The sequence below is a fragment of the Eschscholzia californica genome, unplaced genomic scaffold (assembly GCF_041429995.1).
Source record: "Eschscholzia californica isolate CP2 unplaced genomic scaffold, dmEscCali1.0.p SCAF_2, whole genome shotgun sequence".
NCBI lineage: Eukaryota > Viridiplantae > Streptophyta > Magnoliopsida > Ranunculales > Papaveraceae > Eschscholzia > Eschscholzia californica.
In genome coordinates, this window is record NW_028238309.1 from 23122656 (window position 1) to 23182622 (window position 59967).

General features: G+C 36.5%; 5 long non-coding RNA genes across 8 annotated transcripts; all 5 read right to left on the bottom strand.

Moving 5' to 3' along the window:
* Positions 1 to 11557: 11557 nt before the first annotated feature.
* On the bottom strand, positions 11558 to 17082 carry LOC147556988 (uncharacterized). Its single transcript, XR_015233696.1, has 3 exons — positions 16867 to 17082; positions 16557 to 16681; positions 11558 to 14791 (listed from the first exon to the last, which is right to left on the bottom strand). It is a non-coding gene; the product is annotated as an uncharacterized LOC147556988 (long non-coding RNA).
* Positions 17083 to 17109: 27 nt separating this feature from the next.
* On the bottom strand, positions 17110 to 21995 carry LOC147556989 (uncharacterized). Of its 3 annotated transcripts, XR_015233694.1 has the most exons (6): positions 20072 to 21995; positions 19442 to 19563; positions 19085 to 19176; positions 17838 to 18669; positions 17583 to 17752; positions 17110 to 17386 (listed from the first exon to the last, which is right to left on the bottom strand). It is a non-coding gene; the product is annotated as an uncharacterized LOC147556989 (long non-coding RNA). The 3 variants fall into 3 exon arrangements; XR_015233693.1 differs by having other exon boundaries at positions 17110 to 17752; XR_015233695.1 differs by lacking the exon at positions 20072 to 21995 and having other exon boundaries at positions 17110 to 17752; positions 17838 to 18055; positions 19442 to 20063.
* Positions 21996 to 22050: 55 nt separating this feature from the next.
* On the bottom strand, positions 22051 to 32597 carry LOC147556990 (uncharacterized). The gene is made up of 10 exons (XR_015233692.1): positions 31853 to 32597; positions 31146 to 31214; positions 30882 to 30956; positions 29723 to 30679; positions 29557 to 29616; positions 28866 to 28946; positions 28655 to 28774; positions 25342 to 27626; positions 22445 to 23795; positions 22051 to 22234 (listed from the first exon to the last, which is right to left on the bottom strand). It is a non-coding gene; the product is annotated as an uncharacterized LOC147556990 (long non-coding RNA).
* A 2865-nt stretch (positions 32598 to 35462) lies between these two features.
* Positions 35463 to 37285, bottom strand: LOC147556991 (uncharacterized). The gene is made up of 3 exons (XR_015233697.1): positions 36912 to 37285; positions 36078 to 36308; positions 35463 to 35593 (listed from the first exon to the last, which is right to left on the bottom strand). It is a non-coding gene; the product is annotated as an uncharacterized LOC147556991 (long non-coding RNA).
* A 2196-nt stretch (positions 37286 to 39481) lies between these two features.
* On the bottom strand, positions 39482 to 49208 carry LOC147556992 (uncharacterized). 2 transcript variants are annotated; one of them, XR_015233698.1, is made up of 12 exons: positions 49076 to 49208; positions 48429 to 48942; positions 45638 to 45742; positions 44334 to 45559; positions 44027 to 44087; positions 42247 to 43864; positions 41978 to 42103; positions 41119 to 41239; positions 40445 to 40489; positions 40119 to 40163; positions 39918 to 39974; positions 39482 to 39707 (listed from the first exon to the last, which is right to left on the bottom strand). It is a non-coding gene; the product is annotated as an uncharacterized LOC147556992 (long non-coding RNA). The 2 variants fall into 2 exon arrangements; XR_015233699.1 differs by lacking the exons at positions 41119 to 41239; positions 41978 to 42103; positions 42247 to 43864; ... (3 more) ...; positions 48429 to 48942; positions 49076 to 49208 and adding an exon at positions 40940 to 41086 and having other exon boundaries at positions 39482 to 40395; positions 40445 to 40810.
* Positions 49209 to 59967: the final 10759 nt, after the last annotated feature.

Below are 59967 nucleotides of genomic sequence, written 5' to 3' on the forward strand. Positions count from 1 at the left end.
GAATGCAGCGGAATTAAAATTAAACAATAACGGTGACGCGAAGAACGATAAAGAAAGATTAAATAACTCTAAAACTGAAAACTTTATTAAACTCAAGGGGATTCTCTCTTCAACATGAATGATAAACAAAGACTCGACCTCCTTTTATAGGATAACATACTTTCCTAGATAGACTCAAACTGGACTTTCCTAAATAATTAAAAGACTGAAAAACTGCAACTTCCTAAATAGATAAACTCAAATTTAGACTATTCCAATTATTGAAAATACTAAAACAATATAATTTCCTAAACCTAGATTCTATACGAATCATACTAAATTTGGACTATCCTAAATCTACTCTTCATGGCCGGACGGCCTATGTGGCCGGTAGGAGCATGGTCAAAGTATCCACGCCGGGTGCCCCTGCATCAGCATCCCCTTCTCCCACGAGGTTCGTCCCGAACCGTTCTGAAGGGAATTCAGTTCTGCCGGTCCGTCTTCAATAGGCAACAACGTCACAATTTTCTTGTTCCAGGGAAACTCATAAACATTCAAACGTCCACGGTAAGTAGCATCCACATCCGATTGCCATGGTCGACCTAAAATGATGTGGCATAAATCCATATCTGTAACATCACAAGTAACTGCAGACAAGCAAGAAGAACCAATAGAAAGATTAATGGTACACATTCAACTCGTGTTGTAGAATCGGATTGGATTCACGCGGTTTTATAGGGGTTGGGTTTAGTTATGGTCGGAATTCCCAAGAAATTGACAAGTTTGGTAGAAATAAGATTCTCTACACATCTATTGTCAATAACAATAGTACAAAGTTTATCCATGACTGTCCCCCCGTGTAACAAACAAGTTCTTTCGATGTGAAGTATCCTTCTCAAAAGGTTTAAAAAGAACTTTCTGAGTAATTAACATAACTCGATCACCGTTGTCCGGAGTAAGGCTAACACGTTCCAGCTGTTCTTCGTCGGAATCGGAATCTGACTTCTTCTCCACAATATTAGCTTTACCGCGAGAGGGGCAAACATTAGAATAGTGTCCCGTTTCATAACAACGATAACACTTAACCGGTGGTGGTTTCTTATACGGGTTATCGGCCACTGCTTTTGAATCTTCATCCGTCGGTTTCGATGTATCCGTGTCATCCGGTAATGTTCTAATCGATTGACTTCGAGTGTTGTGTCCTCGAAAAATGGAACGAGAATCCGATTCGAACGATTTAGCGACACTGATACATTCGGAAACTGATGTAAAAGACCTTAAATTGACCAAATCCTTAATGTCATTCCGAAGACCGTCTTTGAACTTTTCTAATTTCATTGATTCCGAATTTGTAAGATTAAGTCTTGTAACGAGGCGTTGAAATTCCGAAGCATACTCTACCGAACGTCTTCCTTGTCGGCAAAGAAGATATTCGGCACATAACTGATTTTCATAGTCCGGAGGAAGAAATCTTGATAACATCAATGGTTTAAGTTCCAACCAAGAAGAAATAGGTGGTAGTTGTAATAAATGTCTACGTTCAGCCTCTTGTTTCCATTAAGTAAGAGCAATTTTAGAAAGATAACCGGTTACACAACGAACCTGTTCAGGACCCTCCACTTGCATAACATCAAAGAAAATTTCCAGACGTGAGACATAATCCAATAATTCCTCGATATTGATCGAACCGTCATAAGAAGGTACATCCATTCGAATACGATAAGACGCAGTAGGCTGGTGATACTCGCGATCGGTGGGGTTAGGGTGATGTTCGAGTTCGGTTTGTGGGTTGAAGTTTGTGGTGGGTGGTCGTGAATGTCGAGTGTTGGTTTGGTGATGTGGAAAGTCAGACTCTCGGGTATGTGATGGGGAAGGTTGATATCTCGGTTGTGTGGTCGGGTGATTGATTCTCGATGGCGTTGGTTGGGGTTGTGTTCGGTTTGGAGATGGTAGGGGAAGGTTGGTTCGGTTACTTGGTTTCGGATGGGGTTTATGTGTTCTCGGGGGCGATAGGGATGGGTAGGCGATGGTGCTGTTTCGCGGGCTTGGGAGTATTGGTGGTTCTCGGGTTGCTGGTTTTGGTAGTTGGGGTGTGGCTGGAAAGGAAGATGGGTCTCGGTTTGGGTGTATCGGGTGTACGGGTATTGAGGACGAGGGTCTAGGTAAGTTGGGAAAGGTCGGGAAGGACCGACGGGTTGGTTTTGTTGTTGGTTGTTGGTTGGGATACGGTGTTCGGGTGACATCGGTTATGAGATAGGGTTCGGGTTGTGGGTAGTGTATAGGTTGATAGCTGAATCGGTGAAAGAGAATGATGATGGTGTTGGGGTGTTGGAAGTGGTTGAGTTTGTAAGGCTGTAGGAGGGGTATGTGATCGGTTTTACTGTTGGGGTCGCTGGGTGGTTTGTGATGAAGGGTGGAGGTGTAATCGGGCAAGTTGCTAAGGGTGTGGCCGAATAGGGGTGTATGGGTATTGGTATGAAAGCCTAGAGGTGAAAATCGGTTAGGGTTTGAAGTGGTGGTGATGACTGGTGGGGTATTGGATACGGTGGGCAATGGGTTTGAAGTGTGAGAAGGTGATTGATTGATGCACATACCTTTGAGTTGCTTTGATAAGTTGTTGATTGAATAAGTGATTTGATCAAAGCGTCGATCAATATGCTAAAACTTTGTGGCGTTGTCTTTTTTATAGTCACTGAATTCTTCTTCTAGCTTCGTTACCGATGACAATCGTTCCTTAATGTTGTCCCCTTCGGACGCAAAAGTTGGAGGTTTCTCCTTTGTTGGTGTAGCGGGGATAGTAGTGTTAACCATTGTAACGGTAATAAGAAATTTGGCTCTGAATACCAGTTGATGTAGAACGCAGCGGAATTAAAATTAAACAATAACGGTAATGCGAAGAACGATAAAGAAAGATTAAATAACTCTAAAACTGAAAACTTTATTAAATTCAAGGGGATTTTCTCTTCAACATGAATGATAAACAAAGACTGGACCTTCTTTTATAGGATAACATACTTTCCTAGATAGACTCAAACTGGACTTCCCTAAATAATTGAAAGACTGGATAACTGCAACTTCCTAAATAGATAGACTCAAATTTAGACTATTCCAATTATTGGAAATACTAAAACAATATAATTTCCTAAACCTAGATTCTATACGAATCATACTAAATTTGGACTTTCCTAAATCTACTCTTCATGGTCGGACGGCCTATATGGTCGGTAGGACCATGGCCAAAGTATCCACGCCGGGTGCCCCTGCATCATCACTGGTGTCCATAAAATATTAACATGTGAATGTCTGATTACAGGTCAACGGCCCGGTTTTCTTAACTTCTTGACCCGCGATTTCGACCTCTCACAGTTTGGCGCTAAAAGGAGAGGCCCCGACAACTAATTACTGAACTTACCCAGATGACACAAGAGATGACCAACACTCCCCTTGACGTAGCATCCCAAATTGCACTATTGACAGCTCAGATGCAAGAGAGCACACAACGATTCAGAGCCTTGGAAGAGGAGGACATCATAGTCAGAGCCGAAAATCAATTATTGCAGGAAAAAATCATAGAATTCTCTGTAGTCGTACCACCTCGAGAACTCGTTGGTCCTAGGCAGACAAAGTTGAACCCTGAAGAGTGGGTTGGAAGGAAATTTGAAGCAAAAGATGTACCTGACCAACCAATCCTTTGCTTGACGACTCCGGAACAGTAAAAAAGGACAGAAATGGGCGGCCCTTCAAGCCGACCAGTCACTCAACCAGGTCCGGGTGACAACCAACGTCCAACAACATAGACCATGACTACTCCTCACTTCTCTTCTCTTCCTCATTTATTTATTTGTGCCTATTAATGGGACTTACATCCCCACATACTCGTACTTTCTTAGAGATAATTCTCTAGAGTAGAGCTTGGCAAAAAGGCTAGCAGATCTAGAGGCCTTACTTATACGCATCCCTGGGGTTCCGACTCCATTTAAAAAGAGTCTGCCCCAAAGTTATGCTGACTCACCTTTTGTAGATGTCGTAGCTCTCGTTGAGATGCCCAGGAAGTTTTCCTTCCCAAATATGAAGATGTACGATGGTACGTCTGACCCCGTTGAGCACATTGCTTCTTACAAGCAACGCATGTTTACAACTGCTATACCAATGGACCTGAGAGAGGTGGCCGACCTAGCTTTGGGCTTTTAACATGAAAGTGAATTAGTTTATTTCTTTGAGGGCACCTCTAATTGGGGTCAGTTTCCTTGAAGAAACTATGGGGTTCCTCGATTTCTCAATCACTCCTCTTTCTTAAAATAGTCTTGGGCTTTTAACATGAAAGTGAATTAGTTTATTTCTTTGAGGGTACCTCTAATTGGGGTCAGTTTCCTTGAAGAAACTATCGGGTTCCTCGATTAATGCCTGCCCGAAATTCCATGTGCCCCATTGTACAAGCGGGCAGGGGCAGAATAATAGGGATGGACTACCTGCCCGTCTGCCTATTTATTTGGATAAAAATAAGCAAGCTTCTATAAATTTCTCAAACACTCTTCTTTCCTGAAATAGTCCTGGGTTTTTAACATGAAAGTGATTTATTTCTTTGAGGGCACCTCTTATTGGGGTCAGTTTCCTTGAAGAAACTATCAGGTTCCTCGATTAATGCCTGACCGAAATTCCATGTGCCCCATGGTAGAAGCGGGCACGGGTAGAATAATAGGAATGAACTACCTGCCCGATCTGCCTGAATATTTTGGTGGTCAGCGTGTTTAGCTGCCCGCCCGAACCGAGTCTAATATTGCCCGCGAGCTACCCGCCCGTACCATGGGGGTAGAAAAAAAAATTGCAAAAATACCATGGGGATAGAATTGGGAGAGTGGAAAAAATTTGGGGTCAATTAGGAAATTTTTGGGGCCAAAACGAACTGCCGGAAACTTATTGGGGCCAAAACGGCGAGTTTGTCACAAATAGGGGGCCAAAACGGAATTATCCCATTATTATATGAAAGAAAGAAGAAATGAGATAAGTACATTGGTGTTTACCTTTACTTAAGGCGATAGGGATATCATCGCTTGAGACGAAATCTGTTGATGAAGGGAGCAGGTGCAGGACTAGAATCAGAAGGTTTTTCGTCTGACATAAACTCATTTAATAGGAGGCTTAGCCTGCACTTGTTCTCGAAGAGGTGTGGAAGATGCAATGGAATGGACTACCAAATCATCATCGTCCCATGACGAATGTGAGTAGACGTAGATGTAAAGTACGGTGTGTCTTCCTTAAAGGTAACATCAATTGCAACGGGGAGGGTGAAATAGCAGCAACGTAACCTTTCTGAAGATGAGAATAACCAAAAAAGACACACTTTAACTATTTTTAATGATGGAAAGCCGACATCCTTAACATAACAAGTTCTTCCAAATGTGTGCGAATCAACAAGCCACAATGCGGGAAAAGAGTCGTATAAGCAATCTCATCATTAAGAACAGAAGATGGCATGTGATGGATATGAAAATAATGCCGCAAAAACAACATAAACCCAATTGATTTACTCAAGAAAAGTTGGACTCACTTAGGTCATCCGTCGAACGGAGAAGTTACAATTGAGCAAGTAACAAAAGTTAGTAGCGGTGTACTTAAAATGTAGAGACCTCCAGAGTCATGTGATGTACCAGTAATCTTCTCTGTCGTAAGATCCTAAAACAAACAATGATCAAGAAAACATGAGATGCACCAATTGATTTTACGAGTATGCTGACTGGTGTCAGATTAAACCATAAATGCGGTAATGTAAGACAAATGACAAAGGTAGCAAATGGTTGAGGGTAATGGTGTTAAACCCACAAACATAAGATAGTGAGCCATCAGCTAAAGTAATAGCTGTAATGGATGGAGTAAAAGTATAAAAGAGACTAGGATTAACTGTCACATTATCTGTGGCACCAACATCAATGATCCATTTGGAGGATTCAGAAATGAGACACGTGTTAGCTTTACCTGAATCAGCATTAGTAGTAACTGAAGGAGATGAACACTTAAGTGACTTAATATTCTGTGAACATGGCAAGTTCATCACTATCTCATGAGTGCATACTTATTATGTCTACTTACCATAACACCACTAAGCGGAGCAGGTGGAGTACTTCCGTGCAAAGAACACGACTAAAAACAGCTTTACGAGATGTCATCTCAGAATCAGAGAAAATTGTGACTTAGCAGACTCAGATTCAGAAGAAAAACCAGCAAGAATACACATGATAGCCATCTTTTCAAGTTGTCTTTGTTGCACCTTCACATCAAGACTAAAAAGCAGCAACATTATTAAATTCCTCATATGACTTCTTGAATGTCGTAAAATAGTTCCCAAGGGGTTGATATTGTTTCTCTAATTCATAAACATACGGATTCCTGTGGTACAAAAATTCCAAATAGTCCATTAGTTCTTTAACAAGTTCGCAATGATTGATTAACACTTGCCCCACTATAATTCTGAATTTGAATGAACAAAAGAGCATTCTCTCAGAGCCATGTTTGTCTGTAACTCTCTTTCTCCATCGATCCTCACTTGGAAAATCATCCATCAAATGCTTATCTCTGTATATACTACAAAGACTACAAAGATAAAGACGAACAATTCTATTTCAGTCTATATATAGTTAGAACCATTTAGCTTGTAATTTTAGACAACATCGAGACCGCATCCATTGTAATAAAACATTAATATATATCAATAACAGTGAAATAAAGTGAGAAGACAACCAACACAACAAACAATGAAAGACGGGGATGATATGGAAAAACCCCGAGTCAGCGATTGAAAAATGTCGCAGCTTTGGGGCATAAAAAGAAATCTCTGGGGCATAAAGAATTGGTTAATCAAGATTCACTTATGGGGCATATTTCTTTTTAGTCCAAAAGTTTAGTAGATTGAGTTTTGCTCCTGAATCTCAATCTTCCCTTCATTTCCACCACCATAACAACCCACAACGCCTTTTCCAATCTCCCGTCACTTACCACCATTTTTGTTCTCTCTATCTTCTTCTTCACTCTTCCTTTTTCTGTCACCCGTCACTTACCACCAGTTTAGTAGATTGAGTTTTGCTCCTTAATCTCCATCTTCCCTTCAACTCTACCGCCATAACAACCCACACCGCCTTTTCCAATCACCCGTCACTTGCCACCATTTTTGTTCTCTCTATCTTCTTATTCACTCTTACTCTTCCTCTTCCTGTCTCCCCCTCTCTTTAAAATCCATCTCAAAATTCAGCAGATCTCAACCCTAAATTGTTTGTCACGACCATGGTCATGCTAATTACTTCAACTTAAAGATGACCATAGTTACTCTTTATAAAAAATAACCACAGGTAGATGTTCTCCCAATGTTCCTCTGTTCTCATTTAAATGCATGATCTCTTTAGGTCACATACTTTTAATAATAATTAAACCTATTTGTTTCTTTCATGTGAACACACTTTTTAACAGTACAGTTATGGGAATCCATTACTAACCAATCTCTCTCTCTCCCTCCCTTCCCCCTCATTTAGACATATGGTTTCTACCATTGGCTGGCGTGTAGTAGTGAATTATTTGATATTTAATTTCTTGATTGGGTAAGGACTTCCCCTTCTTGGTTAACACAGATAGAAGAAGTCCCTTCGTCTTTTTCTTCCATTGATAGAAAACTCTAGCAGATTTCAGATTTATTGGATTTCTAGAGACAAAAGAAGACAGGGAGATGAAGAGAAAAACTGAAGAAGAAGAAGAAGAAGAAGATATAGAGAACATAAAAGGACGGTGAATGAGTGGCGATTAGAAATGACGTATGGCCGAAGGTTGTGGTGGTGGAGATGAAGGGAAGATGAAGATTAGGGGGAAAAACTCAATCTACCTAAATTTTTGGACTAAAAAAGAAGTATGCCTCATAAATGAATCTTGATTGACAAAGTTTTTATTCCCGGAAGATTTTCTTTAGTTCCTGAAGCCGCAGCCTTGAAAAATCGTTGATTAAGCAGCAGCGAAAAACAACAAATAGTAGAAATATATGACCTGATGTTCTAAAAGAAGACCCTCACTCTGAAATAACAAAAAAAAAATTTAATAAACCCTAATTTTCTGAAAATAATCTTTGATGGTTTGAAGAAAAGAAAAGAAAACCTTAATGCTCTAGAACCATGTTAGATTGAATTCCAAATTTATTCCTAATTACCAAGCAATATATATATATATATATATATATATATAGATATATATAATAAACCAGAAGGGAAAACGATGATTAGGACAAACATCCTTTTTTTAATAAAGGATATTGTCTAGAAGCCCTTCTCAAAATTTAACTTATAGTCCTTCGTAGAAATAAAATAACCTATTTCAAGAAGGAAATAACCGTGTCTTTAGAAAAAAAATAACTAATTAAAAAAAGGAAACAAAAGATATTTCAAGTGTTAAAAAAAAAATTAAAATCTCTATCAATAAAATAATAACTAATTTAAGAAAATGAAACAAAAGAAAATAATACAGAAAATTACGATATTGAGAATATAACAATATTAAATATAGAAAATCGGGTGATACGTTTGGAGAGAGCGCCTAAAACAACACTATAAGGCGACTCTAAAATCACTGAGTTAAAATTTCGTCACATTTAATTAATACAACTGTCCGTGCCTTGGGCACGGGATCTACCCCAGTAATATATATATATATATATATATATATATATATATATATATATATGTCAGAGTTAAGATTATATCTTAGGGTACTATACAACCAGAAAGTACAATATTAGGAATCTATATAAATAAGAAAGAATTAGACATCAAATATGCCACTATCGTCTAACAAATATTTAGTACACAACTGACAGGACTCAAAATCTAATATATAAAAACAGGTCAGTCGGTTATTTTGGATAAATCTGACCGTCCATTTTCGTTGGGAGTTTGATAGAGATCACATTTGACAGTTGATATAAATCCCTCTTTATGTCTCTCAAAAGGGAAGGGTAACAGTGTCATTAATTAATCAATTTTTTCAGTACGGTAAGGATATCCCTGGAATAACTGCTACCCCACTTTCTTCTCATTCTACTTTTCTCTCTCACGATTTCTCCAACAAATCTCCCCACTAAATTAGTCTGATGTTGGAATCTTTCCACGAAATAAGTTACAATATCCATAGGATTATATTTCTCTCTCTATTCTCTGCAATTATATTTCTCTCTCTATTCTCTGCAATTCTCTAAAATTATGAAAGTTTTTAATTTGTAGGAAGAAGTTGAGGATGTTACGGCATTAGCCAAGAGGAATCTGAAACCTAGTTGAAATAAAAATCAATCTTACGATTAAAACAAATACTCCCTCCGTCTCAAATTAAGAGACCCACTTTCCCTTTTGATTTGTCTCAAAATAAAAGACTCATTTCTTTTTTTATCATATAAAATCCATCAAATTTCCAACATTGTCCTTTATCTCTATATTATACATTTCTCCTCAAACATATATTTTTGGTAACAATCTAATTTGGAAGAAAAAATAACATCCAATTTGGAAGCAAAAATACCATAAAAAGGCATGAACAATTTGGATTGTTACCGAAAATAATTTGATCATTAAATAAAATACAAATTTCTTCCACTTATTTTTGGTAAAGGAATTTAATTTGAATTTAACCAAAAAGAGGAATCTCACTGTGAGCATCAAATGAGGGTATAAGTGGAAGAAAAGATATGTGAAAAATTTGTAGGAATTTAGGTCTGGGACTCTTAATTTGAGACGGAGGGAGTACATTAAATAAAAAAACTCTTTTCACCATTACTGGAACTAAACTACAACCTCTATCGCCAACAACCCTTGGTTGGAGTGGTAAGAGGTATAATCTTCCACCTTAAAGGTCAAGGGCTCGAGGCACACGCTGAACAATTCAAAAAAAAAAAACTATAACCTCTATCACTCTCAAACATATAAATGAAGAAGATTTTCTTCTTTGTCTTCCTCCATTACTCTCAAACAGTTAACAGAAGAGAACCTTCTTGTTCTTTTTTCATCATTATTTCAACTAAACTGAGACCTACATCATTCTGAAACATATAAGAAAAAAGATTTAAGTTTCAATCTCTCTAATTCATTTGCCATTTTATAAAAGAAAATAATTTAAGTTCCAATCTTTCTAATTCACCTGCCATTTTATAAAAGAAAAGGATTTCAATTCTAGTCTCTCTAATTCACCTGCCACTATATTTTATAAACCCCTTATTGGTGAAAGAAAAAATCTCAATGGATGAAGATCAATACACCGATTTCATGACAACATGTCCTCTGAGATAGACCAAATTCTCGTTTATAGATAAGAGAAAATAATAATAGAGGATTAATCCTAAGAGCAAAATGGGAAATATCTCATTTTTCTTCCCTCAGCTTGTTTTTAAAGATTAAATGTCACCAAGAAAAATATAATAAGAGGGATTTGATAAGAATCAAGAGTCTTTGGTCTATTTGGCTACCAAAAATCCTATGACTCTAAAATCTTAAGAATTCCTTATTCCAAAATTTATATTGGACCATAACACACCCTACCCTCTAGGACTTGCTAAGATTTTTGATTAATAAACCTAGATTTCAAACTTAAACTCAACAAAAATATATTTACATCTACAAAACAGTTATTTTTAAAATATATTTTTTCAGAAATTATTATTTTTTTTTTCAAAAAAATGTTTTTTCCTGAATAAAAAAACTCTTCTCACCATTACTGGAACTAAACTACAACCTCTATCGCCAACAACCCTTGGTTGGAGTGGTAAGAGGTATAATCTTCCACCTTAAAGGTCAAGGGTTCGAGGCACACGCTGAACAATTCAAAACCTCTATCACTCTCAAACATATAAATGAAGAAGATTTTCTTCTTTGTCTTCCTCCATTACTCCCAAACAGTTAACAGAAGAGAACCTTCTTGTTCTTTTTTCATCATTATTTCAACTAAACTGAGACCTACATCATTCTGAAATATATAAGAAAAAAGATTTAATTTTTAATCTCTCTAATTCATTTGCCATTTTATAATAGAAAAGAATTTAAGTTCTAATCTTTCTAATTAACCTGCCATTTTAAATTAACCTGCCATTTTATAAAAGAAAAGGATTTCAATTCTAGTCTCTCTAATTCACCTGCCATTTTATTTTATAAACCCCTTATTGGTGAAAGAAAAAATCTCAATGGATGAAGACCAATACACCGATTTCGTGACAACATTGCCTCTGAGAAAATAATAATAGAGGATTAATCCTAAGAGCAAAATGTGAAATATCTCATTTTTCTTCCCTCAGCTTGTTTTCAAAGATTAGATGTCACCAAGAAAAATATAATAAGAGGGATTTGATAAGAATCAAGAATCTTTGGTCTATTTGGCTACCAAGAATCCTAGGACTCTAAAATCCTAAGAATTCCTGATTCCAAAATTTATATTGGACCAAAACACACTCTACCCTCTAGGATTTGGTAAGATTTTTGATTAATAAACCTAGATTTCAATCTTAAAATCAACAAAAATCTATTTGCTTCTACAAAACAGTTATTTTTAAAATATATTTTTTCAAAAGTTGTTTTTTTTTTTAAAAAATGTTTTTACCGAAAACCATTTTTTTCTTCAAAAATAGTTTTTCTCCCGAAAATCATTTTTTCCTTCAAAAAATCGAATATAATCGTTTTTTCTCCAAAACCCGATTTTTCCGACAACAGTTTTTTCCTCAGAAACCAATTCTTCTCCAAATATTTTTTTTCCTGAAATCCGATATTTTCCTGAAAACAGATTTTTCCTTGAAAATTAGTTTTTTTTCCCAAATTGTTTTTTTCCAAGAAAAACGATTTTCGAAGAAATATGCTTTCGAAAGAAAGAAAAATAAAAAACAATTTTCGTGAAAGAAAAAGTTTCATGAAATCTCAGTCACCGAAAAAAATAATTTTGGGAAAAAGAATTATGAAGAAAACGAAGGGTTCTCGAATGAAACGAGTCGCGAGAACAATGTTCCTTCAATATTTTTTTTTTAAAGAAGTGTTAAAAAATACTCAAATAATAATAAATCATAGGATTCCTATTAATTGTCAAACAAACTAAAAAATATTACTTGAATTCATGAATCCGCAGATTCATGATTCCGTCAACCAAACAACACTATAAATAGAAAATGAATAAAGCTAGCAACGACTAAGAAGATGAACATAAATGTAGGGCGGATTCATCATTCTGTCAACCACAATAGAAAATGAATAAAGCTAGCAACGACTAAGAGGATGAACATAAATGTAAAGCATTACAAGAGCAAGAGAAACATTTAATCGGGCTTGTTAAGGATAGTTACTAATTATAACTAAGTAGATAGTTCAGAAAACATTCGACTAAAATTTTGGACGCATGCAATCTAGAAATATAGGTAGGAAGCTGGTTGGAAAACCCAAACTTGTTTCTATAGATAGTTTGGGTCTAAGACCCAAAGCGTGGGCCCTAATAACCATAAACCCAATATAAACACAAAATCCAAAACCATTTAAATTTCACCAACAAATCATTTTTACATGACACCTTATTTCACTCTATTAGACAATTAGACAAAACATACATAACCCAAACGCCTTTTACTATTTAACTCATTGCCTAAAAAACAAATATGTTTCTACATATATCTACAAATTCACTCCAACACGGATGTAGGAAAATGGTATTAACCTAATGTACTGTTTATAAATGGCATTTCACCCATCGCCCCATTATTTATCTTGTTATTTTTTTTTGAAGGTCGAGTACGGTTCGACGAAGTCATTACAAAGAAGTTATATATTATTAAGATGTGATATGCACGATAACCGCGCCAAATTAAACATTCTAAACTACCGGACCTAAAACCGTTCTAAACTACTGTCCTAAAGGCCATCTAAACTAGTGTCGGGCATCTAAACTAGTGGCTTAAAGCCCATCAAATAACCTTCAGTAACCCAACTTCAATAAACCATGGATTCCACCTCTGCTGGGAAATATCTGAATCACAGTATTGCTTAACACATTGTAGTAATTTTTCATACCTTGTGTCTAAACACATCAATTTATTCGGAGATGGAGATCACAGTACATGCTAAATGAACAGATCAAGTTGTAGTGATCGATGAGAAAATCATAAATAGTTCTTCTCTGTTGTTCATTTAGTGTGTAATGCGTTATAATTTTTTTATTTTTGCATTTATTTGGCACAAATCAATACCCTGTTCGAAACAAAAACATAGGTAATATTGGTGCCAAACAAGTCAAGTAATATGGTTTTCTGCCGGCGTGTTGTTTTAATACTTGATAACTATATGTACCATACTCAAACAATCTGAAGATACCAAAGTAAATTGTATTTCCTCCTTACAATACACAAAGGATTTGGGCTCTTACAGATCCCGACTGATCTATGAGCTCCTTGTCTTACTCATTTGTCTTGGCATATTTCACTTAAATTCAATGTCTAATTGATTCATATGATGTGATCCTCTATCGTATATTAACCTAAACTAGTTCTCAGTGTCAAGTTAGGCATTGGAAGAACCACTACATCAAGCAACTTAACACTTCCTTCAGTAGGGGTGGGAATTGGTCCGGGTCGGGTCGGTCGGGTTCATGTCATTCATCGGGTCGGGCCGGTCGGGCTTTGAAACTCTATGTCCATTCGGGCTTTCGGGTTTGATCGGGCGGGTAATTTAAAAAACCCTAGTGTCCAAAACCCGTCCAAGTCCGTCAAACTTTTCGGATTTCTCTGGTATCGAGCGGTCGAGTATCGAGTTTTCACCAAAGTTTCAAAATATCTCGATCGAAATGACAAAAATATTTCTATTTCGATGGTACCGAAATTTCTATTGAAACTAAAATTTAATTTAGTTTCTCTTAACAATGTTGTGTCAAGGACACTCCGCACTTGGACAACAATATATGTATGTATATCTATCTATATTATACACTTCAAATACTTTAAAAATATTTTTGTATATGTTATATATGCATACATAAATACATACAAGTAAGCATACATATAATGTGCATAAGTATTATCGCATAAATGGATGACATTATTAAGCGGGTTATGTCGGGTAAAGATTATCGGGCGGGCTCGGGCGGGATGCCGGGTAGCACCTCAAAAACCGTAACCGACCTGTTGATTTCATCGGGTCGGTCGTGCTAAACCCGCCTTCGGGTTCGGGTACCCGCGGGCTCTAACGGACTCGGGTACCCGTGACGGATTTCGGTTTTGCGGTTTTCCCAGCCCTATCCTTCAGCGGTAATTTTTCCTATTCCAATCTGCCCATGTTGAAAACATAGACACGACACAAAGCCGCTAAAGCAATCACCGGATAGAACACTAATGGTGAATTTCAAGATAAATTATTCAAGGCCAACAAAGCATCCGAAGTGAATCTCATGTTAGAATTAGACTATCAATAACTAATTATGTATTGCAGACGAAACTGATACTCTAAGAAGTAATAGAAAACCAGCTTATTAGAAACACCAAACATTAAGGAAAAGAAAGATAGAACAATTACCTGACCTTTGGCAAGGCGTCTCCTAGTAGCCTTAATCCTTTTTGGTCGAGGAACAAGAGGCAAGAACTTATTGTCCTTGTAAAATGAGAATCAGTATTTGAGCAATTGACAATCTCACCATCTTACTGCATCAAAAGACAACTGAAAACCTAACCAGATCAGATCTACCCTAAGAATACATTAACCTATCTGGTTGAAGTTCTAACTCGAAATCCCTGCAAACTCGTTTCTCCTTTCCAGCCTTAGCATCCCTGACATTAGAGAACCTAAGAAATTCAAGAGTATTAGTAAATGAGAAAGAATGAAGTTAAATAAAAAGAAAATGACTAAAGCCAATAACGACTAAGAAGATGAACATAAATTTGGAGCACCACTCGAACAGGAGAAACATGTAAATGGGATGGTTAAACATAGTTATTATTTACAATTAAGTAGATAGTTCAAAAGATATTCGAGTATTACTGCGCACGCATACAATCTAGAAACATAGGCTAGAAAGCTGGTTAAAAAAAAACAAACTTGTTTACTATTAGAAATTTTGGATCTAAGGCCTAAAATGTGGGTCTTAATAACATCATAAGCAAAAATCCGAACTTTTAAAATATTTTGGATTCCCCCAAACAAATCATTTTTGCATCACAATGTATTAGAAAAAATGTAAATAACCCTACGCCTTCTACTGTTTAATTTCATGCAACTTAATTTGCATTACGTAAAAAATAAATCTATTCCTACACATATCTACAACTTCACTAAACAATGTATTTTTTATACTGGGCCTTTCACCCATCTCCCCATTATTACAATATTCTGTTTGTCAGGAAAACCAAATTTAGTTTGTCTATATACTTCCCTTCAAATTTTACTGAAATGTATGCTTCCAAATATGAAAACGTATTATATAGATAAACAGAAAGATATGAATCACAGTAATGTTCAAAATATTGTAGTAATTTTTAATACCAGGAGACTTGACACATCAAATTATTCGTGGCGGAGATCATATTACATGCTAAATGAACAAATCAAACTGTAGTGATTGATGAGAAAATCATAAATAGTTCTTCTCTATTGTTCATTTAGTGTGTAATGTCTTATTATTTATTTGTATTTAGTTGGCACAAATCAGTATTCTGTCTGAAAACCATTTAAGTTGGAGGCTAGTGGTCTTTGAGGCTTCTTCGGATCCAACTAAGGGAACCTATGAATCAGTTCGGAATTTATCACCCCATGTTATTACGTAAATAAGTAAGTACATCTGTTCAATTTCCTCGTTGGTGTTGGTTATAAGTTCTTATACCTGCAAAATTTATCGCGCAATGTCACAATAATATTGGCTATTGGCTCCGACAAGCTGACACACACACACAAACACGCACATACAAGCAGCGGGATCTGCTCGTACTATTTCAAGAACACAGATCATATTGGTGCCAAACAGGTCAAGTAATATATATGGTTTTCTACCTGCCTATTGTTTTAATACTTCATAACTAAATGTCCCGTACTCAAATTAATTGATGATACAAAAGTAAAATGTATATTTCCTCCTTACAATACACCAAAGATTGGGTTCTTAGAGATCCTGACTGATCTATGAGCTTGTTTGTCTAACTCATTTACCTTCACATCTTTCACTAAAATTCAGTGTCTAATTGATTCAAATAATGTGATCTACTCTATCGTATATTAACCTAAACCAGTTCTCAGTGTCCAGTTAGGCATTGGAACAACCATTACTTCAAGCAACTTAACACTTCCTTTACCAGTAATTTTTCCTATTTCCATCTACCCACATTTAGACACGAGAAAATGCCATGCAAGCAATCGTCTTAATGAACACTAATGGTGAATTTCAAGATAAATTATTCAAGGCCAACAAACCATCCAAAGTAAATCTCATGCTGGAATTAGACTATCAATAACTAATTTTGTATTGAAGACAAAACTGATACTCTAAGAAGTAACACAAAACCAGCATTTGAGCAATGGATAACCTCACGTTAAGAAAAAGAAAGATAGAACAATCACCTGACGTTTGGCAAGGCGTCCCTGATGCCCTTAATTTTTTTTTGGTCGAAAAACAAGAGGGAATAACTTCTTGTTCTTGTAAAATCACGATCAACATTTGAGCAATGGATAACCTCACCACCTTCCTGCATCAAGAGACAATTGCAAACCTAATTAGATCAAATCGATACCCTAAGAATACATTAACCCATTTCGTTGAGTCCTAACTCAAAATCCCTATAGACTCGTTTCCCGTTTCCCGCCTTGGTAACATCCCCGACATTAGAGAACCAAAGAAATTCAAGAATGAGAAGAAGTAAAATATTTTCACCTTGTTTGCTACATGAAGCTTCTTGCCTCTGTTCTTTCTTTCTTCTTTCATTTTCTTCCTGGACTTCTCATAACTGAATTATAGTGGAAAAACTACCCTTAACTGTTATTGGGGTTTTCCAAGTTTTCTCTATAAATTCCTTGACTAAAACACAAAATGAGACTTCTCTGTAAAAGGTACAGATAGCTTCCAAATTTCCATATTACAGTAGCTTTGTCTTCCACTAACATGATCAGAATCAGGTTTAGAACGAATTAACAACGACAAATAAGAAAATCCCTAAAACTGTTACTCAAAGAACAATGAAACCCCTATGGAAATTCCAAATTAAGGTCATAATGGAGGTTGAAACGAAAACCTTCAGTAACGAAGAAGGAAAAGAAACGTGCCGAGAGATTTTGTCCACTAGAGGGAGAGAAGTTGCCAATCAACCTTTTCCGTTGAATCTGGTAAAACGGGGATGATGTTTTGATCAAGTTTCAAACAGGGTGTGACAACTGAACATAAGTGGACTGTGGACCTATAAGCTAGCACAGGGTTTTTAATATGTCTTAGACTGTCAATCTTGATTAAGGAACCGAGATTATCAAAAATTTGGGGATTATTTATCAACCACCACAAGAACTACCCACATCACCAATTCCACAACCAAATAATGAACTTAGAGAAGATGTTATTGACGCTTTCAGGGGTAAACTGGAAATATGTTGTCTTACCGCCAATTGGTTATTCGCCTGTGTTTGAAGCAGGATTTCCGAGGGACCCTACAGGCTGTAAAATTACAGAAGATACTGAAAACTGTCAAAATAGAAGTGCATCATCTTGTAAGTGAGACCGGTCCATATGCTTTCACGGTTATGAAGCTCTGAATACACCAATGTAGATCCTGCACAATGTACAAACTATTTAACAAACAGGCTGGCCCTCAAGGAGTCAAGGTAGAAGTGAAGTCAGTGGAGACAGAATGTTACCTTATTTGAAGCTAAAAAAACCCTTAGTCAGAGTCCTATCCATGTAAACACTGAACATAATATGATAAGTATCTCCATTTAATCATGTTCCCTCCTTATCCAGGCTTAAGACCGGCAACTACAAGTACGTAACTTGACTTCCGCTTAGTTTTCGGTTAAAGACATGTCTTGGTGATGAACAATCACATCGAGGCACTAGCCACGCACTTAATCCTAACCTGACATACACAACAGAACTTATATGCCCACGTATCATTCTACCAAGAAACCTGAATTTTAAGGAATGAGAAACTTGTAACAAGGGAAACAACTATATATCAAGAACGGAGGACTTGACGATATAAACGAGAGAACCCAACCCAAACTCAGGCAAGGAATAATCAATGGACAACTGAAACCAACCCAGACTCAGGATATAAACAAGAGAAACCAACCCAAACTCAGCCTGTTTGAAAGAGTATTCAATGGACAACTCAGGATATATTCATTCAAAGTTTCAAAAAAAAATCTACTTTTGGGGCTCCATTATTACAGGAAACTGAGTAATGTTAAAAGGAAGTATATTATTTAAGTCTACAACTTGCCGAATCAGAGCCATTGGGTGTATGATGTCTGAGTTCTTTTTGTCACAAAGCAGATATTTGAACTCATAACGCCAGCATCCACCTCAGTGTGAACTATCGCCACTTTGGAAAGTCACCTTGCATCTTCCACCCGAGGGCATCAAAGAACATTCAATGTTGAACCATTGTTCGAGAGATCACGGGATACCACATAAAGAAGTAACCTTTTTAGATGGAAACTATCACGAGGTAGCCAAGGTACATGTTATCTGTACAACCAAATCAAGATCCCAGCAAACCAAGAAATTTCACCCTTTAGGTTAAGGATGAAGTAGAGAAGATGAAGTCCGATTGATGAAATAGTAGATAATCTTATACATGTTGAAACAACCCTAAGGTGAGATGATGAAAATATAGTTCCTGTTATAGTCCAAAATCACTCACGAGAGTGTCTGAAGCCTAGGCTAAAGGATGTACGCTCAAGCTTAGTAAGTGGCGAGGCCTTTTTTTTTTTGGGGGGGGGGGGGGGGGGGGGGGGGGGGGTCGTGGAGCCTTCGCCAGGAAGCCTCAAGCATGACACTTCACTACAGAGGCAGGAATGATTTATAACGGAAATGTTAACTTTTAAAGAACGACATATAAAAACTGAAAAAACGATTGGAGAAATAAAATTTAAAACATTACCAAAACTATCCCAGAAGTAACTTCAGTTTAATGCAGAATTCCAGCACCCCCTTCTTCGACAATGACCTCTGCTCACAAAAACTCCGAATAGTCTGATAAGGATCATGCACAAATACGAGAAAGTATTACTAAACAAGGAATGGAATTTCGATAGGCATTGAAATTGAAAAGATCCAGTCATTTCGGCCGAAATATTTTGAAATTGCATTACTTGTTCTTAATGAAGAAAACAACAGATGCAAAAAAAAAACATATAAAAAGTGACAAATTAGAAATATTTAATGTGAGAATATTTGCTTGAAAGATGATTGGAAATTAGAAGTTGGAGGATGGTACTTGCAAATACAAATTAACCACCTTAGGTTTCCACATTTCGACATTTAATTTGAGTGTCTTGGTGGAATCTTCTATATTAACCAGCAATCAGCCCCTGTTCCTCGCATGCAACAGTAACGGATCTAAGGCAAGGGCCAAGTAGCCTGACGCAAAATCAAGGAACAGGAACAGTAAGATGAGAACATATAGAATCCAAAAGGCAAACTCCAACAATTGAACTAGAACATAATCATCTGAATTGCAAATACATGCTCGCAGCAATAACAATCTGAAAACGCCGATGTTTAAAAAATCCCTCTCCTGCCTCAAGGCCCTCGAGGAGATTTGCTCCCAAAAAGTGACCTTGAGGCGTGTGCCTCGACACGCACAAGGCGTACACTAATTCTCGATGTAACCCATAGTAAACGCAATAAAACATCAAGAAAGAGAAATGCCAACATCAATAGTTCAACTTCAAACAATCAGCAGAAAAGCAGAGAGATGAAACTCCAATATACTGATCATACCAGGTGAATGCTCACTGCACGAAGGACTACTACTCCCAGGACCCGTAATAAGATGAGAATAGCTACTGTCACCTTAAACTCAGCAAGTGTGCATATACAGGAAACCATTGAGAAACGATACTACTTAATCAAAAGCAGAATATACCTTCAAAATGATTGGACCAATAAAATAACACAGGCAAACAACTGAATCATTCCCTCCTTCCAGGATTGGGATCAACAACCACAAGTTCATTGCTTGGTATCTGCAGAGTTAAAATTGGTTGTCAGAGAGGTAATATCAAATGGCTTAGTTATACCAAGCTCGTACTGAAGAACCAGCATGGCATATAATCCCAACACAAAGAAAAGACGCATATGTCCCTGAAGGTAATAGCTAACTCCAGGAGTAACAAACTCGAAAATAAAGCATGTTATGATACAAACAAAAACTAGTCCCATGAAGTATTCCATGGCAAAAAAGTACAAGAATATGTCCAACACTAGGAGCATTTAAGAGAGACAGCACATCACTAAGATAAGATGAGGACGAATTCCTAAAGCAAACCCTCATCAAGCAAATTGTCTCACAGCCTCAATAACAAATCAACTAGCACCTCCAAGAGGTCAAAAAGAAACCACGAAGGAAACAAGGGTAAAGAACACAAGTTATTATTAATGAGCCAACCAAAACTGGAGCAAAAACCAGCCTGCAAATACTCAATAGTCATTAAACCGCAAATCCACTAAAACTGACAACCAATCAGTACATCTTCAAAAAGAGGACAGAAAACTCAAAAACAACAGATCCTTTTCCTGCTAGAAAAAAACAAGCCTGCATATGCACAATAGTAGTTACAATCCTCTAAAACAACCAATGCAACCATAATAGTATTTCAAACTGTCAAAGGAATGAGTAGGAAAGCCCAAAAAGATTTTAAGCAAACCCAGAGATCTGAGGAGCATGTGAACTCAAAAGGTTTTCACTTTCCCACTTCAGGTAATGAACTAAGTATGGAGAGCTACAATCGCCATATGACTCTTAAAGAAATAAGTAGGATCCAGCCAGAATGTTGGATATGGACTGCAGACGTCCCACTAACATATTCTGGAAATAATTTGATGCAACTATAAACAAAATGTTTGTATCCCCTATAGTAAATGTAACTTCTACGAGTTGGTCTAGAATACCCCCTTGAAGAAGAAACCAGTGCATAACTAACCCTTTCATAAACCACATAAGGAAAACCCCCTCGTTTCACAAAACAAGGTAATGCCTCCCTAAAGAGAGTCCAATTCTCACATCCCTGGGAAATCAAATGAATTTTGCACACTATCATATTCCTTTAACATGGATAAAACTTAAAGAAGCGAGTTAAGAAATAGAACACCCCCTACCAAGATGAACTCATCAGGAATTTAAAAGGATTAAATTTAGAGGCAAATTCAATATGGCAGCTCGTCAAAGAGGTCTCCTTTAGAAAATCACTCGTCCTAAAAGCCAAAAAAAATAACACAATGCAGGATTGCACATGTTAGGGAGTAAAAAGATGTAGCAAGATCTTGAAATATAGCACACTAGAAACCAGAAAAGTAATTTACTAGTACTGTTTTCCCGAGGCCCATGAGAAACACATGTCCAGCTGATCTACGGATATTGCGTATTCCTGAGTATTACATAGATTAAACATCACCGATATAAATAGGTAAACCCTCATAGAGAAGGATATACAAACGACAAGGAAGAGTCCTATGCAATCTATGGAAAACAGGAAAACCCCCTTGAGAGCAAATCAAATCACGTATCCTTGGAGTAAGGCCAATTCATAGATCCCTGGGAAAAAAAACAAATTAAGTTTGCATGCTTCTGCTATTATTCCTCCAATATGAATAAAAGCTAAAGCAAGTTTAGACAGACCCCTTCAGATATATCACAATAAACACCTCAGAGTTGACCAGCTAAAAAGACCTAACCACAAATATAAACATCGCATGAACGCATATCAAAATCCAGTGCCTTCACCTTGGAATGCGGGAGGAATAGGAATAGATATTCCATCAGAAGTTACCAAGTTGTAATGTAAAAGATCCCCTGAAGAAGTAAGAAATGAGAGGAAAGCGTTAAACTAGACAACCCCCATTAGAGGAATGAACAAAGCTCAATCTTCCTCATTATAAAGAAATTGACTTCCCTTTAGAACATTGTTATAATTATCGTATTGTATATTTCAGTATTAACAATGAACTAACATACATATAATGCATTACAAGAGCTAGACTCCCTGCACGTAAAGATTTCTGTTTTTAATGCCAATAAGTTTGGTGCCAACTAGAGAAACAACAAATACTTCCAAGACATTCTCAAAGTTGAAATCCAGGTTGAAATATACAGATGACCAAGATGTCCAAAAGTTACACGAGAGCAGCCATACGCCCATACCCATTAACACGAACCGATGCCTAAGCATCTGTAAAGAAAAAAACAATCGAGAATAGATTCCAGAAAAACAGATTGAAAAACTAGATGTCCTGAAGTTACGCGAGAGCAGCCATACGCCCATACCCATTAACACGAACCGACGCCTAAGCGTCTGTAAAGAAAAAACGAATCGAGAATAGGTTCCAGATAAACAAACTGAAAAACTAAATATGTTTAATTTCTATACCGACATGTCTGATACATCGACACAGCCGATCTTACTGTTCACTCGAAAGCTTCCTTGGAAGCCACACAGCTGGGGCTCAATTAGAAGAATATAAATGTACGCTCCCCCCTGAAAATCCAATCATTAAACTATGATTGGTTTAAACAACCAGCACAGCAAGTATTGAAGGCGACCCTGATGTTATTGGTTTGAACAACCATCGACTCTGCAAAAGCAATCACTTGATCAAAAATGAACAAACTCATATTATACTACGCCTAATCAGAGAAACGATTAAGGAATCAAATATAGATATTTGAAACACAAACCAAAAACAAAAAAACGAAGTAACTACAAAACCCTAGATTAGTCTAAAAGAAAAAAAAATGGCACTGTCATATTACAAGAAGCATGGAAGAGATATCCTCCACTAGAAGATAACTTCCAGTGAAACAACCAATTAAACAAGAAAACAGATTTTAGAGAGAAAGTTCAAGTGTTACTATTTTTCACCAGGAGATGATTCGATGTTTAGTAGCTAACACCCTGTCCCAATGATAAGTGAAGGAATCCCAATTGGTCAAAATTGATCGGTTTAAACAACCAGCACAGCAAGTATTGAAGGCGATCCTGATGTGATTGGTTTGAATAATTATTGACTCTGCAGTAAGTGTCCAAACCCTACAAAGCAACCAACCAAGATGAAGTACAACACATGTACACCAAATACAACAAAACAACTACAAGAAAGAAAAATTTTATAGGTATTCTCCAAATGAAATCTAGACAGAAAACTGCTTTGTGCACATTGAACTTGAGATGGGAGCCCCATTTAAAAAGATAAATTGCCTCCTCTATACACCAACGTTGTCCTAGAATACCAACACCAAAGAAAAGGTCCACGCGACAGGTTAGCGACCAAATTGTTAGAGAACAAAAGAACTTTAAATGGTACTATTCTCCCGAAGAAGGACACAGGCGAAAGAAAGAAACTAATTTTTGAAAATCGCAGATTTCTGAGAACTATTTGGATACATAATTAGGTATTGAGACTAAACTAGATCGCGTCTTCTAAGAGTTGGTCCAAGGTGCAAACCTCTGGAAAACATCAGTTGATTTGCTTCCGTTAATTATAGTTTTTTCTAGCAAGGATGAAAATCAAATAATCAAATGAGTACTTTAACCCATCGCCTCTCTAACTTTAACATGGCCCAAATAAGACTAGCCGCCCCGTCGCAAAGATGCCTGAGAAAAAGAACAAAAAAAAAAAAAAAAAAAGTTCATCAATTCAAGAAGATATGTAGAACAAGAGAGTTCTTTAGAAGCAAACTGACAGGAAAATATATTCTTATAAAACAAATTAACGTCTCCTCATAACACCAGGCAAAAAATGGAGTTCATCACATGTTAAGGAATGAAAAGATAAAGCAAGATCCTTACAATATAGCATGCTAAAAACTGAAAAGAAAATTTAATAGTGTATTGTTTTCCCCAGGGACATCAGAAAAACATGGAAAGTCGGTCTTTGGGTAGGGGATACTCTTGTAATGTATTAAATACATTTGATGTTGTGTATCTAGAGAGCATACCCTCACATAGAGTTATACACGTTCAATGACAAAGAAGAACATCGTGGGATCGATGAAAAATAGGAAACCCCCTTGGGACCGAACCAAATAACATCTCCTGGGAGTTAGTCCAATTTCTAGATTCCTAGGAAAGTCATACGTATTCCGCATGATCTAATTACTCATCCTTTAACATAAATAAGAATAACAGAAGCAAGTTAAAAGGTACAACACCCACTTTCCAGATAAACTCATTAATACTTATAGATTACAGGTAAATTCAAGTGGATCTCCTAGCAGCAAATTTCTTCAAAGAGAATCTCTCAACTTACACACTCGTCCTCGAAACCAACAAATAACAGAATGGAGGACTGCACATGTTGGGAATGAAAGTATATACCAAGATCCTTCAAATATGGCACACTAGAAACCAGTAATGTTTCCTTAGGGAGGAAAGGAACGCATACAACTGACGTATGGATATTGCATATTCCTTGAAGTAGCAAATAAAGTTAAATGCGATCGGTATGAATACGAAAGCCCTCATTGAGAAGGATAAATCAACGATAAGGAAGAGTTTAATGATATATATGCAAAATAGGAAAACCTCATTGAGACTAAACTGAATCACATCTCGTTGGAGTCAGTCGAATTTGAGGATGCCTGGAATAAAACAAATGAATTTTGCATGTGTCAACTATTACTCCTCATTTCCTCTAACAAGGATAAAAGTTAAAGAAGCAAGGTAAGAAAGACCCCTTCGGCTGAATCTCGTCGGTGTCAGTCCAATCTATAGTGCATTGCATAAGCTAGACTCCCTTCAGGTAAAGATTTCCGCTTTTGGTTTCAAAAGCTTCCCATGAAAACAATCTACAGACTTAGACCTTATTGACACGAAGTGTGCTACCAACAAAAGAAAACAACGATCACTTCAATCACGATGTAGAGTTGTGAGGCATTATAAAGATATCAAACCAACACGATAAACCTTAGAACGACCAGAGTGTCACAAAGTTACGCAAAAAGAGCCATACATATCTGAAATCAACATAGTAATCTTACTGTTTTCCACGAAAGCGTCGTCGGAAACCACACAGCCGAGGCTCATTTTTTTTTAAGATTTGAATTAATAATGAAAAAGAAGGTGTGTACAAAAACTTGGGAATTGGCTAGGAAGTTTACCTGTTACTGGGAAGTTTATATGTTACTTCATTAGCTCATACCAGTTCAAAATAAAATCCAAATAGGAGGCTTTGAATGTCCACGACCTCTAGCAAGCTATTCTCATTACACTCTTTGAATGTCCTGTTATTTCCGAACTTCCAAACAGACCACACTATTGCACTTGGAATGAGCTTCCACAAATCCTTCTTATGTTTTTTTTGTCTGATCCTGCTCCATTGGTGTTTGACCTGCACTACTGACAGTATAAAGTAACCACTGAAATCAGAGAAAACTAACTGATCCAGAGAAGAAGCACAGATGGAGCCAGATAAATAGCACGAGATAAACATAGCAGCGTAACTACAACTGATGGTACGCAGTACACAAAAATATTAACCACCATGAAGCCTTCCCTTGCAACGGCAGCGAAGTACATCTAAAGCAAGGACCATTCGACAAATAGCGTAGGTCTCAGATAAGATGAAAAAGAATTTCTGAGCAAATAAGTTGTATTACAGTACTAGGTCAAACGGGCCCTTATAAACCCGAAGGAATCTCAACCACAATAAACAAAAAACCCTCTAGCACCTTCAAAAGACAAACAAAGATAAAATAAAAGAGGAATCAAGTTAAAACTTAAATCTCCAACTAAAATCCTCTGGAAAGCAAAGAATGCAGTAAGAACAATCACTTCAGTTGGTTAAGTATGGACAGCAGCAACTACTGTAATGCAAACCCTAAAAATGAAGTGAGAATTACCAAACCGCTACACAAACAATTCAAAATAAGGACATCCTCAGAAAGACCAAATGATTTTTCAGTGAAATGCATAGTCCTAGAAAATGGAAGATCAAGACGAGTGCTGGATAGCAAACTTCCACTGAAATTTCCTCAAATATTTGAAGGCAATCACAAATGAAATGCCGTAAAGATATCGTCTTACAAAAATAAGAAACTTCTATATGTTGGGTGTAGTAAACCTGCTTCAAGAAGAAACCATGAAACTATGTCAACCTAATTCCACGATACCGAAAGCAAATCTAGAAAGATCCTCTTTGCGGCAATACAAGAAATTCAATTAACCTGTAGGATAGAAAACCAAAGAAAGCATAAGTTCCACACCAATTTAAGGAAGAAATTCGAACACAAAACTTTTTGACAGGAGAGCGCTTCGATACTACAAAAGGCGCCAAATCTAAAAAGGCCAAGGAATTTTAAACACGGCGGGAAAATCGGACGCATTGTAAACTAAACTTTCGGCAGAGCAAGAAGTAGAAAACCCCCTTGAGATTAAAAGGCTCAGCTTAGATCCAACTCCTAGTATACCAAATGCCAGCGATCATCAGAATTTCGACCAGCAAAATCATGCAAATAGCATCGTTATATCCAACTAGATCTTGTAGTCGTCAGAACAAACATAACCTAAACACAAAAACATACTGCCACGGAACAAAGACAGAAATCTCCCTCGAAAAGAAGTACCACACCAGTTCTTCAAGGGTTAAATCTCAATTACCATGGGAAAATGAGGAAGGGAGGTTCAGAGGAAGACCAAAAGTGTAACTACGTGAAACTACGTGAAACTACGTGAAACTACAAAAGGGTTAAGTTTTTAGGGGTCAATCAAAACGTAACTGTTTCCTGAACTGTTGCGAGCAGGTACGGAGTGCTAAAACCTCCAACTGAGCCCCTGGAATAAGGAGAAAAAAATTGCATGTACTCAATAGTCAAATAGAGAACCTATGAACTAAAGAACCAAGATAGGATATAAAACCTCCTTAACAATCAGATCGCTTCTCAGAGTAGATCCTATCATCTGTAGATAAGTAATACAACTAAGAAATCAAGATTAGTTTATCCCCTCGAAATGTGGAAATGTAACCAAACGAAGCGGAAGAAAAGAGAAACTGAAGAGACAATATTAACACAGCCAATCAACAAAACAAAGTAGATTTTAGAGTGGGAGTTCAAATGTCACCCTTTTCTACATCAAAAGATCATCCAAATTTTAGAAACTAACACTCCGTAACGTTATCCCTGTATGAAACTTGAAGGACTACCTATTTGGTCAACATTCGAACGTGATAAAAACCTACACAAGAAACAAATACCACTCTACATAATCAGCTTCAAATAGAAAAACCCTACAAGACAATCGACCATGATGAAGCAAGTCCAAGACACATAAAGAAAAGACACCTAACAACTACAGCACAAAAAAGTTCTGAAGTATACCGAAATGAAACTGGGGCAACAAAACCTGAACGAAGCTTGAGATAAACCAACTTCCCTCTGTCAAGTAAACCTCAGTTGTTCTAAAATAGCCGCAATTAATTAAATGGTCCTCAAAAAATGTTAGCAAATGGGTATTAGAGCAAATTCCTCAATTTATGCATAGGTAATAACACCCTCAGAGAAGACTTTCATATAACAATATAAATCAGGAAAACCCCCTAAAATAGAAACTAGATGGCGTCTAGTTGCAAATCTCTGGGGACATCAATTGATTTTTGCATGCTTTAATTATAACTTCTCCACCGAGGATAACAATCAAAGAAACTAGCAGTTCAGAAGCCTCTTCACACAGTTAACTTGACGAAGATGACCACAATTGTCCTAGCAAACCAATAAATTATGGAAGAATAGGACTGACCATCTTATCTCGAAAATCCCTGAGAAGGAGAAAGAACATGAATTATGTCTTTCAATTGAAGAAGACTTCATGAAGAAAAAATAAGAAACTGAAAGAGGTAAGTTCAATCAGAAAACCCCCTTCACAAGAAACAAAAGAACTCAGTCCTCAAATAGAACACCACTTGAAACAAGAATACTGATACTTAGGTACTATAGTAGATTCACTGTTTTATTTTCTTAAGTTAACTAATACATTTTTTTTTGAAAAGTTTGAATTAATATATGAAAAAAGGTGGTATAGTACAATGAAGAGAGCAGACTAGACGCTAAAGATTACATCGTCAACTCATCCCATTTAGAGGTAAAGTCATAGAACGACTTCCCTTGTGCCCAACTAAAATTCCTACTCCAATGAAACAATAGAGCTAAAACCACCTCGAGGCTATTGGAATCACCATTGCCCTTGAAAGTTTTCTCATTTCTATCTTTCCAGATAGACCATATTAAGGCAAAGAGGATGAGATCTCAGACCTCTTTCCTAGAGCTGCTTCTGTCGTCTGCCCCATTGCTCAAAAGTTTGAGAAATATTTCTTGGCTGACACCATGAAGCTCTTACAGAGTTCAGAAAGAAATTCCACATCTTGCTTGCACCCTCATCTTGTTTTACAGAGTTAACTAGCACCATTGAAAAACACCAATAAGGAAGAAGACTATAGAACAATAGAAGATAGGAGATACCTCTACAATCACAAAACAAGGTAATGCCTCCCTCGAGAAAGTCCAATTCTCACATCATTGGGATATCAAATGAATTTTGCGCACTTCCAAGATAACATCTCCACTAGATACTCACTCATCCTCAAAATAAGAAAATAACACAATACATGATTATACATGTTAGGGAGTGAAATGATGTAGCAAGATTCCTACAATATGGCACACTAGATACCAGAAATGTAGTTTATTAGTGTTGTTTTCCTCAGGGGCTGGAGACACACATGTACAGCTGATCCACAGATATTGCATATTCCTGAAAGTATTAAATAGATTAAACGTTACCGAGATAAAGCGGCAAACCCTCCTTCAGAAGGATAAAAACGTCAGGGAAGAGTTCTATCCAATCTACGGATAACAGGAAAAGCCCTTGAGAGCAAACCAAATCACGTGTCCTTCGAGTAAGCCAATTCAAAAATCCCAGGAGAAAAACAAATGAATTTTGCGTGACTAAATTATTATTCCTCTAACAAGGATAAAAGTTAATAAGAGACACTCCTTCAAATACATCAGCAACAACAGCTCACAATTGACAAGCTAAAAGACCCGACCACAATTATAAATACCGTAGGAAGGCATATAAAAAACCAACGCCTTCCCCATTGGAATGCAGGATGAATAGGAATAAATATTCCATCAGAAAGAACAAAGCCCACTATTCGGCGTAACAAAGACACTGACTTCCCTGTAGAAGATTGTGAAACAAGTTATATTGCATATTTCAGTATTAACAATAAACTAGGAAAACCTATAATGCATTGCATATGCTAAACTCCCAACACGTAAACATTTGCGTTTTTAGTTCCAAGAACTGTGCTACGGATTAGAGAAACAACAATCATTTCAAAGACATTCTCAAATTTTACCTCCTGGTTGAAATATCCAGATGACCAAGATATCCTGAAGTTACGCAGAAGCAACCGTACCTGTTACACCACGAACGGATACTAAGCTTCTGTAAAGAAACGCCCAATGAACAATAGCTTTCAGATTGAGTAACTGAAAAACTACATTAAGTTTAAGTTTCTATACCGACATTTCTGATACATCGACACATATGATCCTACAGTTCGCCGAAAGCTTCCCTAGAAGCCACACCTGGGGCTCAATTGGAAGAATATGAACCTATGCTTCCCCTCTGAAGAGCAATTGAACCAATAAACTGTTTTCGGCATCATATTCATTTTCTTAAGTCATTAAAAAGTAATTATCGATGAACTAATAACCCCTTCAATATCAAATACAAACTTGACAACTATTTGTAGTTGCAGAAGCAATCGAAAATTCCCTAATTGAATATCTACCGAATTTGCAGAAGCAATCAACTGATCAAGAATGAAAATGTCAAAATCGAAACCATGTTATACTACGCTAATCAGAGAAACGATTGAAGAATCAAATCTAGATGTTCGAAACGCGAACCAAAAACAATAAAACCATATTAACTACGAAACCCTAGATTAGTCGAAAGAAAAACAGTGGAATGGCACTGTCATAGTACAGGAAGTATGGAACAAATATCCCCCAGTGGAAGATAACTTCCATTTAAACAACCAACTTAACAAGAAAACCATATTCACGAGTTCAAGTGTTACTAGTTTCCACCAGTAGATTATCTGACTTTTAATTGCTAACACCCCATAATGCTGTTCCGACGATAAGTGAAGAAATCCCAATTGGTCAAAGATTGGACCAGAAAGAAGCCTTCGCAAGAATTCAGCCCTCTAAATAATCAACTTGAAAATGAAAACGCGCTTCAGAGAAGCCAGACTTCTGCACATATATCCAAACCATATAAAGCTACGACTACGATGAGTCCAAGACATGCACACCAAATACAAATAAGCAACTACAAAGACAGAAAAAAAATTGAGGTATTCTCCAAACGAAACAAAAGAAAAACCACTACCTTCATCCTCATTAAACTTGAGACCGGAACCCCTTTTAAGAAGATAAATTAAGTCCACAATACACCCGCATCGTCCTGGACTACAAACAATAAAGAAAGGGTTAAGCGACATGTTAGGGAAACAAATTGTTAGAGAAAATTCCGCAACATTTATGCTAGCGACAAGCTAAAAAAGATCAAAAGAAATTTAAATGGTACTGTTCTCCCATGGAAGGCCATAAGCGAAAGACCGAACAAGAGTTTTAAATATCGCAGAATCTTGAAAATATTTGGATAGTTAACCTCGTACAGAGAGTACTAATGTAACCAGATAATATTTGATAGCCTCTCCTTAGAGTTGGTCCAAGTAGCAAATCCCTGAAAACAAGAATTGATTTTGCTTCAGTTAATTATAGTTTCTCTAACAAAGACAAAAATCAAAGAAGCGACGGGAAGCCTCACATAGTTAACTTGACAAAGCTGACCCTAATCATTCTACCAAACCAATAAATCAAATGAGAACTCATAACTATTGAAAACACCCTAAAACGAAACGAAATAGAACACCTTTTTAACCCATTGCTTCTCATACATTAACAAGGTAGAATACGATTACCAGTCCCATCACAGAGATGCCTGAGAAAGAGAACAAAAAACAAATGTGTACATCAATTCAAGAGGAAAGTTCAATAAGATAACCCCCTTTTCACAAAAAAAAAGGACCTGGCCCTCAAATAAATGAATAATCACCATTGGGGTGCGAGAGTACTTTTGAGTATTGTGACTCCTGAAAATGTATTGAATGGATACATTTTTTCTATATAAACATAACTAGCAACTTCATAAAGGAGCAATAAGGAAGAAGACTTCTATAGGACGATAGAGGATAGGGCATTTCACAAAACAATGTAATCTCTTCGTGGAATAAGTGCAATCCTATCATCCCTGCCAAAAAATAAATTAACTTTTCATGCTTTTACAAACACACCTCTCCCGAGTATAAAAATTGAAAAAGCAAAGAGCGAGAAGACCCTCTCCCAATATAAAGAGCTCATTAGAAGTAGAAAAGGACGAAACTTCAGAGGCAAATGGGCTTAGACCTTAGACAGGAAAATCTCTTATGAGAAATCAAATAAACGTCTCCCTATAACACCAGTCCTCGAAACGGATAAAAATAAGTTCATCACATGTTAGACAATGAAAAGATAGAGCGAGATTCTCACAATATAACAAGCTAGAAACTAAAAAATAAATTTAACAATGTAAATGTTTACCCCGGGCGCATAAGAAACGCATGGAAAGCCGGTCTTTGGGTATGGGATACTCCTGAAACGTATTAAATACATTTGATGTTAGAGGTACACCCTCAAACAGAGTTATAAACGAAAAATGACAGAATGAACATTGTGGAACTAATGCAAAATAGGAAAACCCCCCGGGAGATAGCCAAGTACCATCTCTTGGAGTAAGACCATTCTATAGATCACTGGGAAAATCAAACAAATTTCACTTAACCTTTAACATGGATAAAAATCAAAGAATTAAGTTAAGAACTAGAACACCCGCTTCCTAAGATGGACGCATTAGTGCTTGAAAAGGATCAGAGGAAAATTCGAATGGCACTAATGAGGAACACCAGGCTCTACGAGTCCCTGGTAAAAAGCATTCCAGATAAGCCCCAATTATCCTAGAAAACCAATAGAATCAAATGAGTACTTATAACTATTAAAAACACCCTCAAATAAAACATACTAGAATAACTTTCTAACCCATCGCCTCTCTAATATTAACATGGCAGAATAAGACTAGTCGTCCCATCACAAAGATGTCCCAGAAGAGAACAACGACAGATAAGAAGAAAGAAAAGAAACCGAAAGAAGAAAGTTTAATTAGATAACCCCCTTTTCACAATAAAATGAACATGGCCCTCAAGTGGATCATGATTGGGACGCAAGAGTACTTTTGAGTATTGTAAGCTCCTGAAAAAGTATTAAGTAGATTCCCTGTTTCTACGTTTACATAACTGACCTTCATAAAGTAGCGATAGCTATGAAGACTTCTACGAGACAGAAAAACCCTGCATTTCACAAAACAATGTAATGTCTCCCTGGAATAAAAACTATCATGCATTGATGCTTCTATAGTTAAATGATAGTGTTTCTCCTAGCATAAGAGGAACACGAACCAGATTTTTAAATGTCACAGGTACCTGAAAATACAAGGGTAGTTAATTAGGTACTAACACCCACAACACCCTTGAGAGGAAACAAGATCGTGTCTCGTTGCAAATCCCTCTAAACGTCGAATAATATGGCATGTGTTAATGGTAACTTCTCCAACAAAATCAAAGAAGCAAGTACGGAACCCCCTTCTCACAGTTAACTTGACAATGTTGACCACAATCTTCCAAGCAATAGGACTAACCATTCCATCACGAAGATCCCTCATAAAGAGAACGAAACAAATAATGTCCGTCAATCCAAGTAAACCACCTAATGAAGAAACTGAAAGAAGAAAGTTACATGCATGAAAAAGAACCAGTTCATGAGAAGACATAAGAACACAGTTTTCAAATAGAACACCACTATGACATGAGAGGTCCGGCAGATTCCTCAAAATGTATTCAGTGGTTTTACCTTTTCTACATTTGCATAACAAACACCTTCATAAACCACCAGTAAGGAAGAAGACTCTATAGAACGACATCAGATAAAAAAAACCCCACCTCAATTCACAAAACAAGATAATGCCTCCCTAGAGAAAGACCAGTTTTCAAATCCCTGGACAAAAAACGGATGGACTTTCCATGCTTCAATAATTACTCCACCAACCTGGTTAAAAAATCAAAGAAGAAAGTTAAAAGACTGGAACCCCCTTCCAAGATAAAAAACCAATTGTCCACCACCCTTTGGTGTAGTAGGACATCCCTCTTAAGCCCATGAGGTCTTGGGATCGAGTCTCAGTGGAAGCAGTTTATCACCAAGATTTATCCCATGTAATTGAGGCACTAAATAAAGTAGATGTTGTAATTATTGGTTTAACTTAGGCGGTTATCGTGCTTATCACACCTTAATGATGTATCAATGCCTTGTAGCGACTAACGCAAATCATAGTCGATTTCTCAAAAAAAATAAAAATAAATAAACAACTAATTGTTAATGATTATAAAGGACAAAATCATGTAGGAAAATCTTAAGAAATTCAACAGGGAAATCCTCTCTAGGAAATATAATTAAAGTCGACTCAAGACGCCAGTCATCCTTCAAACCAACAAACACAAAGTATGAATTCACACGATAGCGAGTCATAACTCATAAGATACAACAACATTTTTAATAGTGCATATTAGAAACTGTGAAGGGAAAGTAATAGTGTATGTAGCCTGATACATCAGAACAATGTTTCAAAATTTGGTAGAGTACACTACGCGCCTAAAGGCGAGGCAGTATGTTTTTGCCTCAAGGCGAACGCATCTATAGAAAGAATAGAACTTAAAAGCATCATCTAATTTTATGCAACACATGAAGTAAAAATATTTATAGTTCTTATTTCTTTAACACTTTAATCTCTATTATTGTAGAAAAGTGAAAAGGCTAATATTATCTAATCTTCGAACATCCAATTCGAAGATCCTAGGAAAACCAAACGAATTTTTGCACACTCTAAATAGGTAAACCCTGATGAAGAAGGATAATATGTGAAGGTTTTATGCAATCTATGGAAACCAGGAAAACCCCTTGAGAGCAAACCGAATTACAACTCCTTGGAGTAAGTCAAATTCAAAGACCCTGAAAAAAACAAAAGAATTTTGCATGCTTCAATTATTATTACTCTAACGCGAATAGAAGTTAAAGAGTCGACACTTGCTTGCCCAAGTGGTTGAAAGTCTTGACATAAACTCCAAAACCCTGGAGGTCCCAGGTTCGATTCCCAGAGGAGGTGGAATCTATGGTTTATAGAACTTGGGTTCTTAAGGGTATAATAATGTAATAAATTTGTCGGGCTTTAGGCCTCTTTCATGTTGTTGGGTTTTTTCTTTCAACAGTCTGAATAAATATTTATTGAGAGAGAAAAAGAATACAAAGGAATTGGAAAAAGATTGTGTGAGGGAACAAGTTACGACACAATCTCCTTCCAATTCAGTATGAAATCCAAACAAGTGAAACCGCTAACCCAAGGCAGGGTCCTAGACCAGTGAAACAAAAGTCCTAGAACATCTTCGATTTCAATCCTAGTGGGCCTAGCAGACTCCTTAAAGGTACAGGAGTTCCTATACTTCCAAACAGACCATACAATTGCATTAAGAATAAGATTACACAACTCTTTCTTAATACCCTTAGTGGCCAAATTGCTCCATTGCTCCAACAGCATGTGCAGAGAGGAAGGCAAACATACATGAATCTCAGCTTGATTTAGGAAAAATAACCAGAGATTGGTTGCCTCCTTATAATGGATGAACAAGTGATCAGACGACTCCTCCTGCTCCTTGCAACAGATACATCTACTAGGCAAGATCATCCCACGTCTCCTGAGGTTATTGAGGGTTGGGATTTTGCCCGGCACAGCAGCCCAAACCCCAAAACTAACTCTAGGAGGAATCACAGAATTCCAAATGACTTTAGCAACCGGGAAGAAATGATCCTCTGAACCTTGATGGCTAAGTCTGGAATACATGTTGTTGGGCTTTAGGCCTCTGTCATTAATGGTTTAACTTAGGCGGTTATCGTGTTTATCACATCTTCATGATGTATCAATGCCTTGTAACGACTAACGTATATCGTAGTCGGATTCTCAAAAAAAAAATTTAAGAAAAAAAGAAGTTAAGGAAGCAAGTTACGAGAGACCCCATCGTAGTTGAACCCAGTCCACCTACCAAACAATAAATACTGGCAAAGAACAATTGAACTACTGAAAAACCGATCACAAAGATAAAGAACAAAGGAAGGTTTTACAATAAGCCACCGTCTTCCCATGAAAATACATGTAGAATATGAACAAATGTTCCGCCACAGACCCTGAAAAATAAAATGGAAACGGAAGTTATTTTCATTTGAAAAGATACCCCTGAAGTAATGAAGCATAAAACGGCTGAGAGGAAAACACTAAACAAGACAACCCCCTTTAGATGCATACACAGAGTTCAATGTAGAACATTGTGAAACTTATTACTACCCAAAGAACTAAACCTTTGAATGACCATAATCACAAGTTGGCGCTATAAAGCATTTTAAGAGATATCAAACCTACAGAAAAAACAATCGGATGATCACAAGTTGGCGCTATAAAGCATTTTAAGAGATATCAAACCTACAGAAAAAACAATCGGATGACCAAGATTTCATAATCTAGACAAACAGATTCAGACAAGATACCATTAACGCAAACAGGTACCGTCCGTCACAAAGATGCCTCAGAAAAAAAGAACAAAAAACAATATTTACATCAATTAAGGTATGAATAAAGAAAAGCAACTGAAAGAAGAAAGATTTCATAACCTACACGAACTGATTCAGAGAAGATACGATTAACAGGAAGGGGATATCATCCCGTCACAAAGATGCCTGAGAAAAAGAACAAAAACAAATATATACATCAATTCAAGAAGATATGAATAAAGAAAAGAAACTGAAAGAAGAAAGTTCCATTCGATAATCCCCTTCTCACAAATAAAAAGAACTTAGCCCTTAGATCACCATTGGACGCGGGAGTACTTTCGAGTACTGCAGGCTCCTGAAAAAACATTAAGCAGATTCATTGTTTCAATATTACATAACCAATATCTTCATAAAGCAACAATAAGGAAGAAGACTTCTATAGGACAGTAGAGGATAAGAAAACCCTGCATTTCACAACATGCAATGTCTCCCTCGAATAAGTACAATTCTCACATCCCTGGAAAAAAAATGAACTTTTCATGCTTCTACAAACGCATTTCTAACATGTGTAAAAATTGAAAAACCAAAGAGAGAAAACCCCTTCCAATAAGTACTTGAAAACGATTGGAGGAAAATTCGAATGGATCGTCAGGGAGAAATGTTTTCCGAAGAAGAAGTCTCAACTCGATATCCACTCGCCCTTGGAACCAACACATAACACAATGGAGGAGTGCACATGTTGGGGAATGATGTTTTATTGCAAGTCGCTTCAAATATCACACAATAGAAACCATGATGTTTCTCTAGGGAGGAGAAAAACGCAGGCAACTTATTTATGGATATCGCACATTCCTCAAAGTATAAAATAAATTAAATGTTATTGACAATATGACATAAACACGTAAACCCTCATAGAGAAGAATAAATCAACGATAAGGAAGAGTTTTATGAAATATACGCAAAATAGGAAAACCTTCTTCAGAGCAAACTGAATAGCATCTCACTGGAGTAGGTGCAATTCGAACATCCCTTGAAAAAAACAAATAAATTTTTCATGTGTCGACTGTTATTTCACATCTTCTCTAACGAGGATAAAAGTTAAAGAAGCAAGTTAAGAGAGACCCCTTCTGCTACATTCCAGTTACATCCACATAGCTGACCCCTTCCTCCTACCAAGCAATGAAGTGAAATAAATACTTATAAGTACTATAAAAAGCACAAAAAGAAAGAACGCAAGTAGGTTTAAAAGCCACTGCTTCCCCATTAAAATACAGGAAGAGGAATAGCTATTCCATCACAAAGATTCCTGAGAAAGAAATTGGAAACAAGGTTACAAACTTTTTTATTTGAAGTTTGAACAGATCATCCCTGGACAGGAAGCAAAAAAGAAAATCAAAGAAACAGTTAACGGAAACTAGACAACCCCCTTCAGACGAAAGAAGAAAGCCCAATCTTCCTCCAGAAGACACCAACTTTCCTGTATAACATCATTAAACTTTTAATAATGCATATTACATATGTAACAATGAACTAAATAATTAATGTGTTGCATAAACTACACTCTCTTCGCGTCAAGATTTTCATTTTTGGTTTCGAACCCCTCCCTCGAAAAAGAAAATCAACAGACTGGGATCTTGTTGACAAGAAGCAGGATACCAACTGGAGAAAACAACAATCAATTCAAACCATCTCAGAGTTTAGCCCTTGATTGAAGTATCTCATTGATAAATCATTGTTTGATACATTTATTGGTAAATTAAAACGATAAACCTTCAAATGACCGAGCTGATGTTTCAAAGTTATGCCAAAGCAACTATACCCATAAAAGCAATCCATTAATCAGAACATGGTGGTTATAGATTATTAGAAAGACACCAAACAAAAGGATAAATCTTCTGCTGACCAAAAGATGTTGTAAAGTTACGTCAAGCAGCTATACCACAAACAAATCCAGAGAGGATACCTACGTATCCATGAAGAAAACCCCAAGGCGAGAACAGGTTCTAGATGAACAGATCTTCGATGTGAAAGGTTACTGAAACTATTTGAAGGTACTTAAAAACATCATAGACACCCTAAGCGAAGAATTTTACATAACAATGTAAACTAGATCGCGTCTTGTTGCAATTCCCTAGGGACAAATGATATTATCCTTGTCCGTATAAAAAACGAACAAGGATAAAAATCGAAGAGTTGGGGCTCAATTGAAAAAAATATGAAGCAGTGCTTACCTCCTGAAGAGCAATCGAATCAATAAACCGTTATTGCTTTAAACAACCAGCACAGCAAGTACTGAAGGCGTTCCATATGTTGATGTTATCATGCACAAAGAGATAATAAGATCAACATCGAAATTATTCTCTGAAGTCATTATCAATGAAGTTAGCCCCTTCAATATCAAATACAAACTTGAACCCTATTTGTGATTGAATCAAACGACAATCAAAATTTCGGAAACTTAACAACTATCGAATTTGCAGAAGCAATCACAATCGATCAAGAATGAAAATCCATGCCATATTAAACTACATTTATTCAGAGAAACGACAAAAGAACCAAAAATAGATCAAAACGCAAAACAAAAACAACAAAACTAAATTAACTACGAAACCCTAGATTAGTCGAAAAGAAAAACAATGGAATGTCATAGCACAGGAAGCTTAGAACAAATATCCCCCACAGGAAGATAAACTTCCATTGCAACAACCAAGTAAACAAGAAAAACATGATTTGAAGAGGGGGTTCAAAGGTTATTCAACCAATCATCCTAGCAAACCAATAGAATCAAATCAATACTAATAACTATTGAAAAAACCCTAGAATGGAACGATCTAGACTGGCTTTTTAACCCATCGCCTCTCTAACATCAACATGGCAGAATGAGACTGAAAGAAGAATGCTCAATAAGATAACCCCCTTTTCACATACAAAAGAAACAAAGATATGAAGAAAGAAAAGAAACTGAAAGAAGAATGCTCAATAAGATAACCCCCTTTTCACATACAAAAAGAACCTAGCCCTCAAATAGATCATCATTAGGACACGAGACTGCAAGAGTACTTTTGAGTATTCTAGGCTCCTGAAAAATTATTAAGTATTCATTGTTTCCATATTTACATAACTAATACCTATAATCAAGAAGACATCCACAGGACTACAGAGGATTGGAAAACAATGGAATGTCTCACATCACTGGGAAAGAAGAAAAGAACTTTTCAAGCTTCTGCAAACACATCTCTAACAAGTATAAAAACTGAAAACACAGAGAGAGAGAGAGAGAGAGAGAGAGAGAGACATCCACAGGACTACAGAGGATTGGAAAACAATGGAATGTCTCACATCACTGGGAAAGAAGAAAAGAACTTTTCAAGCTTCTGCAAACACATCTCTAACAAGTATAAAAACTGAAAACACAGAGAGAGAGAGAGAGAGAGAGAGAGAGAGATCCCCCTTCCAATATAACAGAACATTAAGATCAAATCGGCTTGGACCTCAGACAGCAAAATCTCTTCTAAGAAAACAAATTAACATCTCCTTAAAACACCAGTCAACTTGGAAACCAAAACAAAAAGGAGTTCATCACATTTTAGGTAATTAAAAGATAGAGCAAGATTCTTATAATATATCATGCTAGAAATTGAAAAGTGAAAACCAATGAACAAATAAATTCTTCCGCTATCAAATATAAGATCGAATTAGATGTGTAGCTGAATCCAGTGACAATTGAGATTTCCAAAATGAATAACTAGCAAATCTGCATAAGCAATCAACCGATTAAGAACGAAATCCAACCACTAATCAGGCACAATTAAGCACGTAATTTAGATGCTCGAAATGCAAATAAGAAACTATAGTAAATCAACCACAAAACCGTAGACCAGTATAACGCAAACTACTTTCAGGCACCGCTCAATCAGCAAAAGATCCGGCAACTAATAAGCAGGAATAAGGATGAAGAGAAAACTTGAAGGCATAGATAAAGTATGGCAAAACAGAAGTAGGAATCACCCCGCGAAGAACCCTGAGAAAGAGAACAAAAACAAATTGTCTAATCAATTCAAGTAGAACAGCTAAAGACAAAAGAAACGGAAACCTGAAGCAGAAAGATCAATCAACAAAGCCTGTCACAGAAAATTAAAGAACCCAGTCCTCAAAAATGGAATACCGCGACAACGAGAGATGACGAGAATGTTTTAGGTACTGCAGGTTCCTGGAAAAGTATTTAATAAATTCACCATTTCTATTTGCATGACTAACACCTTCATAAACAAACAATAAGGAAGGAGAACTTCAACAGAACAATAGGAGATAGAAAACCCCCCTCTCAATTCTCAAAACAAGGTTATTACTCTCTAGAGGAAGTCCTATTCTCACAAAATAAAAGAAGCAAGTTCAGAAAGCACTTCCACACAGTTAACTCGACATAGCGGACACCAATCATCCTAAAAAGAAAGGAAGTAGATTGGCCTTTTAACACGTTGCCTCTCTCACATGTTACATAGCAAATTAAGAATAGCCTCCCCAACAAAGAGATGCCTGCGAAAGAGAACGAAAAGCACATATATACATCAATTCAAGAAGATATGAAGAAAGAAAAGAAACTGAATAAAGAAAGTTCAATAAGGTAACGCCCTTTCCACAAAACAAAAGAGCCTAGCCCTCAAATTGATCACCCTTTTCGGAAAGGATTAAGTAGATTCATTATGTCTATTTACATAACTAACACCTTCATAAAGAAACAATAAGGAAGGAGGCTTCTTTCGGACAATAAAGGATAGGAAAACCCGGCCATTTCACAAAACAATTTAATGTCTCTCTGCCTCTCTGGAGTAAGTCCAGTTCTCAGTTCTCACATCCCTGTGAAAAAACAAATGAACTTTTCATGCTTTTATGACTACCCCTCTAACAAGGAAAAGTTTGAAAAAGCAAGTGACAGCAAACCCCCTTCCAAATAAATAATGCATTAATAATTGGAAATGACAGAACCTTAAGAGGCAAATGGAATGGAAAATCGACAGGAAGATCTCTTTTAAGAAAACCAACAATTAACGCAATTTAGGACTACACATATTGGAAAATGAAAATATTACCAAGATTCTTTAAATATGGCACACCTGAAACCAGCAATGTTTCCTTAGGGAAGGAGAAAAACACAGACAACCTACCTATGGATATCGCACATTGCTCAGTGGAGGTCGCTCCAATTCGTAGATCCCTGGAGAAAAACAAATGAATTGCATGTGCCAACTACATCCCAGTTAAATCCTCATAGTTGTCCCCTTCCTCCTACCAAACAACAAAGTAAATAAATACTTATAAGTACAATAAAGGCAACAAAAACAAAGAATGCGGGTAGATTAAAAAGCCACCGCCTTCACCATGGAAACACAGGAAAAAGAGATGAACTAAGAAAATTGGAATGATTGCATAAGGTTCACTCTGTGGAAAGATTTTAATTTTTGGTCCCCAAACCCTCCCACAAATAGAAAATCAACAAACTAAAATCTTGTTGACAAGAAGCAGGATACCAACTGTTGAAAACAACAATCAATTCAAACCTTTCTTAAAGATAAACCCTTAATAGGAGTATCAATAAATCACTGTGTTACAGATATTCGCAGATCGAAACGATAAACCTTCCCATGGCAATGGCTTAAAGTTATGCCAAAGCAACTATACCCAACAAAGCAATCCAAATTAGAATTTGGTGGTTATAGATCATTATCAAGATACTAAACCAAAAGATAAACCTTCCGCTCACTAAGATGATGTTTTAAAGTTATGTCAAAGCAACTATATCGACTAGCATGACAAAACCAGAGAGGATACCTACGTATCCGTGAAGAATAACCAAACGCGAGAACAGATTCTAGATTAAAAGTTATAGAAAGACTAGTTAATGTCAAAAGTTTCTATATTGACATATCCAAATACATCAACAAAGTGACCTTGCGGTTTCCCCAAAATCAACATCGGAGACCACATAGCAAAGGCTAAATTAGAATGATTATGAATGTGCTTTACCTGAAGAAAAATCAGATTAATGAACTGTTGCTGGTTTAAACCACCAGCTTAATAAGCAAGCAAGTTCATCCGGATGTGGATTTTCTCGTGCGTATAGACATGTCAAGATCGGCATCAGAACAATCTCTAAAGCAGTTAAAAAGTAAATATCAGCAGCCATACCCATTAACATGAATGGATACCTAAGCTTCTGTAAAGAAAAACCCAATTGAGAATAGATTCCAGATAAACAGTAACTGAATAGCAAGATCATGTTTAAGTTTCTATACCGACATATCTGATTCATGAACACAGCTGATCTTAGTAGTTGCTTGAAAGCTTCCTTGGTTGGAAGACACACAGATCGGGCTCAATTTGAAGAACATGAATCTATGTTTTCCCCCTTAAGAGCAATAGAATCAATAAACTGTTCTTTGTTTAAACCACCAGCGTAACAACTATTGAAAGTGATCCTGATGTGGATCATATCGTGCACATAGCATGATAAATTAATAAACCACAGTTGTCCTAAAATACCAACAACTAAGAAAAGGGTCCCACAACACGTTAGCGAATGGAATATAGAACAAAATTCTCAATTTATACAAGTTAGAAACTAAAAGATAAACGAAACTTAAATGATACTTTATCTCTTGGGTACTTGGGAAAGACAGGTAGCAGATTTTTTTTAATATCACAATCTGAATATATTTGGTAAGCAATTAGGTAATAATACCCTCAACACCCTGAAGAGAAAACCAGATCGTGTCTCGTTGCAAATACCTGGGAAACATCAAATGGTTTTTGATGAGTCAATCATTATTCTCAAACAAGGATAAAAATCAAAGAAGCAAGTTCAGAAGCCCCCTTCACACAGTTAACTTCACAATGTTGACCATAATCCTCCTACTAAACCAATACACTATGACAGAATATGACTAACCACCCATCATGAAGATCCTTCGTGAGGAGAACAAAAATAAATTATGTCTATCAATTCAAGTAGACAACCTAATGAAGAAATAAACAGAAACTGAAACAGTAAAGTTCAATTAGAAAGAAAATAAAAGAACCCAGTTCTCAAATAGAACACCACTACGACACGAGAATACTACTGCAGGTTCCTGAAAAAATATCAGCAGATTCATTGTTTCTGTATGAGAAGGAAAACCTAACACAGACCTCCATCAGAACTCCAAACGTTTTTCTTAATAGCTTCAGAAGGTCGGCAGCACCAACAACCGTAATGCAAATCTGCTACACAAACAACTTAAAATAAGGACTCCCCCAAGTAAGAACAAGTGATTTTCCAGCACAATCCGTAGTCCTAGAATATGGAAGATCAAGATGAGTACTGGATAGCAAACTTCCACTGACATTTTGCCGAATAATTTAATGCAATTGCAAACAAATAGCGTAAAGATATCGCCTAAAATGGATAAGAAACTTCTACAATTGGGTGTAGAAAACCTTCTTCAAGAAGAAACCATCAAACTATGTCAACCTAATTCCATGCAGCATAAAAGAAATCAAGAAAGATAGTCTTCATGGAAATACAAGAAATTCAATGTTATAGTACAAAAAACCCAAATAAAGCAAAAGTTCCAGACAAATTATAGGGAAGAATTCGAACACTACAGCTTTTAACATGAGAGAGCTTCCATCCCGCAACAGGTGCTAAATCCTAGGAGGTGAAGGAATTTTTAATACGGCAGGAAAATGGACAAATTATAAACAAAGCTTTAAGGAGAATAAAAAGTAGAAACCCCCTTGAGATTGAACAAGTAAGCTTAAATCCAAGTCCTAGTATACCAAATGTCGGCGATCATCTGAATCTGGACCAGCAAAATCACGCAAATACCACTGTTATATCCAACTGCATCTTATAGTCGTCGCAACGAACATAACCTAAAAACAAAAATTTAGCTACAGAAAACTTCCTTCAAAAAAGAACCATGCCGGTTCTTCAAGGGTTGAAGCCTAATAACCGTGCGAAAATGAGGAAGGGAGTTCAAAAGAACAAAAGTGAACTAATAAAAGAAAAATTAAGTTTTTAGGGTTCAATCAAACCTTATTGTTTCCTAAATCAATTGCAACCAGGTACGGAGTGCTAATACCTCCAACGCAGACCCTAGAATAAGAAGAAAGAAATTGCACGTACTCAATAGTCAAATAAATAACCTATGAACTAAGAGATCAAGATTTATTAATCCCCTAGGACGAGGAAAACGTAACCAGACCGAGCGAAAACTAGGTCGTGTCTCCTTGGAGTTGGACCAAGTTGCAAATCCCAGGAAAACATTAATTGATTTTCCTTCCACTAATTATAGTTCCTCTAACAAGTACAGAAATCAAAGAAGCAAGTTCAAAAAATGACCCTTCACACAGGTGATTTGACAAAGTTGACCCCAATCATCCTAGCAAACAAATAAGAACCAAATGAGTACTTATAACTATTGAAAACACCGTAAAAAGAAAGGAACTAGAATGGCTTTTATCCCTTCGCCTCTCTGACATTAACATGGCAGAATAAGACTAGTCGTCCCATGATCCCATCACATAGATGCATGAGAAAGAGAACATAAACAAATACGTAAATCAATTCAAGATGTGAAGAAAGAAAAAACTAAGAAGAAAGTTCAATAAGATAACCCCTTCCAATATAAACACATCTCTAACAAGTACAAAAATTGAAAAAGCAAAGACGGAACTTTTAGATGCAAATCAGGTTGGACTCCAAACAGGAAAATCTCTTATATGAAATCAAATTAATGTCTCCCCTTATGACCTGTCATCCTTGAAACCAAAAAGGAGTTCAAGACATGTTAGGGAATGAAAAGATAGAGCAAGATTCTTAAAATAAAGCACGCTGAAAACTGAAAACAAAATTTATCAGTCTACGGTTTCCCCCAGGTACATGAGAAAGGCACGGAAAAGTCGGTCTTTGGGAATGAGGTACTCCTGAAAGGTATTAAATAAATTTGATGTTCTTAATATAGAGAGGTACAACCTCATACAGAGTTATAAACGACAAATGACAAAGAATGGACATTGTGGAACCAATGTGAAGTAGAAAACCCCCTTTAGACAAAAGAAGAGAGCCCATTCTTCCTCCAGAAGCCACCAACTTTCCTGTACAACATCGTGAAACTTTTAACAATGCATATTAGATTAGTAACGATGAACTAAGAAAATTGGAAGGATTGCACAAACTACACTCCATGTAAAGATTTTCATTTTTGGTCCCAAAACCCTCCCACGAAAAAGAAAATCAACAGACTGATATCTCGTTAACAAGAAGCATGTAACCAACTGGAGAAAACAACAATCAATTCTAACAATTCTCAATGTTAAAACCTTAATCCAAGTATCAATAAATCACTGCAAGTCGAATCAATAAACCTTCAATGACCAAGATGATAGCTCAGAGTTATGCCAAAGCATATACCAAAAACAGCAATCCATTAATCAGAATTTGGTGGTTATAGATCATTATAAAGATATCAAACAAAAAGATAAACCTTCCCCTCACCAAGATGATTTTTTGAGTCAAAGCAACTATATCGACTAGCACGAACAAATCCAGAGACGTTACCTGCTTATCTGTGAAGAACAACCAGAGAGAATAGATTCTAGATTGACATTAACAGAAAAACTAGTTAATGTCAAAAGTTTCTGTACCGAAATATCCAAATACATAAACAAAGTGATCTTGCAGTTTCCTCGAGATCTTCCTTGGAGACCACACAGCAACGGCTCAATAGAATGAATATGAATGTGCTTTACCTGAAGAAAAATCATATCAATAAACTGTTGCTGGTTTAAACCACCAGAATAACAATTACGCAAGATCATGCGCATGTGGATCTTATCGTGCAATATCAATGAACTAATAACACCCTCCATTGTCAAATATAAAAGCGAACCACAGTTAGATGCTCAAAATGCAAATAAAAAGAAATGAACTTTTCATGCTTCTATAACTATCCCTCTAACAATTAAACTTTTTTTAAAAGCAAGTTAATAGACAGAAAACACCCTTCATAAACAACTCAATAGTAATTGGAAACGAAGAAACCAAAAGATGCAAATTTGAATGGAACTCGACAGGAAGATCTCTTCTAAGAAAAGAAATTAACACTTCCTCTGAACACCAATCATCCTCAAAATCGAAAAACAAAAAGAGTTCACCACATGTTAAGGAATGCAAATATGGAGAAATATTCTTAAAATGAAACACGCTGCTAAATCAGAAACTGAAAGAGAACTTAATAGAGTACTGTTTACCCGAAAGACGTGCTAAATCAGAAAAAATAAACCTTCAGAGGAAACTAGATTGTGTCTTATTGGAGTTGGACCAAGCTGCATATCCTAGGAAACATCAATTGAAAAGGAAATACAGGTTTCAAACAAATGATAAGGAAGAAATCCAACCACTTAACTTTTTATCAGGAGAGCACTTCCGTTCCGCAACAGGCACCAAATCTTAAGAGTAACGTGTTGGAATTTTTAATACGGTAGCAAAATTGAATGCATTGAAAACTAAGTTTTGAGAAAAGCAACTCAAGTAGAAAACCCCCTTACGGTTGAACGGGGGTCAGCATAACCCGAGTCCTAAAATATACAATACCAGTGATCATCTGAATCTGGACAACCAAACTCACACAAATAGCACCGCTAAACCCAACTGCATCTAGTAGTTGTCAGAATGAACATAACCAAAAAACAAAAACTTTCTCCCATGTATCAAGGGTAGAAAGTTCCCTTCAAAAGAAGAACCATACCAGTTCGTCAAGTGTTAAACCCTAATCAGCGTGGAAAATGAGGAAGGGAGGTTGAGAAAAAGAAAGAAAGTGAAACTAATAAAGGCTCAATTGAAACATAACTGCTTCCTAAATCAGATTACGACCAGATAAAGAGTGCAAAAACTTCCAATTTCCAAAAAAGAAAGAGAAAGGAATTGCATGTACTACATAGAAAAGTGAAGGAATAACTTTTGGTAAACATTCGAATGTGATAAAAACCTACACAAAAACCAAATACCCTCTAAATAATCCGCTTGAAATTGACGTAGAACATTGTGAAACTTATTATATTGCATATTTGATATTTCAGTATGGACAATGAACTGAACAACCTCTAACGCATTGCATATTTCCCAGTAGAAGTGTGCTACCAACTGGAAAAAAACAACAATAACTTCAAAGACATTATCAAAGTTTAACTCCAGGTTGTAACATACAGGTTCAAGCAGACCACCTAAAGAAAGAAAGAAAAAGAAACTGAAAGCAGAAAGTTCAATCAACAAAACCCCTTCACAGAAAGTAAAAGAACCTAGTCCTCAAAAATGGACAACCACGACGACACGAGAGTAGGTACTACAGGATCTCGAAAAAGTATTCAATAAATTCACCATTTCTATATTTGTATAACTAACACCTTCATAAACCAACAATAAGGCAGAGAACTTCAACAGAACAATAGGAGATAAAGCAAAAACTCAATTTTCAAAACAAGGTTATTCCTCCCTGGAGAAAGTCCTATTCTCACAAAATCAAAGAAGCAAGTTCAAATAGCCGTATCACAAAACAACATAATGTGTCCCTGGAATAAGTCCAGTTCTCACATCCTTGTGAAAAAAAGTCAAAAACAAATGAACTTTTCATGCTTATATAATTGCCTTTCTAACAAGGAAAAGATTGAAAAAGCAAGTGACCAAAAACCCCCCTTTCAAATTTACAATGCATTAGTAATTGGAAGGGAGGGAACCCTAAAAGGCAAATTTGAATTGAAATGCAAAGAAAACAAATTAACGTCTCCTCTAAACACCAATCTTCCTCAAATCGAAAAAGAAAAGGAGTTCATCACATGTTAAGGGATGAAAGTAAAACCTAATAGTTTACTGTTTCCCCGAAGGGCTTGAGAAAAGCACGGACAGTTGGGTCTTTGGGTATTTGGTTCCATAAATGATGAAAACAGGAAACCCCTCTGGGAGAAAGCCAAATAATATCTCCTAGGAGTATCAAATTTGTAGATTTCCCTTGCAAAACCAAATGAATTTTGCAAGCACAAATTATTATTCCTTTAACATGGATAAAAATCAAAGAAGCAAGTTAAGAAAACACCGACTCGTCCTCGAAACCGCAAAAATAATGGAGGACTGCACGGAATGGAAAAGTATTGCAGGATTCTAAAATAATGGCACACTAGAAAAAACCAAAACTATATATTAGTAATGTTTTGCCGAGGGCATGAGAAACACATAGACAACTGAACCAATCAATAGATTAAAAGTTATCAACATAAATAGGTATACCCTGATGCATAGGTTACATAAATAGGAGAGCTTTATGTAACCTATGGAAACCAAAGCGATACTATTAACACAAACGGATACCTAAACTTCTGTAAAGAAAAAAAGTTTCAAAATAAACAGTAACGGAAAAAGTAGATTATGTTTAAGTTTCTATACCGACATATCCAAATGCATTAACACGGCTGATCTCACTGTTTGCCCGAAATCTTTCTCCCAAGCGATGCAACTGGGCTCAATTGGAAGAATTTCCCCCTGAAGAGCAATCAAATCAATAAACTGTTATTGGTTGAAACCACCACCAGGGCAAGTATTGAAGGTGATCCTGATGTGTAAGACATGATAAGATCGGCATCAGAATCATTCTCTAAAGCCATTAAAAAGTAATTATTAATGAACAAATAATCCCATTCCATATCAAATACAAACTTGAATCCCCTTTGTAGTTGAATCCAGATCTCCCAAATTGACTAACTATGGAATCTGCAGAAGCAATCAACTGATCAAGAACGAAATCCAAACCATATTATACTACCCTAATCAGAGAAACGATCAGAGAATGAAATTTAGATGTTTGAAAGGAAACAAAAAATAGAGAAACCAACTTAGCCACGAAACCCTAGATTAGTCAAAAAGCAAACCGCTTGTATCGTCGTCTGGACAGCGGAAGTTCCTGCCAGGAAAACGGAAAAATAAGGAATAACAAAAACCCTAAGAGAGGAAGGAAGAGAAGAAGATAGTAGAAAGAGAAACAAAAAAAGCCCTAACAGATAGTAGAAAGAGAAAACGGAAGGAAGAACAAAAACCTAAACAGAAGAAGGAAGGAAGAGACGGAAAGAGTAGAAAGAGAAAACTGAAGAGGAAGGAGGTCGTGAACTCGTTTCTTTTATTTTGTATGGTTTAGGGGGATTTATTTCGACCGTTGAGTTTGAATTGAACAGTTAGGTTAAGACACTTCACAGGACTTTGGGAGTATTTTTTATTTTTATTTTGAGAAATTAACTACTATCTACTTTAGTAGTTACAAGACATTGATACATCATGAAAGTGTGATAAGCACGATAATCGCCTAAGTTAAACTTATAAAAAAAAGGTCTAAAGTCCAACAACACGAAAGAAGTCTAAAGCCAAACAAATTTATTACATTATTTATACTTTTAATAACCCAAGTCGTCAACACTTGGTTCCCAAGTGGTTCAACGTGTTAACATAAATTCCAATAGTCCTCGAGGTCTCGGGTTCGATCCCTAGAACCAACCTCTTTTATGATGTTGGGTTTAGGCCTCTTTCATTATAAGTTTATCTTAGGCGGTCATGTTGGTTTATGTCTTAACCACTTAGGCGCTTAGAACAATCGGTAATTTTCTCCCTCTTTCTCTATGTCGTCTGTATCTCTCACTCGTTTCTAACCCAAAAAACACCCATCATATAATTAGATACTTAATCTTTAGGACCTAAATCAATCAAATTTACCAAGAAGTTTGATGAGGGAATTTATATAATGGAAAAACTAAAACTTGAGCAGTAGATAGCTGACTTTAGGGTTGGGAAAACATGCAAACCCCTAGAATGATCTTCATAATAGAGAAAAGAAATAGAATCTACCAAACTTACTTGGATCCTCTGGTTGACTTTGTTAGATAGATTTTGCTCACGGGCGGAGATATTTCCCTTAGATAGGCAGTTATTATCGGAAGGGAAATTTGGCCAAAACTCCCTAAAAACTTTGGCCTTTGGTTAAAAAGGATTGGACAATTTTTTATGGGCTTCAGCTCCCTGTGGCATTTTTGTAAATTATCTAATATAGGGAAAAGACAAAACTGACCTTATTGCAAATTAGTTTGCAAACCAGTTTGCAAACCAATTTGCAAAGCAGTGCAAACTAGTTTGCAAGGCAAACCAGATTGCAAACTAGTGCAAACCAGTTTGCAAATCAGTTTGCAAAGCTTTGCAAGGCAAACCAGATTGCAAACCAGTTTGCAAGTCAGTTTGCAAATCAGTTTGCAAATCAGTTTGCAAAGCTCTGCAAGGCAAACCAGATTGCAAACCAATTTGCAAAGTAGTGCAAACCAGTTTGCAAATCAGTTTGCAAACTAGTTTGCAAAGCTTCGCAAAATCAAACCCTAACAAAATAAGTAACTAAGAAGTAAGATTATATAAAATGTGAGGGTTTTCGGAAAATCTGAGGGTGTTTCTAAAATTTTCCTTTATACAAAGGTCAATTCAGGTATACAAAATTAAGGGATTTTTAGAATTGTCCTTCAAGCCTATTTCCAAACTTTTCATGGTGCCTAGAAGGAAAAAAAGATAACTTGTCTTTTTGACAAAAAAAAACAAAAAATAGGGTCTCTAGCCCAATTTCCTGTATCGGAACCACCATAATTGGCTGTTTCTCCTTTTTAGTAGGCAGTTAGTTTTAAACTTTAGTCAGTTATTTTCAATTCTATTCAGTTACGGGCGGTTCTCCGCCTCTAAATTCAAACTGCTCGATTTGGATTTCAATTAGAAATCCTAAATCTTCTCATTTGTCGCTCTAAAGGGGCCTTAATAGTCGAGATTTAGTCTCTTTTTTCGTATCTAATCACTGTTTTTTGTTAAGTTCTTATTATGGATACAACTGAGAATCAATTCATTCAACAATTTGAAGCATTAACCACAGAGGAAATCACCCCTATTACAGTTGATGGAGGGGATAATCAATCGGGTGTGTTAGATCTCATCAAACAAGGACTTATCTGGTTTCAGAGTCCAAAAAAGGTTGATATTGGTCAGGCCATGTACAGACTCTCAAGAATCATTCATGGACCGAATAAATATACTATATCTGAAGTAAAAGACAACTTATTTCTCATAAAGTTCCAAACGGCTACAGAATTGGATATTGCCTTGGACAACTCTCCATGGATAGTTCAAGACGAACTTATAGTTCTCCAACCATGTGTTCCGGAAATGTCTCCAAAGGACCATTCCTTTGATTTTGTTTGGTTTTGGGTGCAATTACACGGAATTCCGCCTAGTCATCTGAATAGCACCATTGTTAACCGTTTGGCAGGTTCTTTAGGAGATTACGTTCCCACCACACCAGAAGACGCCATTAAATGGAGTCTCTTTGGTCGAGTTCGGATTAATTTATGTATCAATAAAGCCCTCACCCAGAGAGTGAATCTAAAACTCTCTAACACTAAACTTGTCTCTATCGAAATTAGGGTAGAAAAGCTCCCTAGGTTCTGCATATATTGTGGATTTATAGGGCATAATATAAAATTATGTTCTACTATTTTGGCCTTTGGAGACCTCCTTAAACAAAATTTATCTGAGACAGTTAGAAATCGTATTCTTAAGGAGATGATTCCTAAATATCCGGAGACCTTTAAAGTTCCTTTTACTACCAGGAACCCTCTTAAAGAATTGGAGTCATTTGGGCAGGAATTAATTCCTAAATTTAATGAGATGAACATAGATAATGATAAGGATAATTTAGTGGAAACAGTATGTGCTAAAAATCCTAATATACGTGCTAATTATAGGAATTTGATTTCTAGTCTATGTCAGGTTAAAAGAAGTAAAATCCAGACATCTAAAGGAATAACGACAGTGTATTCGAATACCTTATTTGCTGAATCACAAGAACCATATAATTCAGGAAAGCAGAGGAGTACAAATGAACGAGGTTCCATGGATGATGATATGCCTTTGGCAGATGTTCGAGTGAGAAAACAATTCAAAAAGACGATTCGGTCATCTTCACAATTAGAGGCGGAAGAAAGGGTCACGGCAACCCAAATGCCGAAGGAATTATGAATACACTAGCTTGGAATTGTCGGGGCCTAGGGAACACCCCGACAAGAGACACTTTATCTCAGTTCCTAGGAGCAATCCGGCCATTATTGGTTTTCCTCTCTGAGACTAGAATTACCGATTATAGTCCATTACCTTGTTTTAGTAAATTTAATCTTTCTAAACATTTTACTGTACCGTCTATAGGTCGTAGTGGGGGGTTACTATTACATTGGTCTTCGGATCTGGATGTAACAGTAAATTCTCATTCTAGGAATTATATACATATTACTATTATTAGTTCGAATAATCCTAACCCTTGGGATATGTTATGTATATATGGTCCACCAAGGGTTCAGGATAGAGCATGCTTTTGGTTGAGTATTTTAAATAAAATCAGTACTATTGTTAATCCTTTTTGTTGTATAGGGGACCTCAATGCTATCACCACCAGATCCGAAAAGAGCGGGGGTTCATCAAACATTCCATTCATGTCACAATTTCAGAAGTTTATTAGGGATGCAAATCTGGTTGATTTGGGCTACAATGGACCAGGATTTACTTAGACAAACAGTAAATCGATTCATCATTTAACTAGAGAACGTCTCGACAGAGTACTCTGTGACGCAAATTGGTTACTTGAATTTCCGGAATCGGGTGTTTTTCATCTGCCAAGATACAATAGTGATCACACCCCTATTCTTTTGAAATTAAAAGTCCAAGGTCAAATCATGAATACTATATCTAAGTATGAACTTTTTTGGACTAAACATGGGGACTACAATTCCATATTCACCTTTGAATGGGAGAATACAGCGGGTAATCTCTTGGAAAAATTACAACAAATTAAAAGTTCTATCCAATTCTGGAGTAAAAGGGCATTTGGTTTAATTAAAAATAGATTAACCATTCTCAGGAAGAGATTATCTGATATTCAAGCTCTTACTCCCTCGGAATCATCACTCTCTTCTGAAAGCAATATTCAGGAGCAAATTATTTATTTAGAGGAAGTACAACGTACCAAAGCAGAACAAAGAGCTCGTTCAAATTGGGTGAAGAACGGAGATAGAAATACAAAAGCATTCCACCTAGCAGCATCAATTAGAAAACAGAAGAATCTTATCCATCAGATAAAGACTACATCGGGGCAAACAGTGACTAATGAGGAAGAAATTGCAACAGAGATTATTGGGCATTTTCAGAATTTATTTCAGGCTGAGCCGGTGAGACTCCCTCCGATCGAGATTTTAAATGCTTATTATAAGGTAATTTCGGATTATAATCAGGACCACTTCTCAAGGGTTCCTACAAAGGAGGAAATTAAAGACGTAGTGATGGAAATGGGATCGATAAAAAGCCCGGGGCCAGATGGTTTACCGTGCTTTATTTTCCAAAGACATTGGGACATTATAGGCGACGAACTTACTCATTACATCCAATCGGCTTTCCATACAGGTTCTATCGATCCTTCTCTCAATCTCACTACACTGGCTTTAATTCCTAAGTGTCATCACCCGAGTTTGGCCTCAGATTATAGACCGATTTTTCTTTGCAACTCGATCTATAAATTCATCACTAAATTAATAGCCAACAGAATTAGACCTTGCCTTGAGGATTCTATAATGTGGACCCAAAATGCTTTTGTTCCCAACCGACAGATTATGGATAATATTATTATTACCCAAGAATTGTTACATTCCATGAGTAACTCTAGGGCTAAAAATGAAGCTTTTGCTCTTAAAATGGATATGGCGAAAGCATACGATAGAGTAAATTGGGATTTTCTGAAAATGGTCCTCACTGCTACTGGCTTTTCCGGCCGTCTTTTGAACCTTATTATGTCTTGTGTCACTACTACTAGATTTAATATCAAATTGAATGGGAAATTAGTAGTGGATTTCCAGGCCACTAGAGGCCTAAGGCAAGGTTGTCCCTTGTCTCCTTACCTTTTTATCCTATCCTCTCAGTCTCTCTCTCTCTCCCTATTTCTCATTATGAAATCAATAATCAGTTTACAGGATATAAGATAAATCGGTCCAGCCCTAGCATTACACATTTGCTATTCGCTGACGCCTGATTATCTTTGGGAGAACTACTTTACAAAATCTAGATTCAATTTTACATATGATGCACAATTATGCAGATTTCTCAGGACAGAAGGTCAATTTCACCAAATCTTCACTTTTCTTTAGTAGAGGAGTCCATAATAATATCAAATCTTCATTCATCTCCCAACTACATGCTCCACTTATGACAGATCAGGCAAAGTACCTAGGACCATTGATTCTCAAGCCAGGTAATCGAATAAAGAGTCATCAATGGTTAGTAGATAAATTTGATAAATGTCTTGCTGGTTGGAAGCAGAAATACATTACTCAAACAGGTAAAACTGTCCTTATTAAATCAGTGTTATCCTCATACTGCACTTACCCATTCAGCTATCAAATCATTCCTAAGCACATTACAAACAAACTTAGCATGGCAGAGAGGAGCTTTTGGTGGGGTCATCCTCAGGACATTACCAAAATGCATTTTATTAAGTGGGAGATAATTTGTTCACCTAAGCATAAGGGAGGATTAGGCATTCGTAATCTTCAATTAGTCAATGAGTCTTTAGTGGCTAAAATGACTTGGAGATTATTAACAAATGCTAATTCCATCTGGGTTAAACTTCTAAAGTCGAAATATTTTAAAAATGACGACTTTTGGACTACAGATAGTCCTTCATCTTCGTCCCCTTTTTGGCAGTCGGTGCTTAACACTAAAACAACCATGAGACAAAATATAATTTGGCAAATAGGAGATGGATCTAGTGTCAAAATTAAAACAGACCCTTGGATACCTAATTTGTTGAACAAAATCCCAATTATCATAAACGAGTTACCTAATAACATTTATTGGGTTGCAGATTTGATTAACAATAATACTAATAGTTGGAATAATGAACTTCTAATCAGACATTTTGATCAAGAAAGTGTGCAGGCAATTCAAGAAATCATTATCCCAAATACTACGAGAAGGGATAAACTCATCTGGTGTCCTAATGAAAATGGTAAGTTTAATACCAAGTCCTATTACACAGAGATCAACACTTTTCCCATTCTGAATCAAGAGGCTCATGTATTCCCATGGAAAGAGTTCTGGAAGATTAAAGAGATGAACCCTAATATTCATCAATTTATATGGAAATCATACATAATGGTATAGCTACCCTGAGCAATATAGGTAAAAGAATTCAAACTATACCTCAAACCTGTTTGTTATGCAACTCAGGTAATCCAGAAACTTTAAACCATCTTTTTGGGGCTTGTCCGATATTTAATCAACTGTTACTCCTTACTGGTGTCACAGATCTGCAACAGATGGGAGAAGATGTTATAAGAAACCTAACACATCTTTTGCTGGATAAGGAAAATAGGAAAAATTGGTTTATTTACACTTATCTTATTTGGGAATGGTGGAAGATGAGAAATAATAAACACTTTCGACAACAAGAAATTGATCTCCATCGTTGCTGGTGGAACACCAAAGAAGCCCTCAGGTATGTTCCAACTCTAACCGATTCTACTTCTTCATCATTTACTCTAACCCCTGAAACAGATAACTGGAATCCTCCTTCACTTGGGAAAATCAAAATCAATTGTGACGGCTCGTTCAAGGAGGAAAGAGCATCAGCAGCTTCGGTAGCAAGAAATTCAAGTGGAGATATAGTCGGAACTAGGAAGATGATCTTCAGACCAAAATCGCCTCTTCATAGCGAGTTAGTAGGGTTTCGGCTGGGAGTGGACTTGGCAGACGAATTAGGTTTAGAAGACTTTATATTGGAAGGGGATAGTAGGGTTTTGGTAGACCTCCTATCCAATGTTGATCTGGATGCCCCTTGGAGATTAACGGACGAGATCGAGGAGTTACGTGGGAGACTACACAACAGACACGTTCAAATCATCTTCACACCACGTAATTGCAACCAGTTGGCTCATTCCCTGGCAATTGAAGAATAATCCCTAGTTTTGTTCTATTTGTTTTTTAGTCCTTAACGGTTAAATCTTAGAATACTCTGTTAAGAGTGTTGTAAACTTTGTTTTTAATGGATCTTATTCCCTAAAAAAAAAAAAAATAGAGAAAATCAGTTACTACTAATGTTTACCAAATCATCATCATAACAGGGGCTTGATGTTGAACCACACTCACATATTCTTCTAGTAGGGTTTGATATAATTTTTCTTTAATTACTATCATTCTGTTTTTGTGAGTGAGAGAATGGACGGGAGAGAGAGGATGAGCAGGAGAGAGAATAAGAGAGAAGATGAAAATTAATGGGCAAAGATCAATTAAATGAATTTTTGGACTAAAAAATGAATATGCCCCCTAAGTCATTTGATTAATTCTTTATGCCCCAGAGATTTTTCTTTATTCCCCAAAGTCGCGGCCATGCCAAAATATTATAGGTCCATTACATAGTAACAAGATTTCGATTTGTCATTTTAGATATTATTGTAGAAAATTTTGTGTTCTCCTATTTATTTATTCCTCTTTGTCCGTTATTCATGACAGAAAAGGACGAATTGGGTTAGACATAGCTGAGTGTAGGGATTCAAATTTTAGAGACCAATTTCTGACTTATATTTTTTCTCCTTCCATTTTCTATCACCTATTCATGGTTGTTCGTTGTTGTACATTTATTTGATTTCAAATAAAATATAACATTATTCTTCTTCATCTCTTACAAGTTTCCCTCTATCATCTTTTCAATTTCCAGACCCCGCTTGACCTGGTCCAGATTCCACAGAGAATGCGTTTGATGTGGGTTTCAGCAGGGGCCATGTCAACTTAATTCTGGACCACAACACAGTTATGAAAGGGATCGATAGGCGATGGTCTGCATTTATTGCGTCGAGCTTGCTCGTCATCTTAACCTAAATAACTTGTTGGGGCTTCGATATATTATGGTCATAGGCACAACTGCACAAATCATTTTCGACATATTATATGTTTTTATTAATTATATCATATCATACTTGCATCGTATAATATTTTTCTTCATTTATTAAATAGCATACAGTTTTCAATTTTGGAAATTCAACAATTGACAACAAATGTTATACTCATTTCGTCCCACTTTGTTTGACCTTTTGGAGAATTCAACTTATTGTATAAACCTTCGCTATTGTTGAACAATAATAATATTTTCCTAAACTATCCTCATTTAATTTAGAGTATTTCATTAAATATAACATTAGAAGTGTAGAACAAATTAGACACTATCACTTGCCCAATCCCTAACTAATGAATCAATTACATTTGACATGTCAGATGTAAAAATAGAAGTGAGTTTGATAATGTCGTTCAAAATGTATACAATTCAATTAAGTCTGATTTAACTTGAGTAAATAATATGGAGGAAGTTTTTTTAAGAATCAAATGTTTGGCCAGTCATCATTGAGAAGTAAGATGCTGACATGATATATAAGCTTCCAGATGAGATTGTTGAAGAGGTAGGAGAAGAGCATGTTGTTCAAGCTGTAACAGATAATGCAGCCGCTTACAAAAAAAGCAGGAGAAAAATTAATGGTAAAGAGAAAGGGTTTGTATTGGACTCCGTGTGTTGCCCATTGTATCGACTTAATGCTTGAGAAGATATATAAGTTACCTCAACTTGCAAATGCTTATTGGAAAGCAAAACAAGTGAGTAACTTCATATATAGTCATGGTTGGGTGCTTACTTTAATGAGAAAAACCTTAAAGAGAGTTGATTCGGCCCGCTCAAACACGATTTGCTACGGCAAATCTCACTCTACAAAGTATGTTGCAAAGTAAGTCGCGGTTGGAAGAGATGTTTAGTTCCAGTAAGTGGAACAATTGTTCATGGGCGAAAAAAGATGAAGGAAAAGCTGTCAAAAAAATAATATTGAGAGACAACACTTTCTGGCCAAGTTTAATATATTCACGGAAGGCTACCAAACCTTTAGTTGGTGTGTTGAGATTGGTTGATTCAGAAAAAATGCCAGCTATGGGTTTTATATATGGAGCTATGGACAAGGCCAAAGAAGATATTGCAAAAAATTTTGAAAATGAGTTACCGAAGTACGAGGAAATATGGGATATTATTGATGATAAATGAGATTACCAAATGCATCACGATCTGCATGCTGCGACATATTATCTAAATCCCCAGTTTCGATATGAGTCAAATTTCTCGAGTCATGGTGAAGTCATGAGTGGACTTTACAATTGTATGGATAAACTCATTCCAAATGAACAAGAGAGAATTAAAGCTCATGAGGGTCTCGACAAGTATGAAGGCGAACGAGAACTATTTGGCCGCCCGGAGCCAGAGACAACAAGGAAGAAGCGAACAACTGGTAATATATGATATATTATGCTTATAATTAACATTACCTAATTTAGTAGTAAGTATACTAACACTAGACGGTTGTTCTTTTTGTAGCACGTTGGTGGGCATCTTCTGGCAGTTGTACACCTGCACTACAGAAATTTGCCATTAGAATGTTAAGTTTGACTAGTACTTCATCTGCGTGTGAAAGAAATTGGTCAGCCTTTAATCAGGTAATTTATGTTTATATTACACGCAAGATGTCCAATTACTAGGTGTTAACAACAAACTATTAATGTGTAAGTTTATGTAATTTTAGATTCATACAAAGAAATAGATTGGGTACAACGAAGCTAAATGCTTTAGTTTTCGTCATGTACAACAAGAAGCTAAGGATAAAACAACTAACAAAGAGGATAAGACAAGAAAAGAACGTGGAGGATACATTAGTTGTTGATGAAATTGATAGTGACGATGAATGGGTTGTTGGATCGAACGTTGGAGTGGGAGTTGATACAAGTAATACTAATTGATAGGAAAATCTTCATGAGTTGGATATCACCACTCTTCAGAGGGAGGTTGCGGAATCCGATGAAGAAATACCACAACTAGTAAGGAAAAGAAGGGAAAATACTACATGTAGGGGAGAATCTAGTAAAAGAGGAAAGAAAAATACAGGTAATCGACAACTTTTTAATGGTATTGTAATTATTATTACAAAACAATTATTGTTCTAAGAAAGAAACTTATATGTTCATTTAATATTTTCTCTTCAAAATAGGGAAAGAAAAACAACCTATGCAGTTGTTAGATGACGAAGATGATTGGGAAGATTTGCTATCACACGAAGAAGATGAACAAGCTGTTAGATGTGATGACGATGGAAGTAGTGATGACGTATAAGATAATCAGATCCTTGGTTGATGAGAAAGATTTATTAATGCATTGCGTTTATTGTTTTAGAAGAACTCTTTAGAATTTTGTGTTTTGCTTTTCATTGTTATTTTTGAGTTGTTTGGCAACATTTCAGAGTTTATACTATGGTAGTAAGGTAGAAAACTTGTTATTATATGTTTTTACATAGTTTATTTCAGTATCTTTAACAATTTCTCTTTTTCGTATTTTATGCCTCGAGGCGTAAAAACGTATTTTCAAACCTTGGTTTTAACATCTAGCTGTTACAACATGACACAAACATACATTTAAAATAGAATCTTGGTGAGAAACATTCAGTACCTTGGAAGTAGATACGTACATAACCATTTGCATTTGATTTTGGCCGCGACTTTGGGGAATAAAGAAAATTCTCCGGGGAATAAATTCTCGAGGGAATCAAGATTTTTTTGAAAGTTCTCGGGGAATAAATTTTTATGGGGAAGAGAAAATACATTTTTTTGAAAGTTCTCCTCCATCTCATCTGTTCTCTCTGCCACTTCATCTTCTTGCCACCTCATCATCTTCTCCGGTGAAGGTCGCCGACCGACCAATTTTCTGGCCGGCGATCTTCAAACATATAAAAAAAAATTAAAAATAAAGTTTTTTTCTCTCCCCTCTCTCCAAATTTTCTTTTTCCTTTCCCCTCTCTCT